Source organism: Sinohyriopsis cumingii, unplaced genomic scaffold (assembly GCF_028554795.1).
Source record: "Sinohyriopsis cumingii isolate HCF-2022 unplaced genomic scaffold, ASM2855479v2 utg000452l, whole genome shotgun sequence".
Lineage (NCBI taxonomy): Eukaryota > Metazoa > Mollusca > Bivalvia > Unionida > Unionidae > Sinohyriopsis > Sinohyriopsis cumingii.
Window position 1 is genome coordinate 3,597 of NW_028315901.1, and position 72,089 is coordinate 75,685.

Sequence of the window (72,089 nt, forward strand, 5' to 3'; positions counted from 1 at the left end):
TGATTTACCATCAAACAGTTGAGTGTCAGTCCCAGCAAGGGACTCTTGTTTGTTTTATGCTCATGATAAGTACATGTATCTGGTATTTAAACGACATGAAGAATATTCACAATAAATAAGAAACTTTTAATTGATAACTGTTTTAAAACTTTTGTTTTCTCTTTTTTCATACAGGGAGCAGCGAGAATGGTTTTAGAGACAAAATAGAAATCTAAGCCATCTGAAGGATATGTTAGGTCTCCAAGAGGCACCACTACCACTACCATGCATGTTCTGGGGAAGGGGGTAGGGGACAAAAACAGCCACTTTAAAAACAAGTGAACTGGAATCACAGAAATAAATTCTTATCCTGCTACAGCAATCAGTCATATCCATCAACATATTGGAACTTTAAAGACCTGTAACCTACTGTCGTGTAATTTCTTGATGAATAATCATTATGCCTGTGTAGAAGATTATTTCATCTACATCAGACATCATTTTCAGGGAAGTCTACATTACAGTCAGCATCAGATATCATTGTCAGGGAAGTCTATATTACAGTCTACATCAGACATCATTGTCAGGGAAGTCTACATTACAGTCAGCATTATATATCATTGTCAGGGAAGTCTATATTACAGTCTACGTCATCAGACATCATTGTCAAGGAAGTCTACATTACAGTCAGCATCAGATATCATTGTCAGGGAAGTCTATATTACAGTCTACATCAGACATCATTGTCAAGGAAGTATATATTTCAGTCAGCATCAGACATCATTGTCAAGGAAGTCTACATTAACAGTCAGCATCAGATATCATTATCAGGGAAGTCTACATTACAGTCAGCATCAGATATCATTGTCAGGGAAGTCTATATTACAGTCTACATCCAACATCATTGTCAAGGAAGTCTACATTACAGTCAGCATCAGACATCATTGTCAAGGAAGTCTACATTACAGTCAGCATCAGATATCATTGTCAGGGAAGTTTATATTACAGTCTACATCAGACATCATTGTCAGGGAAGTCATACATTACAGTCAGCATCATATATCATTGTCAGGGAAGTCTACATTACAGTCTACATCAGATATCAGTGTCAGGGAAGTCTGCATTACAGTCAACATCAGACATTATTGTCAGGGAAGTCTATGTTACAGTCTACATCAGACATCATTGTCAGGGAAGTCTACATTACAGTCAGCATGAGACATCATTGTCAGGGAAGTCTACATTACAGTCTACATCAGACATCATTGTCAGGGAAGTCTACATTACAGTCAGAATCAGATATCAGTATCAGGGAAGTCTACCGTCAGCATCAGATATCATTGTCAGGGAAGTCTACATTACAGTCTACATCAGATATCATTGTCAGGGAAGTCTAAATTACAGTCAGCATGAGACATCATTGTCAGGGAAGTCTACATTACAGTCTACATCAGACATCATTGTCAGGGAAGTCTACATTACAGTCAGAATCAGATATCAGTATCAGGGAAGTTTACCGTCAGCATCAGATATCATTGGCAGGGAAGTCTACATTACAGTCTACACTAACCATCATTTTCAGGGAAGTCTACATTACACTCAACAGCAGACATCATTGTCAAGGAAGTCTACATTACAGTCTACATCAGACATCAATGTCAGGGAAGTCTCCATAACAGTCTGTATCAGACATCATTGTCAGGTAAGTCTACATTACAGTCTACATCAGGCAACATTGTCTGAGGGAAGTCTACATTACAGCCAACATGAGACATCATTCTCATAAACTTTACATTACACGGAGGTCAGAAGAAATGCTTCAAAGAAAATCTGTAAGCTGCATTGAAAGCATTCAACATAAACCCTGATTTCTGGGAGCAAACAGCAAGTGATCGAATCACTTGGTGTTCATTTGTGTACAAAGTCTCCAAATTGTGTGAATCTAGCAGGACAGCAGCTGCTGCAGAGCTGTAGTAGCTTGCCAGAAAAGCATGTGCTATCAACACTTCTGGAGATGTTCCAATCATCCCTTGTCCCTTCTGCAATTGAACATTCCATACAAGGATTGGCCTCATCAGCCATCTGCACACACACAAAAGAGAACCATGAGCCCTCCAACCCTAGGATGACTAGAGTGGTCCTCATTGACTCAACGGACTAATGAACGACAAACATGACAGTCCATATCTGGCAATTCAAGTGCTATATTGACTGATCAAGGGAGACCACAGCAAATATTTAACAGCATCAAACAAACTTTATTGTTCAACCAAGGGACATAACTGCTTTAGAAAACTCTTAATTGTTATACTTCAAAATCAATAGTCTTGAGTAAGAGGTTAGTTCCAAAGGAAATCATTCTATTAAAATTCATAGCTCTGCTAACATAATATGTAAATACAAATATTAAATATTTTATATTATTTATTTTTATTTAAGAGGTAATATGATTACAATATTCCCATTAAAATCTATTCTCATATGTTGTTTTAAATAATTGTATTTGTTTATGTATATTTGTGAATTATGTGTGATTGTAGGGTGTGTGTGTGTGTGTTTGTGGATAATATTGGTATATGTGGATTTTTTCACAAATAAAATGGTGGATATTCTGTCAAGTGCAAATAGCATTAGTTTGTTGACAGATTAAATCTCAGATGAGTTTCATAGTGAGTGACTCAGATCCAAGCATATTGATGAGATGGCTTTGTATTTGATTACCTGTGCTTAATAAAGCACCTGGCCATAAGCCAATTTATGGTAATATGTTTGCTGTATGTCATCTATCCATTTTCCCTCCATCAACATCTGGCTTCCCAGGTGACTGAGTGGTATATGGTGCTTGTCTTTATAGATCACTCATTCCTGTCTGCATGCATCTTGGCTTGACTTTTTTGAATACGTGAAAAAGCTTGCTAGTAGCTTCCTGTGAGTTAGTGGTTCATTCCAAGGTATTCCTGGGTTCTTCTACCACACAATACCAGCTGCCATAAGTAGCATATTATGTAGTGAAAAATGGGATTAAAACCCCACAAAAACAAAACAAAAAGAATTTCAACACTTGTTTGCTGTCACTATGGTGGCCATGTCTTTTAGTACAACTCGATTCAATTTGAATATCCCATAATAGTACAAATGCGAGTGAGATCCATGTATAATAATGGGTTGATCTTGCTTTTACCTGATTGAAATTGTTACCACTTTGATTGCCATATTTCCAGTCAGATTTTTTATCAAACTTTTAATATAGGCTTCTTTAATAAAGATCTCACATGAATTCAGTAAAAGGCAGAAAAGGTAAATTCAGCATGATGTAAAATTAGGGAGATTGTTTATATATGATGTGTACATAAGCCTGGTTAGTGAAATGGTCAGCTGTTGTGTATTGAATTTGAATGATACCAGGTCTGTTAATGGTCCTCTTGTTACCACTATAGAGGTCAACTGTTTACAACTTTTGATCAAACTTGGAATATATGCTTTTATTATCAGGACCTTACACATATTCAAGTAGAATTGAGATCCACACAAAATGTAATAACATTTTATCTGATTAGCTGAGCATGTTGCCACTCTGGAAGACATTTCTGATCTGACTTTGATGAGACCTGGACTATATGGTGTATGATCAAAATTTTGACCTGTTTCATAAAGAGCAAGAGCCGAGTGGTCTAAGGTGATCGTCTTTATAGATCACTCGCACATGTCACCTCTGTCTGCATAGATTAATATCTCAGACTCAGCAACATCAGCATATGAGATGGCTTAAATCATAAAGATATGTGATATGAGTTGTATCAACAATTATTGATGATGTGATATTGGATCTGATTGGCTGAGAACATTGGTGATTATTTCCGATCCATTTATGATCAAACTTAGTAAATAGGCTTATATTATCAATATATACAATGAGCTATTTTATGAGCTGTACAGATGTGTCTCAGACCACTCAGGCATTCATTGCCCTTGATTTTAATTGTTTACAGCTGCATTTTACTGAGTTAATGGCCCCTGTTGACTTTAAGTTTTTTTCACTTCAGTTTCATGATATTGCTGTGTGCATGAATTTGTGTGGGGTGGGTAATTTGGCATCAGGAAAATAAGAAGAAATAATTATTAAATGGTAATTAAATGAGTTTTAAGTGGAAAATATGTTGTATTTTGTTTGGGTGTTTGATATCATTTATTTGTGGAAAATTCAGATTTGAAGTTTTAGCTAACTTCATAACTGAGATTCAAAGAGGATCCAACAATAGATGTATTAATCATGAAATTTTAAAATTTAAAAATATGATGTTAAGTTGTGTCTGTTGTAGGGTTTAGTGCCATTTGTCAGCAGAAGATAGGCTATACATAGCAGCCAGTATAAGTGGTGGAGGAAGAACCCTGGAAAATCCTGGGAAGAACCACTGACCATGATGTTATGTAAAATATTTCTAGGACTTAATAAATTAGTTGACTGAGTTTGCATTAATTTTGTTATTTTTACTGTTTTATTATTGTAATGCACTGTAGGAAATATTTGCATGTCAGACTTTGTGGTTGGACAGGTCTTTGGCTAATGCAGACCTAAGTAATTTAGGGTCCTACTGGTCCTGGACCAGCAAGACAAAAGTGAATGTTTTAAGGCCAAGTGCATGAGTTTTTCTGACTTTAACTTCCCGTTTCTGTATTTAGAAGTTAATATCTGCAAACATCTAAGTCAGATTAGATTTTAATTTAATTTTAATTGTTTTACAGCACATTTTGTAGTTTGACTTACCCTGTATCATTTTGGAGAAGGCATTGATGATCTTAGGACACATTTATAGTCCCAAGCAGAGTTATGGCCCCTGTTAAACTTGGCACTATGCCCTTCCATTGCATCACATTATCAGGGGCATCACAATATTAGGACTCATTTTTAGTCCAGAACAGAGTTATAGCCCCTATTTAACTTTGCATTTTTCAATTAAATTTTGGTGGGAGCTTCCACAGTTAGGACATATTTCAAATCTGGAACAGATTTATGGCCGCTTTTTAACTTGGCACTTTGCCTTCAACTGTATCATGTTGTTAGGGGTATCCATTATACTATAACACAATTCCTGTCCAGCACAGAGTTATGTTCCCTGTCTTTAATTTCTTTCTTCACTTCAACTGCATCATATTAGTTGGATATCCATGTTATTATATCCAGTTGTTATTATGACACATTCCTGGTCCAGAAAAGTGTTGTTACCAAGATCGTATTATCCACATAACACTAAACAGAGTGCAGACTTCATAGCTAATTGTGTTGGCACAGCAGGTTATGCTTTCTTATTCTTACATTTCTAATTTTGAATAAATGTCCAGGTGTATATTATTGTCGGATCAGAGTCTATACTGCTTTCATAAGATTATAACTACAACAAAGATCATAGACACTGATTTAGAGGTGTGTTAATGCAGTTATGTGTTGACACTGTTTATGTTTGAGTGCAAGATATCAATAGTTAAATATGATACAAAATATTATTTTTTCAGGCTTTTGCGGTAGTAATATTTTCTGTTCAATAGTAGCAATAGATTTTTTCAAGATGGCCACCATAGTGGCCATTATGGATGTCAGATCAGTAATATATTCAACCAGACATCATAATTAGTCCTTCAATTAAAAGACTAAGCTGATGATCACATTTTTTAAGTGAAGAAACATCTCTATTATTTCAGTGGAAAAAAGCTCATGCTGATGTGACCATCCATTCATGGGATTCTCATTGCAACATGATGATTTTCAAAGCATATATCATGGTGGCCATAACAAATTTCTGAGTTATACCATTTTCATTTAGAGCCTACTTGACCATGGGATTAATGTGTTTTTGAAGTGTTCATACAGCTCCAATTCAGGACTGTTAATTGCCTCAATGCCTTTGTCTAATAAGTGTCAAGCAAAATGGCCTAAATTTATAAAGATTGATAGGCATACTGAACAACAATCATCATATTATAGCAATTCTTCATGTAAGAGTCTTTCACTTGTTTGCACTATAATCAGCAGAGTACTGTTCCAGTGACACACCTAAATTGCTTACCAATGCTCCGATTCAGCATTTCCAATAATAAGATGATGGCTTTCTTCCATAATGACATGCATGCAGAGTCACTGAAATGTTGTATTTTCATTGTTATGAGCTGTCCTTTTCATGGCGATTATTACATTGCTCTGACCATGTCTGTCTATTCACCCATCTATCCATTAATATTTCCTTTTCCACATGATGATTTGAGTGAATTTGTTTACCAAAATAATGGATAATAATTTGAAGAAAACAATGTCAGATGCTGGGCTAGATGGAATGCCTAATAAGAAACTAACATTACATACAAAGTTTAAAAATCTTGGCTTTTGCAGTTGAGGTGTTTACAATGCATCAATGCACCAAGCTATATTGGATTATGTTTGCAAATGTTGTGGGAACAATTTCTATTTTAGATTGAACTCAGCTGTTTGATGCAGATCAACCATTTGAATTTTAGTATATGAACTCTAATATGGCATGCTGTATCGCCATATTACATGAATTTAGTAGCAAATATATCCATGATACTTTACCTTTAAACTGTGGAAAGTTGTACAAAACTAGCATAAACAGTTTCCCAATTATGTTAAGCTCACTATGATGGTGGTGCATATGCCCCTTCAGTTAAGCAGACTTCAGAATACTAATTCAGAATATAAAATGTTTATAGTAAACCATATGAAATGTCTTACATTAGTTGACAATAGGGAAATGAGGTTGGATATACAACGAGGGGAAAATAGTTGCCACATGTACAGTACCGTGAGGCTGCCTATTTAGGCACCTTTTGTTAAACAAAATATGGACATTCTTTATTTGCCAATCGATTGCTGGTGCGTGCCTAACACACCATAGTGTAGAACATGGTTACTTTGAATTATGATGGAGGGCCAGTTGTTTTCACAAAGTAGTTGCATTGATAATGGATTAACTTTTAATTAGTCATGCTGGCTTTCTTGCTTGTTCATTTAAGACCAACCTTTAGCTATTGTGCAGTTTGGCCACAGCTGACAAGAATGTGAAAATGGGGTATGTCCTGGAGGAAAGTAAGGCACATCCCAGAGAGAAAGGGCATGTCCTTTGCAAATTTCATGCATATTGGACCCCGGAAGATCAGTCAATATTTAGTGAAAGCAGAGCTTAAAAGATGCCACAAAAAACAGAGTTTAGGCCCCAATCTCCCTATTGTATTATTTAGTCTCCCTTCTTGGATTTTGAAAAGTTGACAGGTATGCCTTACACCTTGTTTTACAGAAATACAGTAATCGTGCTAATATTATAGAATGAAAGGCAATTACACATCAATGTACTGGTATAGTTGATGCTCAAAATTCCCTCTTAACACTAGCCAGTCCACCAGTTATTAACAAAGGAGATGCCGAAGCATCAAGCTTTCCATTATGTGGAAAGTTATGATGTTGTTCAGCCAAAACACCAAATGAAAATAGACTGATGTTGATCTTAGCTGATCTATAATGATAATTTTAGCTTTAATTATTACCATTCTTTGTGAACATGTTATGCTGGTTATGTGCCTTGTACAATTAAACATGTTTACCTTTTCATAACTATTACCTCAGATTGTAGGATCACTTATATCATTGAAAATGAGTAACTCGTGAGTGTTTGATTCACTGTAAATGAAACATCTATTTAGGACTAGCTGAAATGTTATCTGAATGAATGCAATTTGGTCAAAACAATGAATAAAGCAAAATCTGCATCTAATATGTTTGGGAATAAATAAGGATTTAAGTGACACTGTGCATGCTTTGCACTGTGTAAGTACTGTACATTACAGTTTAGCCTGGTCTCTTGGTCAAACTCAACAGGCCCATGAATTATGAAGTCTGTATTTAACTTTATTTAATTTCATGTTGGAGAAATCTGGAAATATGCACATGCAAAATAAAAACAAAATCAATCATGGTACTTTATAGCAGTTTTATAAGTGTCAGGGCAATGAAAATGATTTTTTCTACACGCGTATAAGTCTTAGGACACTGAACAATTTGTTTTTTTGTGTCCCTAGATTTACAGCTATTATTATAGTAGTCAACAAAAAGTCTTCCAAACTGTCAAGTATAGACACAGGTCTGTGGATAAGCCCCCTTCTTCCAGGCCTTTTTTTCCCCCCTAAATTATTCAGCTAATGCGCAAGCATATACAGTAATAAAGAAAACTATATATATCCCGAGTTATGATGGTGTGAGTCATGATCATGGTAGTCTAATGAGGAAATGATGGTTTCTGCATTGTAAGTTAACATATATGCTTCTGGTGTAATCATTGTGTTTCATCCAGCAAATTATGTATTACACTCAATGCTTGTTTGTATCGATTACACTTTCTTGGCACATTAAGAAATAAAAATAAAGCAATAAAAGGTTGCTTTGTCATTTTTATTACCATTTCTTTAATTTTACTTATAAATCTGAGAATATTCTTAAACAGATGACTGTGTTGTAAGAACAACTTAAGAATAATTTCCTTATTTGCTATTTACATCATCTGTACATAACCCATTTCAAAGAAAAAAGATGCATTTCTTCAGGTATGAACTTTGCCTCACAGATTCATTGTTTAAATAAGCTAGTTAGTTGGCAGAATAGTCTATGATTTTAAAGAAAATAGCACCAGATTTTAAGAGTAATGCTTTATGGTGTGAGTTGTGGGTGTTATATGATTGAAAATGTTAGAGTAGATGGATCTTTTCAAACTTCAAAACATGTCAGAACAGGAAGAAAGGACATTTTTAATCAACACTGCTTTGCAAACGTTAAAAAAAATATGAAAGAAATGTAATGCAGCTCTCTTCACGTGATCATGCTCATTACAGAATTCAAGTTCAGGAAGATTCAGCAAAAGATAAACACACAGTGAAAGTGAGTGCTGAACATAAATAATTTTTCAGAATACTTTGTGTTTGTATTCTGGTTCTAATCCATATGGATTTTTCCCTATGTGACAAGAATTTTGACCAGCTGCAGAACCAGGTTAGTAGCAAAAATGGTTGTTTTTCATATGTGTGGTAATTCTGGCATGTAATATATAGATTACACTTTTTACACCCAATTTACACTTTTTTGCCACATATGCTAGCAATAATTATGATTATACATGTACCTCTTAGGGGCTGGCGTGTATGAGTTGAGTTCAAGACCCATACTTTGATGGATGTTCTAGGTCACTGAGACTCATTAGTCAATAATGCATAGAGTCAGTTATGCACAACTTGCTGCCAGCATAGATTACTATTATGTATGGGGTGGGTATATATTGTGCCAATTACAGTACTCATGTTGTAAAGTGAGTGTCTTTCAAACCAGAAAACATTGCATTTTTGTTTCAAGGCTCATGAGAGTAGAACAGAAAGGACTTGAAAATTTACCTAAATGGAAATCTAGTATATTGTGAGCTCAAAAAATAGCAAAAGAAGACCTGTAGACTCATTTGCAAGCAGAAGTGATTTTGCTGGTATCAATTACAGAGGCTTGTATCATTCCTCATGTAGTTGTATAATGTACATGTATCACAATAAATAAATAGTACACATTGTATTACTTCTAGGTAAATATTATGCATCAATCTGAGCCATGGCTATTAATTAAACAAATTTGACATCAACCAATTGATTCAATCATTAGATACCTAATTTTCTCAGGAAATTCTTGCTTTTATCAGGTAACAAATATTTAATATCACAATTAATAAAATAATATATAAATGAACAGGCCATCACATCTTTTGTCTAATAGCAATCCATTTCAAATATTGGTCATTTTATGTTAAATTTAATAATTTCATAACCACCACCATTTCATTTTTCTTTGGAAAACTGTGAATGACTTCACTAACCTTTTGATAAAGACATATGTGCGATTGAACTTTGCTTTATCACCCATTGTCATCAGATTCTACAATCTATCATGAAATTGGTTTACTTATAAGTAAGAAATACCAATATTGCAAGTGACTGACTTGACCCAAAATATCAAAGGCCATGATCAAGAGGTCATGTCAAGGTCAAGCTGTTGAATGATCAAGGGCATAACAAGATATGTTGTCTCCCATTGCAGTGTATTCCATATAAACAGATGGATCATTTAACCCAGCTTCTTCAGGACATGTTAGAATACTTCAATCCACCTCCACAATTTGTAAGTATTGACTTTAATGGAACTTACTTCACTCCATCCTCTTAATTTTATGTGTTCTAACTTTAATGAAACTTCTGATATGCAATAATATTTACTCTGGCATACCTGTCAACTTTCTTGACCGTGGAATGCACTTTTCAAGACTAAAAAATAGTGCTAAACAAGGGCTACTGAATGATTGGGAGTAAGTAGATATATATACCAGTAGAAAATGATTTGTCTTTGAAATCGATTAGATTGGAATACAGTATTTTCCCTCTTTAAGACCAGACTGTCTACAGGAGGAAAGTGGCCTTCTTAGAGGGGTGGCCTTTCAGGAGTGGATTACAAAAATTGTAGCAATTGGAGATAAAGTATGAAAGGTATAACTGATTTTTAAATGCTAAATATTTTGTTGTCATTTATAAATCACAAACACGTTATATAATCAGTGTGATTAAAATTTGTGTGTGTGTGATTTGGATTTTAACATGGTTTTAAAAAAAATTCAGTCATAATTGCTACGATGTCTGCAGTGTGGCAGTTTATAGTGATGTTTAGCACTGGACATCATGCCACAGACATGTAGCATGATGTCCCACCCAGTCACATTATCCTGACACCAGGCCAACCAGTCCTAACAATTTTAAACCTCTTAATGCTGAGCGCCAAGCGAGACAGCTGTTAGTACCATTTTTGTAAGTCTTTGCTATGACTTGGCCAGGGATTGAACCCATGACCCCCCACATCCAAGGTGGATGCTCTAACCACTAAGCCACCAGAGTGGTGATTAAACTTAATGTTGTTTAACATAATTATGAATAATCATCAATCATGGGGTGAAACCACCTTGCCAGTAAAATCAGTAGGGGTGAAATAATTCAATGATATATTGATGCATTGATACTTTTGCTGTACAATTACACATATGGATACAAGTGGGAAAAATCAATGCAAAACATTACTGTATGCAAGTTATTTTAAATTTCATGCTTTGTCAGTAATTATTAGTCATTTACCTTATTATTCTTTACACTGAGAATTCATCTGAGACAACTGCTGCAGGCACAGGTATATTTCTTTTTTATTTGACAAGAAAAAGATGATGAAACTTGCCATCTACAAATAAACAACAAGTGACACATTGGTAATATTGACTTCCCTCCCCCATCAATACCATGGTAATTATTTGAAAGGTGGGACATGATGCGACATGTTTGAGTCATGATGCCCTAGTGATAGACCTAACTATAAACTGCCACACTGCAGACATGATAGTGATATGACTCAAACTGTTAAAGCTACATTAAAAATCACTAAACACGCTAAATGTTTTCAAAATGGAGTGAGCTTGACACATGCATGACTCGTTTTCATCTGGCAGTTCTTTTTGTAATCTATGAGGGTGAAGCCATAATGGTTACCTTTTGGTGTCAAAATAAGTTTGCACAATTTACTGTGTAGATGGATTGGTTTAGTTCACTGCAATTTACTGTGCAAATGGATTAGTTTAGTATATGGCTTGTAAACATTTACGAACCTGGTAATAAAGTACGTTAAGTGAACATGCATATGGCTTTTTTTGGATTTTTTTCTTAAATTCTTTGTTCAAGTATCTATTTATAATTTTCAAATTGAATGGGGCTTCACTAGGAAAAAGAATTAGTTATAGTGTGGATTTCAAAACAGTTCACATCAGTTTGATTTACTTATAATACTGGTGAAAATTGCTTTAAACTATCATAGTTACCTTTAAACAACCTTGATTAATAGCATTTTGTTTTATAAGAAACACTATTTCAAGGTATCAACCACTGCATGGTTTCTTAGTCATTGTAGATCTTATGAAAGCATTCCATGTGTATGTCCAGGCAGAATTTTTCAACATCCACATATATTGACCCCCCCCACACAATTTTTTATTTTATATAAACAATATCTGTACAGTTTTAAGGATATTGTACTGCAAGTGCCAGATATATTCAACAAAGGCATATCTTACAAACTGAATCCCACTATATAAAGAGGCAAAGGACATTCATTAAATTAAATAATCACAAGTTGAGTGAGGTACAGCATGATGTACACTATATTGGCTGTTAGCTGTTTAGTAAACATAGTGGATAAAGGTCGAACCTCTTATTCTTTCCATGAAACAATATCATTGTTCTGTTATTTAACATGTTTAAATATTTTGGCAGACATTACAACCTTAGATGTTATTATAAAGATGTTTAAATATTTTGGCAGACATTACAGCCTTAGATGTTATTATAAAGATGTTTAAATATTTTGGCAGACATTACAACCTTAGATGTTATTATAAAGATGTTTAAATATTTTGACAGACGGTACAGCCTTAGATGTTATTATAAAGATATTTAAATATTTTGGCAGACATTACAACCTTAGATGTTATTATAAAGATGTTTAAATATTTTGGCAGACGTTACAGCCTTAGATGTTATTATAAAGATGTTTGAATATTTTGGCAGACATTACAGCCTTAGGTGTTATTATAAAGATGTTTAAATATTTTGGCAGACATTACAACCTTAGATGTTATTATAAAGATGTTTAAATATTTTGGCAGACGTTACAGCCTTAGATGTTATTATAAAGATGTTTAAATATTTTGGCAGACATTACAGCCTTAGATGTTATTATAAAGATGTTTAAATATTTTGGCAGACATTACAACCTTAGATGTTATTATAAAGATGTTTAAATATTTTGACAGACGTTACAGCCTTAGATGTTATTATAAAGATATTTAAATATTTTGGCAGACATTACAACCTTAGATGTTATTATAAAGATGTTTAAATATTTTGGCAGACATTACAGCCTTAGATGTTATTATAAAGATGTTTAAATATTTTGGCAGACGTTACAGCCTTAGATGTTATTATAAAGATGTTTAAATATTTTGGCAGACATTACAGCCTTAGGTGTTATTATAAAGATGTTTAAATATTTTGGCAGACGTTACAGCCTTAGATGTTATTATAAAGATGTTTAAATATTTTGGCAGACATTACAGTCTTAGATGTTATTATAAAGATGTTTAAATATTTTGGCAGACGTTACAGCCTTAGATGTTATTATAAAGATGTTTAAATATTTTGGCAGACATTACAGCCTTAGGTGTTATTATAAAGATGTTTAAATATTTTGGCAGACATTACAACCTTAGATGTTATTATAAAGATGTTTAAATATTTTGGCAGACGTTACAGCCTTAGATGTTATTATAAAGATGTTTAAATATTTTGGCAGACGTTACAGCCTTAGATGTTATTATAAAGATGTTTAAATATTTTGGCAGACATTACAACCTTAGATGTTACATTGGCTTGAGCTGAGCAGTATTGAACTTCTCATCATTTAGCATCTGCTTTCTTCTAAGTGATGGCTCTGGTGATCTAATGGTTAGAGCATCTGCCTTGGATGCAGGAGGTCACAGATTCGAACCTCAGCTAAGTCATACCAAAGGCTTATACAAAAAGTACTAACAACTACATCGCTAGGTGCTTGGCATTAAGAGATTAGTGTTAGGACTCGTCGACCTGGTGTCTGGATAATGTGCCTGGGTGGGACATCATGCTACATTTCTGCAGCACGATGTTCCAGTGCTGTACATTAATGTAAACTGCCACACTGCAGACATCATAGTGATATGACTGAAACATTGTTAGAGCAACATTAAAAGTCCAGATCACACACATATCAGCTCAGGAACACACAACTGTAAACATTATTAGATTACCTACCTCTCTGCATGGAGTAAAGTTATTTATTTTGTAGGCATGGAAAACATTATTAGATTACCTACCTCTCTGCATGGAGTAAAGTTATTTATTTTGTAGATAGTAAACATTATTAGATTACCTACCTCTATGCATGGAGTAAAGTCATTTATTTTGTAGGCATGTTGGAATAAATGAAAATGTGTTGAATTTAAAAGTCAGCAAATATTTAAAGATTTCCACATGTTAACTCCATTATAGATAGGCAGATTTGACAGCTTTTGCACTAATATACCAGCCACATTACATGAATGGCCATCCTAGAGGGATTATACTTTTGAATACAAACAAATTGATGCCAAACAAGGGAGATAAAGTGGGAGGTTAGGTTGGGTGGGGTATATATACATTATCTGGCATCTGTCTTTTCCATTTAGCATTTCTGAGACCTCTATGTATGGATGTTATACAGTATTTAGTATATGTCTTTACCATGCACTGCATTAAATGAATATGGGTTTGTATACAGTGACTGGTAATTGTCTTTACATTTACTGATTCATATCAATATGTATATGTCTATACAGTATATGGTATCCCTCTCTTTTCCATTTGCTGCATTAATGTGTGTGTAGAGTATCCAATATTACCTGTCTTTTCCACTCGCTGCATTAAATCAGTATGTACAGAGTGTGGTATCTTTCTTTTCTATTCTCTGCATTAAATTAATATGTATGGTGTTTATACAGTATATGGTATCTGTCTTTTCCATTTCCTTCATTAAATTAATATGAATGGGTCTGTATACAGTTTCTTTTATCTGTCTTTTCCATTCACTTCATTAAATTAATATGAATGGGTCTGTATACAGTGTCTTTTATCTGTCTTTTCCATTCACTTCATTAAATTAATATGAATGGGTTCTTATACAGTGTCTCTTATCTGTCTTTTCCAATCTCTACATTAAATTAATAGTTATGTATACTTATACAGTGTTTTGCATATTGTCTTTCCATTCATGGCATTACATCTGTATGTGATTTGAGCTCCTTAACAATAGAGAGAACATAGAGAATAATATTATGAATGAAATCACAAGAAAAAATAAATGATTTGTGAAAATTGGATTTAATGCTTAATTACATCAATTAGTCATTATGTCAAACTTCTATCAAAATACTTGTGTGAACAAGCTGCACTTTAGTCTCAGTAGTTCTATGTGATTTCAGTTTTAAGAACAGTTTTGATTTATCTGGATGAATACTATATGTAAAACACATAAATGCAAATGTATACTTATAATTAAATGTAGCAAACTTTCCTGTTAAAATTGCAATCCCCCTGAAAATACATCTTATTTTATCCATGCATTTTAGTACAAAGGAGCACAAGGACTGATGTATACTAAAAATTTTACTTGAAGCACAAGTTCTAATTAAACTATATATATATATATATATATATATATATATATATATATATATATATATATATATATACACTTATTACTGGACAGTACTTAGGCTTACACTTTACAGAGTTTGAAACAAAACCTTTGAATAAGTCAAGATTCATGGTACATGCCTGAAATAATCCAGATATGGTTTTATAATTATATCCAGATTATGAAAGAAGATGAGATTACCTTGGATCACTTGTATGCTGGTAACGCCAGTGGAATTTGGTACAGGGTCACTGTTCAGCAGTTTGTTGGCAACAGACTGGTAAGTCATTCTTTCTTTACTTAATCCTTTTCCAGGTTTTATTTTTCAAGTTATTGTTTTAATACTGTCTAAGACAATATATTGAGCAGTACCTCTACAACTGTACATTTATGCCATTATAACTAAGACAAAATTTAACAAGGCATGCCATGTCTTCAGAAGTACAACAGCAGGTTTGGCAATTAATTAACTTTTCTGTCTTCATCTCTCCTTATCCTCTAGTTTGGACATAATTGTGAATTAACAAGCTAATCAGGCAAGAACTGTGCAGGTAATACATAAATATTTGTGTTTATCATCAACCAAGATGTACAAGGTTAAAATGTGTTGGAAATAAATACAGATTTAAGCACATTTGTCAACCTTGATAACTAGTAAAATGATAAACAGTATTGAGAAGATGGCAGAGTTATTGTTCTTGCTATGAAAGAAGTGTTTGATCAGATTTTTGGCTTGCATCTATTTCACTGATGTTTCACTCCCCAATGCAAAATACACACCCAGTGGCCTTTCATGTAAGTGTATATGCCAAGGAAGGAAACTCAGATTTAAAATAAAATGATTATCCCAGATTGTTATCACATCTAAATATTCCACTGATGGTAATACTTGAAACAATGGTAGAAAATACTTTTGAATCTGAATATGGTCCCTAAATAGCAATATCTTTGGAAATCTGTTCCTCCATCTGATCTTGATATTAAATCACATCAGTATTCTCAGTACTTTGATTCAATATTGCTTTGTGTATATATGCTGTTTTTTATTTATTTGTTTATTAATTTGTTTGTTTATTAATTATTTTTGTTGTACCAGCAGTTCTCTGTGTACTTGGTTGATATGGGAGAATGCTCTGTAATGTCTCTGGAAGAGTTACAGCCCCTTCCACGGGTATTCTGGAAAATGCCAATGCAAGCATTCACTGCCAGATTAGGAGGTAACATGGGCACAACTATAGAGAATGGGAGAGAAGGAGAGGGAGATATTGACAAAAGCAAAAGTGTGGAATGGCGCAAAAAGATTTTGTTACATTTTGATTCCAAACCAGACATCATGATACATTTACAAAGAGTAATATATTGAACAGCCATATATTTGCAGAATGCCACAAGAAAGTAATATGAAAAATGAATGAAAAATTAACAGTGATAATGAAATTTATTTGTCATCATTTTCATTATGTTGGATGGTGTTGTGTCTGCATTTGTAAGGGTTAACATTATATGAATATTCAAGAGTCGGTGTTTTACCCATGGTGACAGAATTATTCAGTATATTAATAATCAGTAAGCACTGGAGCTTTTTCATTAACTTTAATTGGCTGTCATTAACTGGTCATTTGTCAAGGAACCACCCCATGGCAACCATACAAATGTAAATAAAGAATTAAACAAATGAATTCCAGTTAATTAGAACATAAAATAGCAGCAGATATAGAATAATACAAATAACAATTACATCTTTACAGAATGGATATTAAAAAAATTGAAGAACTCAAAATTTAAGTACATGATGCTAAATTGAGGCAGACATTGACTTCTAGTTTAAATTATTCTCATTTTTTAATATTTTATTTGCATAAAAGTAAAATAATATTTAAAAAATGCTAATAATATAAAGGTTGTATCTTACCATTATATAACATGTTTATATTTTGGCAAAGAGGTCAAAAGAGCCGGTACCATTGTATAACATTTTTATGATTTAGCAAAGGCCAGTCAGAAAAGCCAGTACCATTATATAACATGTTTTTGATTTAGCAATGGGGTCAAAACTACCCTTGCTGTTTTATAATATGTTTATGATTTAGAAAAAGGGTCATCACAGCCAGTACCATTGTATAACTTGTTTATGATTTAGTATAGAGGTCTAAAAAGCCAATACCATTGTATAACATGTTTATGATTTAGCAAATGGGTCAACACTGCCAGTACCAATAACTTGTTTATGATTTAGCATAGAGGTCTAAAGAGCCAATACCATTGTATAACATGTTTATGATTTAGAAAATGTGTCAAAACTACCATTACTGTTTTATAACATAGTTATGATTATGTCAAGGAGTAAAAAAATACCACTACTGTTGTGTAACACAGTCATAAAGCAGTCAGAACTACTGGTGCCATTGTATAGCACAGTTATTATTTACCAAAGGAGTCAAAACTACTGGTACCATTGTATAACTCTGTTATAATTTACCAAAGAGATCAAAACTACTGTTACCATTGTACTTTTGTTCAGTTCCATGTAAACTGATAATGCATTGTCATTCAGGAAAGTTAATTAATAAAATCTTAAGCTGAGTTAGCTTGAAAGAATGTGAATCTTATGAATTTATACTTTGCACTAACATATTTTATGGAAAATTTCTTATAACTGTCAAGTATTTAAAGTAAGAAATTCCAGCTTTGTCATCAAAGTGAGTATGATCCATGAAATTGGCTCTGATGTAAAGTGGGAGGGGACATCAGGGTGTTCTCAGTATGTTATCATCAGCCGAAATGCTTCCTTATCATAGAGTAATTTAATGCTTTGGCAGAGCTAAACATTTTCATTGCACAAATTGATTCACATATCTTGTTTTGTATACAAAATTATCTTCCTCAAATAGTCAAGTGCTTCTTATAATTCCAATTTTAATAATCTCCCTTCATCCATCTATCTATCCATGTATCCATTACCATTGTAATAATCTCCCTTCATCTGTCTATATATCCATGTATCCATTACCATTGTAATAATCTCCCTTCATCCATCTATCTATCCATGTATCCATTACCATTGTAATAATCTCCCTTCATCCATTTATCTATCCATGTATCCATTACCATTGTAATAATCTCCCTTCATCCATCTATCTATCCATGTTTCAATTACCATTGTAATAATCTCCCTTCATCCATCTATCTATCCATGTATCCATTACCATTGTAATAATCTCCCTGCATCCATCTATCTATCCATGTATCCATTACCATTGTAATAATCTCCCTTCATCCATCTATCTATCCATCTATCCATTACCATGTTTCCTCCAGTTGTAATAATCTCCCATCATTCATCCATCTATCTATCCATGTATCCATTACCATTGTAATAATCTCCCTTCATCCATTTATCTAACCATGTATCCATTACCATTGTAATAATCTCCCTTCATCCATCTATCTATCCATGTTTCCATTACCATTGTAATAATCTCCCTTCATCTATCTATCTATCCATGTATCCATTACCATTGTAATAATCTCCTTTCATCCATCTATCTATCCATGTATCCATTACCATTGTAATAATCTCCCTGCATCCTTCTATCTATCCATGTATCCATTACCATTGTAATAATTTCCCATCATTCATCCATCTATCTATCCATGTATCCGTTACCATTGTAATAATCTCCCTTCATCCATCTATCTATCCATGTATCCATTACCATTGTAATAATCTCCCTTAATCCTTCTATCTATCCATGTATCCATTACCATTGTAATAATCTCCCTGCATCCATCTATCCATGTATCCATTACCATTGTAATAATCTCCTTTCATCCATCTATCTATCCATGTATACATTACCATTGTAATAATCTCCTTTCATCTATCTATCTATCCATGTATCCATTACCATTGTAATAATCTCCCTTCATCCATCTATCTATCCATGTATACATTACCATTGTAATAATCTCCTTTCATCTATCTATATATCCATGTATCCATTACCATTGTAATAATCTCCCTTCATCCATCTATCTATCCATGTATTCATTACCATTGTAATAATCTCCCTTCATCCATCTATCTATCCATGTATCCATTACCATTGTAATAATCTCCCTTCATCCATTTATCTATCCATGTATCCATTACCATTGTAATAATCTCCCTTCATCCATCTATCTATCCATGTTTCCATTACCATTGTAATAATCTCCCTTCATCCATCTATCTATCCATGTATCCATTACCATTGTAATAATCTCCCTGCATCCATCTATCTATCCATGTATCCATTACCATTGTAATAATCTCCCTTCATACATCTATCTATCCATCTATCCATTACCATGTTTCCTCCAGTTGTAATAATCTCCCATCATTCATCCATCTATCTATCCATGTATCCATTACCATTGTAATAATCTCCCTTCATCCATTTATCTATCCATGTATCCATTACCATTGTAATAATCTCCCTTCATCCATCTATCTATCCATGTTTCCATTACCATTGTAATAATCTCCCTTCATCTATCTATCTATCCATGTATCCATTACCATTGTAATAATCTCCCTTCATCCATCTATCTATCCATGTATCCATTACCATTGTAATAATCTCCCTGCATCCTTCTATCTATCCATGTATCCATTACCATTGTAATAATTTCCCATCATTCATCCATCTATCTATCCATGTATCCATTACCATTGTAATAATCTCCCTTCATCCATCTATCTATCCATGTATCCATTACCATTGTAATAATCTCCCTTAATCCTTCTATCTATCCATGTATCCATTACCATTGTAATAATCTCCCTGCATCCATCTATCCATGTATCCATTACCATTGTAATAATCTCCTTTCATCCATCTATCTATCCATGTATACATTGCCATTGTAATAATCTCCTTTCATCTATCTATCTATCCATGTATCCATTACCATTGTAATAATCTCCCTTCATCCATCTATCCATGTATTCATTACCATTGTAATAATCTCCCTTCATCCATCTATCTATCCATGTATCCATTACCATTGTAATAATCTCCCTTCATCCATCTATCTATCCATCTATCCATTACCATGTTTCCTCCAGTTGTAATAATCTTCCATCATTCATCCATCTATCTATCCATGTATCCATTACCATTGTAATAATCTCCCTTCATCCATCTATCTATCCATGTATCCATTGCCATGTTTCCTCCTAAACCATTGGAAGGTACACTAGCTTATATTTGATGAATTTTACAGCATGAGCCTGAGTCACTGTTTGGGGAGGGGGTAGATAGGTATAGGCATGTTAGATAACAGTTGTTATGTCCCTTGACTTATTAATTCCCCTAATTTACCCATGATGAAAGGCTCTTCTGGTGATCAAATCTATGTAGTAAAGTTGTCAAATAAAGCTGTGAATGAACCTTTACGGGACACACTGTGAAATCATAGCTGTATATGTGGAAGTGATGACTTGTAGTTTTGTAATAAACAGCAAAAATAAACGTTGATAAAAACATTATTTTTATATGAACTAATTACTTTTTTCTTATTTCAAATACAATTAATGTCATGACTTTATTCAGATTTACTTGAAAGGGCTGATAAATGGCAGAATTTAGCAATACTTACACAGAGTGATCAGTTTATGGTTCATTGTACTTTACAAAATCCAGAAATGCAATCATAAAAATCTAATTACATGTAATCTAATGCATCATACATAGAAGGACCAGTAATCCTTAAAAGTGTATGTGTGTTTGTGAGAGTGAGAGAGCGAGAGAGAGGGGGAGAGAGAGAGAGAGAGAGAGAGGGGGAGAGAGAGAGAGAGAGAGAGGGTTGGATGGGTGGGAGAAACAGTTGTATAAGTGAGCATATGTGACAGTAGAGTGTACACGCCTTTCTTTAGAAAAAAATGGAAGTAAGCCACAAAATTTGTTATTCAGTTAAGAAAAGGATACAATGAGATTGAAATAGCTAAGCTGAACCAAACTATAACTGTCGCCATGAGATGTTGACGTTATAGATGTGACTAAGTTAAATTTAGTACTTATAATGAAATTAGAGTATATGTTGTAACTTAATCTCATCACAAACATTATCCAAACAATTCTTAATATTAATAAATAATATAAAGAGGATTTAATTTCAATGTTTACCACAAATATGTGATTCAGAATAAAGCATCTGTTCAATTAAATATATATCTCTTCTCTCTCTCTCTCTCTCTCTATATATATATATATATGCATACATAAATGTATACATATATATGTAGATATATACATATATGCATATATATATGTGTTGCCTATATTCATATATATATGCACACATATATACATATATATTTATATATATATATACATGTATATATGTACACATATATAGGTACATAAATATACATGTATATGATATTTTTAAAAAGCACCTTCTTATTACATATCAGACAGAACTGATAATTTGCTTTTTGTCTAATGTGTCATCTCTAGAAAAATCTAATTCATATTCATCTTCATCTAAGCAAAATATATCTCACAAAAAAAACCTGATTATTTACATATCTCAGATTACCAAGCAAGCAACAAATATACATAAATATGTGTATGGAGGATTTATAATAATAATAATAATAATAATAATAATGCTTTAAATAGGAGAATTTATGTGTGATGGGTTGAATTTTAATGATAATAATATAAATTCAGTCTTTTATGTCAATTTAAGCACTCAAGTTGATGCAATCATAAGGGGTTATTGCTTGCTGGAAATTCATGCATACGGTTTCTGTTTTCAATTCACTTAAGAGCTCTTCAAGGGAGCATGTTTTCAGGGCAGTAACAACCCTTATCAAACAGGCCTATATGCAGTGAAACTCGGGGAAATCTAATGGTTATTCCTTTACATTGCTGAAGATTTTCCAACATCTCTTAAATTTACTGAAATCTCTTATTTGATCTGTTTCATTTGAGAAGTATTATTTAACAGTTGTATTACTATTTCAGGAATAAAGCCCATGGGACAGTCTTGGTCAGAAGGAGCAAAGTTGAAATGTTTTGAGTTGGCATTTGACAAGGACCTAGTGGGTCTTGTTGTTTCAAACAACAATGATGATGGAGCTGTTTCACTTCGTCTGGTGGATACTTCACAGGAAGATTTGGATATTTGCATTGATGAAGTTCTCTTGGCCAAGAAATTTGCTGTTATGGCATGATCATGTTTCTGTTACAGTTACCTCCCTTTCATTCTCTTTATGAGGTTACCTTTGGCATTTCATATGTTAAATCCAGTTCAAGTATTTATGCTCAAAGATTCCCACATTATAGGTAGTGCACATTGAGGGCATAGTTGAGTGTAGATCAAACATTAAACTGGTGTGAATTAACAAGGAGTACTAAATAAATAAATGTTTATGCATGTATATTTAATGATCATGTTCAGTAAATGAATTTTCGCCAACTTTCAGTGTTGAATTGATATCGTGTGTCGGCCGAGAAACATGTACAGAGGGATTCATGTATCAAATTAAATTAGAACGTTTAATAGTCCATGTTAAATTAATGAGATTTGTCAAGAGAGGTGAAATTCATCCTAAAAGCCCATGGAACACTTTTGGTTATACATAAACAATAAATACATGACTCACTAACAACAGTATGATGTAAAGTTATACTTTGATAGTTGTTTAAAAAATTGTAAAGACCACATAGCAGCTTTAATGTGTACCTTTATCAGACTCATAATGTATCATTTATTCATATCCAAAGATAAACACACTGCTCAGTATTAGCTGCTATTAAATTATGCTTCATCTATATTTAGATGTACCTGAGTTGGCTTTCTTATTGTATTTTTAGCCATTTCATCATGTTAATATTCATCATTAAGTTACAGTGGAAAATAAAATAACTTTTTCATCAGTAATTTTTGTTAAGTATCATGTATTCTGCAATCTTAAAGTAAGCAAGTTTTCATTGAGAAAAATCACTAAGTCTTACCTGTCATCCCTAGGTAGAATTTTGATGATTAGTGTGGCTTGTTCACTGTTTGATATCATCAACAACTCATATTCTGATGCGGGGATGGTAATGGTCTTGTTGGTGAATCAAAGAGACAATGAAAAAAGCATGCCAGGGTCTTATCATGCAATCAGTCAAAGAGATAATGAAAAATGCATGTCAAGGTCTTTTCATTCAATCATGAGTTAGTGATAGAAAGAAAATAAGAAATCTTGAGAACGAGTTCTATTCTCATTACAAGCTTTTTATAGTTCACTGGAAAGGATTGCCATTGACCTGTTTAAAATATGACAAGCCAATATACTGATCAACCTTATATTAATGCCATCTTTTGTGCTTTGTGTCCCTAAATTCTAGTTTCTCTACCTGTCAGTCAAAAATATGCTATAGATTGGTTGATGTTTGTCTATACACAGGTACCTAGAACAAATCTGATACAAAAATGGGTCATGAAAATATTGTTTGGAGAGAAGACAAGATTTAAACTGTGTCTTATGCATGATACCTTCCTATAATAGATACTATGAAACACGACTTGCATACTAAATTAAAAAATTTCATTTTCACACCCAGTCTTTGATTTATTAGGTATAGTCTTATTTACATTGTCACTTTTCAGTAATCTAGGCATAACTCTATTATTAGAGACATTTTAACTTTAATGTAGAAATCATGAAATAACTCTTTTTATACATCAATAAATTTGGAATTTAAAAAAAACAAACAACATCTATTAACTGGCATTTCAGGGTCATTTGCATTCATTGGTTATTTGGTTATATCAGTTAAATGAGCAATCTTAGTCCCACTTGAATCTCTTGTTTGTTTTGGATTTTTTTCTGTTTGTTTTGTTTTAAGTTTCAGGGGAAGTTGTGATAAATTTCATCAGTCTTGCCTAACTGAAGTTAAACTTCCCCAAATTTGGCTGTAGACTTCTATGTGACGCAACATTGTGTCATGGGATGACCATTCCTTGGCCTTTTTCTTCCAGTTGAGTACTCTAGAAATGCTGGTATATGATATGTACTATTAAACATAGTCAGTAATTTAAATTGATTTGGGGATTTACCCCACTTGGGGACCCCTTGAGATGCTAAAAATGTTGTATAGTTGTATGCACTAATTAAACTAAAAACTGACAATTTTAAAATAACTTTGAGATTACCAAACTTGATCCTCTTGAAGTACTATATATGTCATGTATTAAAAAATTTAATTGACAATTTTAGAATGATTTTCGACCAGTCTTAATGCCTTTATAGCAGGATGACATAGTGTGTGTTATAGATCCAGATTCATGCCCATTTATTCATGTAAAGTTTGGAAATATTGTGATATATTGTGCACACAAACATAAACACACACATGCGGTACATTGTTCCTTTGGTATGTAGTGTCTTGTAAGCTGTTCACTTTTTGTAAAAGGTGGGTTTGGTTATTCACCTAGTTTCTTTGTTTAACACACACACACACACACACACACACACACACACACACGTAGAAGGTGGTCTTTGTATGACACCCATGAGCAGTGTTCTGATGAGGGAATACTTTATCAAGTATCAGACATATAGTGACATCCCTTACACATATTTTGATGTCAAGAGTGACAACCCTTACACATAATTGGATGTCAAGAGTGACAACCCTTACATATAATTGGATGTCAATAGTGACAACCCTTACACATAACTGGATGCCATTTGGTAGGGGAATTACCAATTACAATGGGACACATCAATAGTGACCATCCATGGGAAAAGGCCAAATTGACCTTGGATACAAAAGGTGACCTATGTATGCAGGCCCACCTTACAAACTTGGATTTTGAATAAATATGATGCACACAATATCATTACTGTTTTGATTATTATTACCATTACTTTTATTATTATTATTATTACCAACATTTTTTAAAGCTAGATTAAAAATCTAAATGACACACACACATTGTTATTATTATTAATATTATTATTATTATTATTATTATTATAAATTACATTTTTTAAAGCTGCATTAAAAATCTAAATGACACACACAATTGTTATTATTATTATTATTACGACCAACATTTTTTAAAAAGCTGCATTAGAAATCTAAAATACACACACAGATATTATTATTATTATTACCAACATTTTTTAAAGCTAGATTAAAAATCTAAATGACACACACACATTGTTATTATTATTAATATTATTATTATTATTATTATTATTATAAATTACATTTTTTAAAGCTGCATTAAAAATCTAAATGACACACACAATTGTTATTATTATTATTATTACGACCAACATTTTTTAAAAAGCTGCATTAGAAATCTAAAATACACACACAGATATTATTATTATTATTACCAACATTTTTTAAAGCTGCATTAAAAATATAAATGACACACACACATTGTTATTATTATTATTGAAATTATTATAACAGACATTTTTTAAAGCTGCATTAAAAATCTAAATGACACACACACATTGTTATTATTATTATTGTTATTATTATTATTGATGTTATTATAACACATTTTTTAAAGCTGCATTAAAAATCTAAAATACACACACAGACAGATATTATTATTATTATTATTATTTTGACCAACATTTTTTTTTAAAGCTAGATTAAAAATCTAAATGACACACACATTGTTATTATTAGTAATATTATTATTATTATTATAACATACATTTTTATAAAGCTGCATTACAAATCTAAATGACACACACACTGTTATTATTATTAATATTATTATTTTTATTATTATTATTATTATTATTATTATTAAATACATTTTTTAAAGCTGCATTAAAAATCTAAATGACACACACACATTGTTATTATTATTAATATTATTATTATTATTATTATAACATACATTTTTTAAAGCTGCATTAAAAATCTAAATGACACACACACATTGTTATTATTATTAATATTATTATTATTATTATAACATACATTTTTTAAAGCTGTGTTAAAAATCTAAATGACACATACACATTGTTATTATTATTAACATTATTATTATTATTATTATTATTATTATTAGTATATTATAATTTTTATTATTAGTAGTAGTAGTTGTTGTTGTTGTAGGGTTTAACACCATTTTTCAGCAGATGATAGGCTATACATGGCAGCCAGTATTAATGGTGGAGGAAGAAACCGGGAAAACCCCAGAAAGAACCACCGACCCATGAGAAGCTACTGGCAAGCTTTCTCACATACCCACATTAGCCGAATCTGAGACTCCAACCCACGCAAACTGAGGTGAGATGGCAGTGATCCGTAACAGAGAGTGCTTTAGACCACTCAGGGCCCCAGTAGTAGTAGTAGTAGTAGTAATAGTAGTAGTAGTAGTATTTCAGCTGATAAGTAAGCTATTCAATATATCACAAATACATGTATATATTGTTATACTCCAAACCTATGTTCCACACAATATTATTGGATCCTGTCCATTTTAGTCCATCCTATATACTAAATCATGACTGACTCAAAAAAGCACTAATATATGTTTTGTGTACCAGGACAGAACAGAAGTTTTACTACTAAGTTACAGCTCACATATCACTGTGAAACAGAGGACAAAGATTCTGGTTGATCAACTTGTATAAATAACTTATAAACAACTGTTCATATATTAAACAATATCTGGATGAAGCTGTCGCTAAGCTAGCCAATAACAAAATACAGTCTGGTTATGTGAAAGGCCTGTAATGAAAAGAGCATAACTCAAATAATTTGGGGTGGCACAAAGTGGACCTGGGTTTCCATCCCCCAGATAACTTCCTTGCGAAAAAGAGAGACTGATTTGTATCAGAAAAGTAACTGTCGACAATTATGGCTGTTTTATTACTTGAAAAAAGATAAACAATATTGTATCCTGTGATGAAATAAAGTGAAATAATATCCCAGACATGGTACCCCCACCCCCACCTTTGAATTTTGAAACATTAAGTGGTCACAAACTTATGTTGTGATCATTATTAACTCATGAACAAAAACTTCACCTGCCTTTACAGGCAAGGTTTTGAATTATTATATAACCTTAGACTCAAATGAAGACAATATAATTTGTATCATTTCACAACATGAAAATTTTCAGTGTAACTCATATCTTTTCAAAAAGATGAGCTTTTTTCTAATCAAGGATAGGTTTTATTTACTGGTAATTAACTTAAATCTTCTTATGTCTTCGTGCAACAGGATAATTACATGACAATCACTCATTTCTATCTCTATGTATTATCAAGATGCCTATCTTAAAATGCCTTGTCAGCAAAACATGTTATACCTGCACATTCCATTGACTTGCCTTGTCAGCAAAACATATTATACCTGCACATTCCATTGACAGGTTATTAAAGTAAATTTTGTTGAATATTCCCACTTACTGTATTAAGTTGTATGCATGATATTTGGGTCTACTGCACCCACCCACCGTATGAAGCCTATTGACAATACAAATACTGCTTAAACCTTTACATTCATGAAAGATAAGAAACATTTTGATATAAGTTATTATGTCTTGTGACCTAGTTATAATGAACAGTTGTGACAAAAGTGAAACCTTTCTACTGAAAATGTTCACAGTGAATGATAAATACAGATATTTCATGGTCAATTTTGGGGCTAAATCAGGCCTCATTCCCAATCCTAAGATGTTAATTTTCCCAATTTTAACCTAAAAATTCCCAATTCAGACAAAGAAACAGAAAATACTTAAATGACATTCCTTGCAGAATTATTATAAAATTATTTTAAATATAATGAAGTCATAAAAATCACCATATAAATAAAAATGGATCATTAGACTGTAACAGTTATTATTTTCTTGTATTTAAAAAGTTCCAGACTCATTCTGATTGGATGCAATTTTCCTAATTGTATAAGCCAGAGGTGCAGATCATGAGTAAGGGGGTGGGCATTACACTCCCAATAAACAATGTGTGTGTGATTTCGATTTTAACGTAGCTTTAACAATTTTTCAGTCATATTGCTACAATGTCTGCAGTGTGACAGTTTATAGTGATGTCTCGCACCGGGGCATCATGCTGCAGACATGTAACATTATGTCCCACCCAGTCACATTATCCTAACACCAGGCTGACCAGTCCTAACACTAACCGCTTAATGCTGAGCGCCAAGCAAGGCAGCTGTTAATACCATTTTTGAAAGTATGTGGTATGGCTCGGCTGGGGATCAAACCCATGACCTTCCACTTCCGAGGCAGATGCTCTGACCACTAGGCCACAGGAGTGGTTCCCCATTAGCAATATGCATTGATCAATCCCATGGCTGACTCCATGTCAAAAGACCCTGCTAGATCCATGGTTCACTTTTTGAAAAAATAAAAACTTTTCTCCATTTTTGTCAGTTAAATAATTTATGTGCACATGAATTAAACGTATTACAACAGCATATTCTGTATTAAATTTAAAATACAAAATTCTGTATTTTAATAAATTAACAACTATATTATACAAAATTAAAAATTCTACATTAAAATAAAATTAAAAATTCTATATTAGATAAATTGGCAAATTCTATTTAGAAAGAAAATGGAATTTCTATATAACACTAAATTCTATATTAAACTAAGATTAAAAATTGGATAAAAGACTATTTTAAAAATGTTATATTAAACTAAATTAAAAATGATTTATTTGACTAAACTTAATTTAACTTAATTTATACATTAGACTAAAATTAATAATTGTATATTAGAACTAAATATTCTATATAAAAAAATGAAAACTTCTATATTAGAGTCAAATTATAAGTCTTTTATTGGACTTACCATAAATGTCAAAATTTTATAATCACCAAAAATTGCAACATCTATATTAAATTAAAGATCCTATAAATGTTATATTAGACTAAAATAAAAAAAAACTATATCTTAGATCAAAATATCTATTCTAGACTAGAATAAATTTATATATTAGACTAAGTTATACAATCCATATTAGTCACCAAAATATTTTGTACTAGACCAAAAACATTAGTTATGTATTAGATTAAATTTATAGAATTTACTAGACTAAAATTAGAAACTATATTTTATACTAATTTTAAAATCATATATAAAACAAAATTAAAAATTATTTGTTAGACTAAATTAAAAATTATATATTTGACTAAATAATTAATCAATTCTGTATTAGACCAAATTGAAAATTATATATTACACTACAATTAAAACCATATATTAAATCAAAATTAAGCAACTTATATTTTACTAGCATGAAAAAATTTCTTAAAATTCTTTAATCAAGGAAAATTAAAACTGCTATATTATACTAAAATTTAAAAACCTATATTGGACTAAAGTGTAAAAATTACATAACTGACTAAAATTAAAAACTTCATAAAAGATTGAAATTAAACACTATCTTAAACTAAAATTTAAAAAATCTACATTGGACTGAAAATTTAAAAAAATATATAATATACAATTTATATATTAGACTAAAAGTAAAACATTTCCAAGGTCAACTAAAATTAAAATTTCTATATTAGACTAAATTCAAAATTTTTATATTAGAATTAAATTAAAACTTCCTTATTAGAATAATATTGAAAAAAGTATATAATAGATTAAAAATAATTCTATACTAGATTAAAAAATAAAAACATATTGAAAATCTGTTGAAAGATCTATATTAGAATAAAATTGAAAATTCAATAGTTGTCTAAATTAAAAATTATATATTATACTAAATTACAAATTCAATATGAGGCTAATAATAACAATTCTATTTTAAACCAATATTAAATATTACATGTTAGACTAAATTAAAAACTATGCATTAGACTAAAATTACAAATCCATATTAGACTAAGATTAAAAATGCTTTATTAGAATTTATTATTAAAAGCTTCTGTATTAGGCTAAATTAAAAGCTCTCCATTAGACTAAAGTTGAAAATTCTATACAAGACTAATGTTAAAAATTTTATTTTATAATAAACTTAAATATTGCATATTAAAATAGTTTTGAAAATTCTATATTTGACTAAATTAAAAGTGATGTATATGCTTTCACAGATCACTCCACATTCATTTGATTGCTTGACTATAGTTTTATGTGAGAGTGATTGCCAGTACAGTCCCATGGCTTGACTATAGTGTTTATTTGAGAAACATTCCCAGTAAAGTCCCTTGGCTTGATTATAGTGTATATGTGAGAGTGATTGACAGTAGAGTCCTTGGCTTGACTATAGTGTATATGTGAGACAGATTGCTAGGAGTCCCACAGCTTTACTATAGTGTTTACTTCAGAAAGAGTACGAGTAGTGTCACATGGCATGACTCTAGTGGTTATGTGAGAAAGACAGCTATGAGTCCCATCGTGTTTCTCACAGAGGTCCTCCTGTGTATTTCCTCTTACAAATATACTGGCCACCATGTATAGTCAGTCCTGTGCTGATAAATGTCATTAAATCCCACAAAAGCAAACAAAACTTTATTTTCACCAGGATTTGTGATAGCGGGGTAAACATTTAAATTAAAAAAAAAAAATCATAATAGTGGAATATACAAATATAAGTAATTTGGGCAGGGATGGAATTTAAAGTCTGTTTATTACTGATGTGTCCTTTATTAGTGTTAATTAAAATCCTAAAATTGATTTTCATATTTCAGAAGACAAAGAACTCCCATTGGAAGTAGTCAGGTTTGGAAAATTGGCCTGCCTCTCAGTGATGTAATTTGCCATTGTGACCAACACATTAATGTGTAAACAGTGAGAGACAGGAATAAATAGTAATGTGAAAACTGTGAGAGATATACTAAATGGTAATGTAGAAACAGTATGAGACAGGAATAAATGGTAATGTGGAAACAATGATAGACAGGAATAAATGATTATGTGGAAACTGTGTGAGATGGGAATAAATGGTAATGTGGAAACAGTGAGAGACAGGAATAAATGGTAATGTGGAAACAATGAGAGACAGGAATAAATGATTATGTGGAAACAGTGTGAGATGGGAATAAATGGTAATGTGGAAACAGTGAGAGACAGGAATAAATGGTAATGTGGAAACAGTGAGAGATGGAAATAAATGGTAAAGTATTTTATTATACCTGTCAAGCTGCTTCTCAAACATAAGCAATTAAATTATTGCAGTCATGTATTATGAATCTGTGTGTTGTTATGAAATAAAGTAATGGCCTGACAGTGCCTTTCATTTTCATGGAATATGTGTGGATATTGCTTTCATTGTGTCCACGTCACCTAGTGCAATCGTTGATACCATTAAATTTTTTTCATGTTCTTTTATATGTCATTGATTCCATTATTTCAATGTTTCAAATCAATGTCATGCCCTGTTATTTTAGTTCCAAAGTGCTTTTGGTCAAATGGAGGGTTTAACTTTGTACATTACATCAGAACATAAAAAGTAACAGACTCATATTGTAGCAAGTGTAAAACAGTCACAACAGGGCAATGTGTATATTGGCAAGGTATCTAATGGCAAGGTATCTAATGGCAAGATGTCTAACCTGTTCTTCACATTGCAGTAATCTCATTTAAATTGTGATCCTAATTAGCTGAAATATACAGTGACCAGCACACCAGGGTAACTAGAGAAATAACCAAGAAAAGGAGCAACTAACAAGCTATCTCATATATCCACATTGGCCAAGCCAGACTCAAATCCATGAGGACATAGGTGAGTTGTCAATGATTGGTAAAGGCAAGCATTGGCCAAGCCAAACTCAAACCCATGATGACAGAGGTGAGTTGTCAGCAACTGGTAAAGGCAAGCATTGGCCAAGCCAGACTCAAATCCATGAGGACAGAGGTGAGTTGTCAGTGACTGGCGAAGGCAAGCATTGGCCAAGCCAGACTCAAACCCATGATGACAGAGGTGAGTTGTCAGCAACTGGTAAAGGCAAGCATTGGCCAATCCAGACTCAAACCCATGAGGACAGAGGTGAGTTGTCAGCAACTGGTAAAGGCAAGCATTGGCCAAGCCAGACTCAAATCCAAGAGGACAGAGGTGAGTTGTCAGCAACTGGTAAAGGCAAGCATTGGCCAATCCAGACTCAGATCCATGAGGACAGAGGTGAGTTTTCAGTCATTGTTAAAGGCAAACACTATAGACCTCTCTGCCATCCAAGGCCTCATTGAATGAATGAATGAAGTAACTATATGTCACATATTTGTAGCTTTGTAATTGTTAAATAATTGAATAAATTGACCAGGTTTATTGACCTACCTGTATCTAAGGACAGTACAGCAGTAAACACAAGGGATACGACCTTGTTAATCAATCCATAGGTCTGACAAACAAACTTGTCCTATGTCTCCCCCATGTCTAGAAAGCATATCAAATTAGGTCAAATTCATTATTTATGTGAGTTATTGTACAGAAAGATGTATGGTTAGTGCAGAGACAAATCCACTTTAATGCTAAGACTTTTCTACAAAAGTGTGAAATATTTAGTTTACATTCCAAAACAAAACACAAGTTTTGCTTTAATTAACATTTAAGCAGTATTAGTGTCTTCTTCTCGTCCCTCATTCCAGTGTACAAATAAGATGCAGAAACTAAACTATTATACATTATAAAACTATGAGTTTGACCCTTGATACAATGGTTCCAAAATCAAGATCAATTCTCTCCTGTTTATTAAAGGCTTCCCTATCATTTTGATATCCATTGCCCCAGCTTTGAGAAATGCCATAGTAATTTAAACTGTTGTCTTGTACTGCAATCATGCGAACCCCAAAACGCATACATGTACCTTCATTTTCCCTGAGAAAGTCTACATATAGGCACGTGTTCATGTTGTCTGTATTTATTGTCACAACTCTATGATCTTGGACTAAGTAAGAGAACAAAACCAACAAGTTTAGTAAAATTCATCAATTTATTTTCTAACAATACAAAGTGAAAATGAATTCAGAAAATCTTAAGTGTGTTAATTTACCTGCAGTTTTCAACAGGCTGTTGTACCAAGGGTCTGGATATATTACAATGGCGTAATAAAGAAGGTCTTTGAATGAATTTACAATAATTCCAAAGTAGTGTTTTAGTCCAAAAAGTGAGCAAGTGTTTTGCAATTCTAATGAATAATTGCACGTTCCTCTGAAATCATATCTGAACACAACAGTAAAATATTACAGACTGAACTTAAGAAAGGAATCAATAATTGTTTATAAACCCTCCTTCCAATAAAACTGTCACCTGACTTATGACACAACACTTTGTTCTGGAAAACTAATGATTTTTAATGCAAAATGTTTACTAATTCATGACAAGATCAGGCCTTCAACTAATAAATTTAAGTAAACATCTTTAAAAAATGTAATTAAAAAAAAATGAAAAAGTCTTAGGTAGAGGGTAAACCCAACCCTCAGCCATGACAATAGTCAGGTAGGCCTTACTACCTGTGCTATGTTGAAGTTGGCTTGTCTAGTTCTCTTAGTCAATATGCTTCAAGATTAATGAGGAGTAATACCTTGATCTTGAACCTTGACAACAAGGGAGACAACCACATTACAATACATGTATGATGATGAAAAATACATGGATCTTGGACCTTGACTACACTATACTACATGCATGATGAGGAATATATACATTGATCTGGGACCTGGACTACAAGGTAGACAACCACTCTATACTACATGACCACAAGGGAGACAACCACTCTATACTACATGTATGATGAGGAATAATACATTGATCTCATACCTTGACTACAAGGTAGACAACCACACTATACCACATGTATAATACTATGACCTTGGACCTTGACAACAAAGTAGACAACCACACTATACTACATGTATGATACTATGACCTTGGACCTTGATTACAAGGGAGACAAACACACTATGCCATGTGTATAATACATGGATCTTGTACCTTGACTATATGGTAGACAACCTCACTATACTACATGTATGATACTATCACCTTGGTCCTTCACTACAAGGTAGACAACCATACTATACTACATGTATGATACTATGACCTTGGACCTTGATTACAAGGGAGACAAACACACTATGCCATGTGTATAATACATGGATCTTGTACCTTGATTATATGGTAGACAACCTCACTATACTACATGTATGATACTATCACCTTGGACCTTCACTACAAGGTAGACAACCATACTATACTACATGTATGATACTATCACCTTGGACCTTGATTACAAAGGAGACAAACCCACTATGCCATGTGTATGATACATTGATTTCATAACTACAAGGTAGACAACCACACTATACTACATGTATGATGCTATGACCTTGGACCTTGATTACAAGGGAGACAAACCCACTATGCCATGTGTATAATACATGGATCTTGTACCTTGACTATATGGTAGACAACCTCACTATACTACATGTATGATACTATGACCTTGGACCTTGATTATAAGGTAGACAACCTTACTATACTACATGTATGATACTATGACCTTGGACCTTGACTACAACGTAGACAATCATACTATACTACATGTATGATACTATGACCTTGGACCTTGATTACAAGGTAGACAACCACACTATACTACATGTATGATACTATGACCTTGGACCTTGACTACAACGTAGACAACCATACTATACTACATGTATGATACTATGACCTTGGACCTTGACTACAACGTAGACAATCATACTATACTACATGTATGATACTATGACCTTGGACCTTGATTACAAGGGAGACAAACCCACTAAGCCACATGTATAATACATGGATCTTGTGCCTTGACTATATGGCAGACAACCACACTATACTATATGTATGATGAAAATAATACATTGATCTAGAGTCCGACAGTGAAACAAAGCACAGAGAACAAATTTTGTGTTTGATTCTGGATCAAATGGATAGCCATTGTAGGGTACAGAACAGCAGGGAGGTGTGCTCTGATCATGGTACTCTAAGTATGATCCAAGCAGCTGTGTTTTGAACTTTTTGAAGTTTCTGGACTTGAGATGAACCAGACAGAATTGAATTAAAATAGTCAAGTCTTGAAAGTACTAATGAATACACAAGTGTTTTAGTGGCATCAACTGAAAGATATTTGTGAACTGAGCTGATGCGTCTCAGCTCAAGATATGCAGCCTTGCATATGTTCATGACATGTTGGTGCAATGTGAGAATACTGTCCAGAGTAACACCTAGGTCTCATAATGATTGTGTGAATTTAATGGTGGTGTTGCTGATATTTATTGTTTGAAGTAAAGGAAGTCTTTGTATTGTGATCAGAATGGCCTCAGTTTTATCATCATACATCTGCAGCTTGTTACAGCTTGATAATGATGACACTATCTCAATGTTGGATCCAAAACTGGATCCAAAATATGACATCAGTGTGATCACACACAATTACTGATAGTGAGAGATGCAAGGCCATGCCATGAACTCACTTTGTTGTATGATCACACACAGTTAGTAATAGTGAGAGATGCAAGGCCATGCCATGAACTCACTCTGTAATGTATGATCACACACAATTGATAATAGTGAGAGATGCAAGGCCATGCCATGAACTCACTTTGTTGTATGATCACACACAATTACTAATAGTGAGAGATGCAAGGCCATGCCATGAACTCACTTTGTTGCATGATCACACACAATTACTTATAGTGAGAGATGCAAGGCCATGCCATGAACTCACTCTGTAACGTATGATCGCACACAATTGATAATAGTGAGAGATGCAAGGCCATGCCAGGAACTCACTTTGTTGTGTGATCACACACAATTACTAATAGTGAGAGATGCAAGGCCATGCCATGAACTGACTTTGTTGTATGATCACACACAAATACTAATAGTGAGAGATGCAAGGCCATGCCATGAACTCACTTTGTTGTATGATCACCCACAATTGATAATAGTGAGAGATGCTGAGGCTATGCCGTGAACTCACTTTGTTGTATGATCACACACAATTACTGATAGTGAGAGATGCAAGGCCATGCCATTAACTCACTTTGTTGTATGATCACACACAATTATTGATAGTGAGACATGCAAGGTCATGCCATTAACTCACTTTGTTGTATGACCACACACAGTTACTGATAGTGAGAGATGCAAGGCCATGCCATTAACTCACTTTGTTGTATGATCACACACAGTTACTGATAGTGAGAGATGCAAGGCCATGCCATGAACTCACTTTGTTGTATGATCACACACAGTTACTGATAGTGAGAGATGCAAGGCCATGCCATTAACTCACTTTGTTGTATGATCACACACAATTATTGATAGTGAGACATGCAAGGCCATGCCATGAACTCACTTTGTTGTATGATCACACACAATTACTGATAATGAGAGATGCAAGGCCATGCCATGAACTCACTTTGTTGTATGATCACACACAGTTACTGATAGTGAGAGATGCAAGGCCATGCCATTAACTCACTTTGTTGTATGATCACACACAATTATTGATAGTGAGACATGCAAGGCCATGCCATTAACTCACTTTGTTGTATGATCACACACAATTACTAATAGTGAGAGATGCAAGGCCATGCCATGAACTCACTTTGTTGTATGATCACACACAATTACTAATAATCAGAGATGCAAGGCCGTGCCATGAACTCACTTTGTTGTATGATCACACACTATTACTAATAGTCAGAGATGCAAGGCCATGCCATGAACTCACTTTGTTGTATGATCACACACAATTAATAATATTGGGCGATGCAAGGCCATGCCATGAACTCACTTTGTTGTATGATCACACACAATTGATAATAGTGAGAGATGCAAGGGTGTGCCGTGAACTCACTTTGTTGTATGATTACACACAATTACTAATAGTGAGAGATGCAAGGCCGTGCCATGAACTCACTTTGTTGTATGATCACACACAATTACAAATAGTGAGAGATGCAAGGCCGTGCCATGAACTCACTTTGTTGTATGATCACACACAATAATATTGGGCGATGCAAGGCCATGCCATGAACTCACTTTGTTGTATGATCACACACAATTGATAATAGTGAGAGATGCAAGGCTGTGCCGTGAACTCACTTTGTTGTATGATCACACACAATTGATAATATTGAGAGATACAAGGCCATGCCATGAACTCACTTTGTTGTATGATCACACACAGTTACTAATAGTGAGAGATGCAAGTCCATGCCATGAACTCACTTTGTAACGTATGATCACACACAATTGATAATAGTGAGAGATGTAAGGCGATGCCATGAACTCACTTTGTTGTATGATCACATACAATTACTAATAGTGAGAGATGCAAGGCCGTGCCATGAACTCACTTTGTTTTATGATCACACACAATTACTAATAGTGACAGATGCAAGGCTGTGCCATGAACTCACTTTGTTGTATGATCACATACAATTGATAATATTGAGAGATGCAAGGCCATGCCATGAACTCAATTTGTTGTATGATCAAGGCCATGCCATGAACTCACTTTGTTGTATGATCACACACAAATAACTGATAGTGAGAGATGCAAGGCCATGCCATGAACTCACTTTGTTGTATGATCAAGGCCATGCCATGAACTCACTTTGTTGTATGATCACCCACAATTGATAATAGTGAGAGATGCTGAGGCTATGCCGTGAACTCACTTTGTTGTATGATCACACACAATTACTAATAATGAGAGATGCAAGGCTATGCCATGAACTCACTTTGTTTTATGATCACACACAATTGATAATAGTGAGAGATGCTGAGGCTATGCCGTGAACTCACTTTGTTGTATGATCACACACAATTACTAATAGTGAGAGATGCAAGGCCATGCCATGAACTCACTCTGTTGTATGATCACACACAATTACTAATAGTGAGAGATGCAAGGCCATGCCATGAACTCACTTTGTTGTATGATCACCCATAATTGATAATAGTGAGAGATGCTGAGGCTATGCCGTGAACTCACTTTGTTGTATGATCACACACAATTACTAATAGTGAGAGATGCAAGGCTATGCCATGAACTCACTTTGTTGTATGATCACACACAATTACTAATAGTGAGAGATGCAAGGCTATGCCATGAACTCACTTTGTTGTATGATCACACACAATTACTAATAGTGAGAGATGCAAGGCCGTGCCATGAACTCACTTTGTTGTATGATCACACACAATTACTAATAGTGAGAGATGCAAGGCCATGCCATGAACTCACTTTGTTGTATGATCACACACAGTTACTGATAGTGAAAGATGCAAGGCCATGCCATTAACTCACTTTGTTGTATGATTACACACAATTACTAATAGTGAGAGATGCAAGGCCATGCCATGAACTCACTTTGTTGTGTGATCACACACAGTTACTGATAGTGAGAGCTGCAAGGCCATGCCATTAACTCACTTTGTTGTATGATCACACACAATTGATAATAGTGAGAGATGCAAGGCCATGCCATGAACTCACTTTGTTTTATGATCACACACAATTACTAATAGTGAGAGATGCAAGGCCATGCCATGAACTCACTTTGTTGTATGATCACACACAATTACTAATAGTGAGAGATGCAAGGCCATGCCATGAACTCACTTTGTTGTATGATCACACACAATTACTAATAGTGAGAGATGCAAGGCCATGCCATGAACTCACTTTGTTGTATGATCACACACAATTACTAATAGTGAGAGATGCAAGGCTGCGCCATGAACTCACTTTGTTGTATGATCACACACAATTACTAATAGTGAGAGATGCAAGGCCATGCCATGAACTCACTTTGTTGTATGATCACACACAATTACTAATAGTGAGAGATGCAAGGCCATGCCATGAACTCACTTTGTTGTATGATCAAGGCCATGCCATGAACTCACTTTGTTGTATGATCACACACAATTACTAATAGTGAGAGATGCAAGGCTGTGCCATGAACTCACTTTGTTGTATGATCACACACAAATACTAATAGTGAGAGATGCAAGGCCATGCCATGAACTCACTTTGTTGTATGAATCACACACAATTACTAATAGTGAGAGATGCAAGGCCATGCCATGAACTCACTTTGTTGTATGATCACACATAATTACTAATAGTGAGAGATGCAAGGCCGTGCCATGAACTCACTTTGTTGTATGATCACACACAATTACTAATAGTGAGAGATGCAAGGCCGTGCCATGAACTCACTTCGTTGTATGATCAAGGCCGTGCCATGAACTCACTTTGTTGTATGATCAAGGCCGTGCCATGAACTCACTTTGTTGTGTGATCACCCACAATTGATAATAGTGAGAGATGCTGAGGCTATGCCGTGAACTCACTTTGTTGTATGATCAAGGCCGTGCCATGAACTCACTTTGCTGTATGATCAAGGCCATGCCATGAACTCACTTTGTTGTATTGCCATAAGAGCCTACATGTTTATATTTAGTTTTTATGGAAATTAAATTACTGCTTTGGGAGCCTCAAGAATCAATCTTTGATCAAATTTGACTCTGTTATTTTTGAAATATTGAAAATGTGTAACCATTTATCGATAAAATACACAGACCATACCATAAACTGCCATTTTTTTGTTTGTTAGGTAAGCTAAAATAAAGTCTAGTCATCTCATGTTCTGCAGTAAACTGAAATACTCATGTATATCTATTATAATATAGTAAATTAAAACCTCAAGTAAGTCCAGCAATGAAAAAAGCTGCAAAATCTTTAATATATTTCACCTGGAAAACTTGAATTAATACCAGCTGTCATGCAGGAGACCAGAGACTTTGTAACCTGCAACTATGTCAGCCATACTGAAACAAATATGAACATAAAATTTAGAGCAGATCCAATTTCCTCTGAAATAACAACAGCCTTACTATACCAGTTACAAATAAAAGTGACCTTGTTATGCCAGTTGCAAATAAAAATATCCTTGCTATGCCAGTTACAAATAAAAATTGCCTTGCTATGCCGCCAGTTACAAATACAAATAGCCTTGCTATGCCAGTTACAAATAATAATAGCCTTGATATGCCAGTTGACGGAAAGTTATCATAGTGATATATGCTATAATGAAAAACTTACAAGTTTCCAAAATTATGAACTGGCACAAAATGGAAGGAATTTTGCTTACAGTTACATGCATTTCTACTACGCATGTAAAATTTATATCAAGTCTCAAAACATCTCAAAGAAAACAAAAGAATAGCTGACTACAAAGTGAATTGCAGTACTGAGAGGGAGTCAAGTTGATCAATGCCAGCTTTTATAAATTAGACTTCTTATTCAATTTCTGCCATCACATTCTACTCTTCCAACATGAATCACATACACATGCACAATTTTACAGTAAAATACCATGAAATTGGGTTCTGAAAAATATAACAATTGTTGGGTTCAAGTTTGTGACAAAGGGAGTGTATGAGAGAAATGGCTCAACCTAGATCAAACATTGGGTGCATATTTTTAACAGCATGAAACTATCATCACCAGTGTAAGAATGGCAACATGGTTAAATATTATAGTGTACTGGTCTAGTGCCCCAGTGTAGATACCTTAGTGTACTGGTCTAGCAACCTGCTGTAGATTGTTCCTTAGTGTAGTCACAGTCTAGTTACCCAGTGTAGATTGTATCTGAGTGTACTAGTCAAGTGCCCCAATGTAGATTGTACATCAGTGTACTGGTCTAGTGACCTGCTGTAAATTGTACCTCAATGTACTGGTCTAGTGCCCTGCTATAAATTGTACCTCAGTGTATAGGTCTAGTGCCCTGCTATAAATTTTACCTCAGTGTACTGGTATAGTGACCTGCTATAAATTGTACCTCAGTGTACTGGTCTAGGGCCCCATTGTAAATTGTACATCAGTGTACTGGTCTAGTGTCCTGCCATAAATTGTACCTCAGTGTACAGGTCTATTGACCTGCTGTAAATTGTACCTCAGTGTACTGATATAGTGACCTGCTATACATTGTACCTCAGTGTACTGGTCTAGTGACCCCATGTAGATACCTTAGTGTACTGGTCTAACAACCTGCTGTAGATTGTTCCTTAGTGTAATGGTCTAGTTACCCAATGTACATTGTATCTGTGTACTGGTCAAGTGCCCCAATGTAGATTGAACATCAGTGTACTGGTCTAGTGACCTGCTCTAAATCGTACCTCAGTGTACTGGTCTAGTGACCTGCAGTAAATTATACATCTGTGTACTGGTCTAGTGACACAGTGTAGATTATTCCTTAGTGTAGTGTTCTAGTGCCCCACTGTAGATTTTACCTCAGTGTACTGGTCTAGTAACCTTCTGTAGATTGTACTTTAGTGTACAGATCTAATGACCCACTATAAATTGTACCTCAGTATACTGGTCTAATGACCCACTGTAGATTGTACTTAAGTGTACTGGTCTAGTGACCCACTGTAGATTGTACCTCAGTATACTGGTCTAGTTCACCACTGTAGATTATATCTGAGTGTACTGGTCTAGTTATACACTGTAGATTGTACCTTATTGTACTGGTCTAGTGATACACTACAGAAATGACCTCATTGTACTAGTCTACTGATACACCGTATATTGTATTTCAGTGTACTGGTCTAGTTATACACTGTATATTGTACTTCAGTGTACTGGTCTAGTGCCCCACTGTATATTATATATGAGTGTGCTGGTCTAGTTATACACTGTAGATTGTACTTTAGTGTACTAGTCTAGTGATACAGTGCAGATTGTACCTCAGCATACAAGTCTAATGATACACTGTATATTGTATTTCAGTGTACTGGTCTAGTGACACATTGTAGATTGTACTTCAGTGTACCAGTCACTTGTAATACACTGTAGAGTATACCTCAGAGTACATGTCTAGTGCCCCACTGTAGATTATTCCACAGTTTACTAGTCTAGTGATACACTGTAGATTGTTATGCAGTCTACTGGTCTAGTGACATGTTGTAGATTGTACCTCAGTGTAATGGTCTAATGACCCAATGTAGATTGTACATCAGTGTACTAGTCTAGTATACACTGTAGCTTGTACCTCACAGTAGGCTGTTCCTCAGTGTACTAGTCTAGTGAAACACTGTCGATTGTACCTCAGTGTACTGGTCCAATGCCCCACTGCAGATTATACCTCAACTTTTGAAGTATAACTACACGAAGCAGAATGTTGACACAAATTTACTTTCTGTAAATATGTGAAAATTAATTGGTCAACTTTTTGCATACTCTAGTAAAAGGAGTGAAATAAACCAATATAAGGAGTGAAATAAACTAGTACATGAAATGAAATAAACTAGTGTAAGGAGTGAAATAAACTCCAATAATGAGTGAAAAAAGCTTAAACTTGAGTTTAGAATTGAATAATTTGAGGAAATAATGTGTCCAATGTACATTAGCTAACTAATATTGCAGTACTGGTTTTTTTCTCTTTTGATTTTTATTACTTTGTTTATATTTATTTTTACTTTTTCTAAAGACCCTTTTGTGGGTCAACAAAGGGAAAAATGTAGAAATATATGCTGTTGATAAATATAGTTGAGGGGATTACACACAATACCTGGTTGATAACATGTTAACCAGCATGTCAGTGCAGCAGTCACTATGGCTTGCCTGCTCTTGTATGCATGATAAAAAATGTACAATGTTCAAATCTTTGTATTTTATGATGAAAACTAAAAGTAAAAATACATGTACAGCATCAATGTATCTAACAAAAACATTTCCAGAGAATTAAATAAAATGAACATCGGATTTGGTTGGATATGGAGCAAAACCAAAAAATATGTAATTATGACAATTACTAAGTCTAAACTTTACATATGACTCTGGTTGTGAAACACAACCTGGAACTAAATGGACTTCCAGATGAATATGCATATATATTAGAAACGAATCACTACGTCCAAGTTTCCTACTAATGATGATATAATATGTACATTTGATTATGTAATTTGTATACTATTTGATAACGTATCGTGTATACTGTTTGATGCTACAAGATGTGTAATGTTTGATGATGTCTAATGTATACTGTTTAATGATGCATCATGTATACTGTTTAATGATGTATTATGTATACTGGTTTGATGATGTATCACATGTACTGTTTAATGATGTATCACATGTACTGTTTATGTTTAATGATGTATCACATGTACTGTTTGATGATGCAATATGTATGCTGTTTGATGATGTATAATTTATACTGTTTGATGATTTAAGACGTATACTGCTTGATGATGTAAGATGTATACTGTTTGATGATGACCTAATTCTGATTTGTAAATGTAGTAATCACTAAGTATTGCATTATCCTGTATTTCATGAGCATATCATAAGAGATGAACTTGGACACAAGATAATGAATAAGACTGCTGCATGAAATGCAGTCAACAGTTGTAATCAGGCAGCTTTACTTGCTATTTCATCTAGGGATTTCAAGAATATTCAAGGAGCATTCTAAATCAGTTATATTCCAACAGACATTAGTTTTTCTTTGATTGTGTGTCTGTGTGTGCATTTTGTGTTTTTTATATTGTTAATGTAGCTTAAAAAATTTCAGCTATGGTGTCTGCAGTGTGAGTTTACTGTGATGCCTAGCACTGGGGCAATGTGTCACAGACATGTGACATTATATCAAACCCAGACATATTATCCTGACACAGGTGTGACCAGTCCTAACATTAACCTCTTAATACTGAGTGCCAAGCGAGGCAGCTGCTAATACCATTTTTATGTATTTGGTATGACAAAACTGGCTTCAAACGTGTGTCACCTTCGCCAACAAAGGTGGATGCTCTAACCACATTTATTGCAAAATAAGATTTGCACATCATCACAAAGGACTACTTCTCTAATTAATACCTACAATATACAAGCATTGTGTAATATATATGCAAATATAGTTGATGGAAATGTTTATTGCCAAAACAGAGGACAACTCTTGTGAAAATGTTGTGAATACAATAATTAGTCACATCTTCTGATGATCATCATTGTACCTACATAGTCAATACAATAATTAGTCATGTCTTCTGATGATCACCATTGTACATACATAGTGAATACAATCATTAGTCATGTCTTCTGATGATCGCCATTGTACATGCAAAGTTTTACTGTTAAATTATATATATGACTGTATATTTTGTTTTCTGCAAAGCTGATGCTATTAGACCAGCTCTCAGACTGAGATGTTAAACTATGGATAGATTGTTAAATTACAGAGTGTATGTTATAAATCTGACAGTTCATTACACCACTAACTTGATCATTGATTTTGTCATTTCTCTTTCTGACCACTCCAGTGGCATAAGTGGTTAGATTAGTCAGGGTCCAACTTGGATAAGGGAGGTCATCAGTCTGAACCCCATCTGAGTGATACCAAAGACTAATAAAAAGGGAACTAGCAGCAGTCCATGGCATGATGCCCCCAGTGCTAGATATCACTATAAATTACCACACTGCAGACATCATAGCAATATGACTGAAAGATTGTTAATTAAGCTATGTTAAACATCCAAATCAGGCACACTCCATATACATGTGCATTAATATATACCATATTCACGCTGGTGTGTGTGTGTGTGTGTGTGTGTGTACAGCTGTGTATTATTTCCAAGCATTCTTTGTAAAAGAGGATTTTATTCAGCAAATGGATTCCATGCTATCTCTGATTATAGGAAATCTGGATGTCTTAGTCCATATGCAGTCCTATCAGTCCTTCTTGGGAAAAACACTTAGGCTTGACAATCTGAAAACCTGGCTGTCTTTAATGTCAATCCAAAAAGATTTCTTTGAAAGAGAGTTCTGCTTACCTGATGTCTACAATAAATACCATGCCAGGTAAATAATTGTCAATCATTCTTGTGTAAACCAATCTACAGTTCATGTAAAACTTCCTAAACTAGACACTGTTGGGACCATACATTTTAACTGTTTTATCTAAGTGGTGAATTTAAAGTTGTTTGAGCAGTACTATAATGGTTCATTGAACAATAGAATTCATGGCTGCTGTATTAGAAGTTACAGGTTTCCATAGGGACTTGCTGAAGGATTAGTTGCACTGTATTTACTTAGCTCTTCAAATAACATAGGACAGAAATACAACTTGAATACAAGCATCCTGTATGTATAATCACAATAATAACATACATCCATCTGAAACCTCTGAATAGGTTGGGATGGTCAAGGCAGCCAGCTGAATAAATCTGTGAATAGGTTGGGTGGAATGGTTATCAGCAACAATATCCTCAGTAAATATGCGACAGGGTGTTTTTTTTTTAAAGAATTAGATTGGGTATCTATTATTAATAATCTATTATTAATCTTGGCTTGCCATCAGATAAATACTGTAATGCAGTCAATCTTGACTTTATATGACCTCCAGATAAGTGGCTCAAGTGTTTCTTTTTCTTATACTGAAATGGTTGTTTAACTCTCTTGAGTCTAGCTAAGTGTTTGGTTTGTTTTCATATTATCTGGTAGACATTATGAGTGTGTGTAAACCAATTATTGTACCAGTTAATGATTATGTACAAAATAATACATGTAGAGGAATGGGCACAAAGCTTTGATTTGGAATCTCTCTGATTTTTACGTACCTGCCAAAATTAAGGCAGGGCATATATTGTCAATACATCCATCTGTCACCTATCTGATATCGTCACAATAGTTTCAGATTTCTTGAATCTACTGTTTATAAGCTTATTATTCTTTGTGGATGGCTTTCACTTGAGGCAAGGAAAAGAATTTTTTAAATTGAGGATGAAAAGGTCAAAGGTCAAGGTCCTTAACTGTACTAGAAACTTGGTTCCTGCATAATAAGTTGAGTTGTTGCCATGGTATCTCACTTGTATGGATATCAGTCTCATAATCCAAGAGTAGCAAGCTTGATACCTGGCCATTCCATCCCAGCTTGGCAGCCTCAGAGTGACTGTCAGACAGGCATTAGGCATGTATAATCTTAGAGCATCACTGAAAGCAGCAACAGAAAGGATCCCTGATTGCTTACCAAACTTTATGGCTCACTTTTGTTTGGTGTAAGGAACAAACCCATTGATTTTGGAGTCAAAAGGTAAAGGTCAATGTCACTTCTCTGAATGAAGAAAAATGGTTTCTGCATATTAACATTATTTCAATTGATCATTATGAATGTTTTGCACTAGGGATAAAGAAAAACGCTTTTAGGTTATGGGCCTATTTATGTTACGTTCACTGACCGCAACAAAAATAGTTTCTGTAGAATGACAGTAATTTTATATCTCAAGCTTAGGAAAGGGCTTGCACATAGGATGAGAATAAAGTGTTTTGATTTGGGGGACTGCTGCTCATAGATCAAAGTCACTCTGAAGAAGAAAGATTATTTCTGCATGGAGTGTGTGTGTGTGATTTGGATTTTTAATGTAGCTTTAACAATTCTTCAGTCATATTACTATGATGTCTGCAGTGTGGCAGTTTATAGTGATGTCTAGTACTGGGGCATCATGCCACAGCTATGTAGAATGATGTCTCACCCAGTCACATTATCCTGACACCAGACTGACCACTCCTAACACTAACCTCTTAATGCTAAGTGCCTAGCAAGGCAGCTGTTAGTACCATTTTTATAAGTCTTTGGTATAATTTGGCTAGGGTTTGAACCCACGACCTCCCACATCCAAGATGGATAGTCTAACCACTAGGCTACCAGAGCGGTCATATTTCTGGAGGGAAATTTCAGTGATCACTATAAAGCATTATTACACATGGGGCAGGTGCATAGTATTGATTTTATACTAGTTTGTACCTTTCAAATGTTATTTTCAAATTTTTATTTTCAAATGTAGTTTTTCATTGTAGATAGAGCTAATCTAGAAATTTATAATGCATTTAAATCATTATCAATGTACTTTATGTCATATTTTGATTTGATTAATAAATTTTAAATCAGTTATGAAATTTATGTTAGGTCTTGTATGTAAATGAATGATCCAACTTGTCCAATTTTGACTTTCACATACAGTTAATACATTTTGATACAGATTATTTAGGACATTTCCTTTATATAGTTTTTAAATTAACATTGATTGTTAACTACATGGAAACCAGAGTTTCTAAAATTTAAAAGGAAGATTGTGTTAATTAAAAGAGGGAAAATTAGGCTTTGCTTATGTCAAAGTTAAATGTGTTACAGCTAGGTAGACCATTGCATTGCATAGATGATTACATTACATTTTGTTGGTTAATTACACTTATGAAAGATACATATTTTATTCATAAATTATTTTGTTGAATACAGCAAAAAATCAGATTTTCATATATCTGACAGATTATTTAATATTATCAGTTTTGGTTATGCTATGAAAGAAAAGTAATTTATCCACAAAAAACACAGTGAAATAAAAAAATAACTGTGCTCAGCTTTAAATGTAATTTATCTATTTTACCCTTTGGTCATAGCCGGTATGTGCAAGTCAACCATTATCATAGCTTCGAATGGAGAATGCATTAATTCTGCTGCTAGCTAAGCATGAATAATTACTGTTTTATATTTATGAGTAAGAGGAAATTTCACTTTGAGGGACTCTTGATTATTTGATATTAATTAATATCTGCACTGAGAAGACAAGAAGAAGAATATGAGCACTTATTAGTTGTTAGCCCGTAGAGCATCATACCCGTCTAGGGACTCTTGTTCATTTAATATTGAGGAATAAGTGTCTGCTAATAAAAGACAAAATGAAGAATCAGAAAAATCACAATATATATAGTACTGATTAACCGTCAACCAGTTGAATGTCATTCCCAGCAAGGGACTCTTGTTTGTTTGATATTGATCATAAGTACGTGTATCTGTTATTTAAATGACATGAAGAAAATTCACAATAAATAAGACAACTTTTAATTGATAACTGTTAAAAACGTTTGTTTTCTCTTTTTTTCATACAGGATGCAGTGAAATGGGTTTTCTAAGAGACAAAAAGAATATCTAGGCCATCTGAAGGATATGTTTGCTCTTCAGAGGCACCCACTGTCATGCATGTTCTGAAGAAGAGGAAGGGGTTAAGAGCAGCCACTTTAAAAACAAGTGAACTGGAATCACAGAATTAAATTTCTCAGGGAATATGAAGAAAAAAAATCAGAAATTATGAAACATTTTTATATCTTCTTAACTGATTATGACCATCTATTGTATATGCAAAATTGGGCACAAGCATATTTTTGAATTGACCAAATTTATATTGGATATTGAATTATTTAGTTCATGAGGAGATAAATATAAAACATGTAAAAAGATACATCTCAGAGAACTTTTTTCTTATCCAGCTACAGCAATCAGTCATATCCATTGGGATAATGGAACTTTTAGGCCTGTAACCTACTGTCTTGTAATGTTTGAATGAAAAAGCATTATGCCTGTTTAGAAGATTCTTTTTATCTACATTACAGTCTACATGAGACATCATTGTCAGGGAAGTCTACATTACATCAGACATCATTCTCACAAACTTTATATTACAGTCCATATCTGGCACTATATTGACTGATCAACCTGGGAGACAACAGCAAACATTTAACAGCATCAAGCAAACTTTATTGTTCAACCAAGGGATATAACTGCTTTAGAAAACCCGTAATTGTTCAACTTTAAGAGCAATAGTCTTGAGACAGAGGTTTAGTTCCAAAGGAAATCATTCTATTAAAACTCGTAGCTCTGCTAACAAAGTATGTAAATAAATATGTTAAATATTTTATATTATTTATTTTTATTTAAGAGATAATATGATTATAATATTCCCATTAAAATCTATTTTCATATGTTGTTTTAAATAATTTTATTTATGTATGTATTTCTGGACATAGAACACAATTAATTTTACTATATGTTCTCTACATTTGTTTGTCAGTGCTGACCATTCCACTGTGTGACAATCAATACAAATCATATGTTAATCTAAAAATACCTTCAAAGATGACTTCACCATGAAGTTCTTGTGAAAGGTTGACCTACATTTTTTTGAGATGCTGGACTGTAAACAGAATAGAATGTAAACAGAACACAGATTTCACTTCCGGATCATCACCAAGGCCTTATTACTCACTGTGCACTGTGGTCAAAATACACACGGACAACAATACCCTGAGCTCATATTCTCAAGAATAAACAATTACCTTTAAATCCCTACCCAAAATACGTAAATCTGACTCTTCAATCACAACCAAAATGTGAGAGGAAAAAATGTTCTAAAAATAGACTAGAACTACATTCGTGGGTACCAAACTGGAAATACTAATTTTGACCCAATTCCATTTGTGCATTCTAAGTTATTGTAAGGTGTTTGTGTTTGTGTGCGATATGTATAATTTTGGTATATGTGGATTTTTTAACAAACGAAATCATGGATATTCTCTTGAGTGTAACTAGCATTGTATTTTTGACAAATAAAATTGTGTAGTTTCTTTTAAGATTTTCTTCTAGATATCTGACATAGCATATGCCTCCTCCACACCTTCCTTCTATTACCATCTCTTTGTGTGTCTGTGTGTGTGTTTTAAACAGTATGTGTAATGTCAGACTATCAAGGTCAAGTCCAAAACATGATTATGCATAAAATATAATCATGGACAGCTACAAACATATACATGTTTTGGACCTCTGCTTGGGGAATGGAGAGGGATCAAAAGTGAAATATAAAAATAGGAATTACTGTTCCCAAACTGAATACTTGCATGTGGCAATAGGCACATCATCTAATTAAGATTGTTGACTTTCACTGTTGGGTCATCATTCATAAGAGGGAGGGGATATTAACAGTGATGGGGAAATGTCTTTAATCCCATGGGTATTTGCTACAAGATTCCATAACATTTTCTTATTGTACCATTTTTGCTATAGTCATTTATCCCTAATTATCCATGAGCATGCATTTGGGTATTTTACCTGTAATTAATGAGATTAATGGGGCCACTATAAAATTTGATGTTTTATTTCTTGGTGTGTTGATGTGATTTGGATTTTTAATGTAGCTTTAACAATTTTTCAGTCATATCACTACGATGTCTGCAATGTGGCAGTTTATAGTGATGTCTAGCACTGGGGCATCAGGCCGCAGACATGTAGCATGATGTCCCGCCCAGTCACATTATCCTGACACCGGGCTGACCAGTCCTAACACTAACCTCTTAATGCTGAGTGCCAAGCGAGGCAGCTGTTAGTACCGTTTTTGTAAGTCTTTGGTATGACTCGGCTGGGGATCGAACCCACAACCTCCCACATCTGAGGTGGACGCTCTAACCACTAGGCCACCAGAACGTTCATTTCTTGGAGAAATATAAATAGATTACAATTACAGAGACATTTGTAATATCTTTTGACCAAACTTTGTTCATAACATCCTAGGGGAAGGACACATGATAATGTAAATAATGTGTTTTGGGTTAAGGCCCTTGGGTCATATTCCAGTTGGGGTGGAGAGGTCAAGCATGTGGGTTAAAGCCCTTGGGTCATATTACAGTTGGGGTGGAGAGGTCAAGCATATAATACCAATATGGAGATTTCTTTTTGTGTGTCATGAAAATACATTATTGCTGCTTCTGTTGTGTTCAAAAGCAGAACTCATTACAATAATTTAATAAATTGGGTATTTTGTAAGCATAGGTAAACATTACACTTGAGTTAATGGACTGTGTCTTAATGATGTAGATGGTAATCATCCCTCTTTGAATGGCTTAAGGGCCATTCCTATTGAAATACATCATTAGGCTTAATGACCAAGGTTAGTTCAGGGTGCATTTAATGATATGGCTTTGTTTGAGCAAGTGTTCTTACAGTTACCAAGTACAAATGTGCAAAGTACAGATGGAACTTGAACTGATAGCACAAGTTAATGTACATGTATAATGATCCAACAGACCACCATACAACATGGATAAGAACTGTGCTTATGGGAAGAGCAATACCATGGCAACTGTCACTGAAATGCTGCAATGCTAAAAATTAATTTGTTTTGCATCATCTATTACATGAATCACTACCAGTATTAGTCAAATTTGTGCATAAATTATTTGAATCTGTTAATTAGCTAGGGCTCAGGTGGTTGGTGGTATCCCCTGTCCCTAAAATATCCTCTGTGCTTACAAAGCCTTGGTTTGGTAATGTTTTAGCTTGCTGGTTAAGACAGGATATATGTTACCTATGCTTACAAAGCCTTGGTTTGGTAATGTTTTAGCTTGCTGGTTAAGACAGGACATATGTTACCTATGCTTACAAAGCCTTGGTTTGGTAATGTTTTAGCTTGCTGGTTAAGACAGGATATATGTTACATATGCTTACAAAGCCTTGATTTGGTAATGCTTTAGCTTGCTGGTTAAGAGAGGACCTAACAAAGCCTTGGTTTGTTTATGCTTTAGCTTGCTGGTTAACAGAGGATCTAGGTTACCTATATTTGTGTAAATAAATGTATGCTGTGCATCAGAATATTTAGCTATACACAAGATGAATGTGAAGTGTTGGCTATGTTACCTCTGCAGTTCTTTCTTCAGTGCCTGGAATAATAGTATAGTTTGTGAGTGAATTCTGAATGGATGTACATACTATCATAAAATTGTCTAAAATGCTGTTGGTTTCATTCCTTAGCTATACACATCATGAATTTGAGATGTTCACATGTTACTTCTGCAGTCCTTTGTTCAATACCCAAAGAGTATTTATAGCTTCTTACATAGTTTACTGGTTAATTCAGTCTGCATGTACAGGACTTCACAACACTCCAGTACAATTCTAATTAATTCAGTCTGTATGTCCAGGACTTAACAGCACTCCAGTAAAATTCTAATTAATTCAATCTGTATGTCCAGGACTTTAACAGCACTCCAGTACAATTCTAATTAATTCAGTCTGTATGTCCAGGACTTAACAGCACTCCAGTAAAATTCTAATTAATTCAGTCTATAGACCACTCCGATGGCCTAGTGGTTAGAGCATCTGCCTCGGATGCGGGAGGTCGTGGGTTCGATCCCCGGCCAGGTCATACTAAAGACTTACAAAAACGGTACAAACAGCTGCCTCGCCTGGCGCTCAGCATTAAGAGGTTAGTGTTAGGACTGGTCGGCCAGGTGTCAGGATAATGTGACTGGGTGGGACATCATGCTACATGTCTGTGGCATGATGCCCCAGTGCTAGACATCACTATAAACTGCCACACTGCAGACATTGTAGCGATATGACTGAAATTTTTGTTAAGCTACGTTAAAAATCCAAATCACACACACACACACAATTCAGTCTATACATGCAGGACTTAACAGCACTCCAGCACAATTCTAATTAATTCAGTCTGTATGTATAGGACTTAACAGTACTCCAGTACCATTCTAATTAATTCAGTCTGTGTGTACAAGACTTAAAATCACTCCACTACCATTCTAATTAATTTAGTCTGTACGTGGAGGACTTAACAGCACTCAAGGACAATTCTAATTAATTCAGTCTGTAATAGTGTATAGGACTTAACAGCACTCCAGTACCATTCTAATTAATTCAGTCTGTAATAGTGTATAGGACTTAACAGCACTCCAGTACCATTCTAATTAATTCAGTCTGTATGTGGAGGACTTAACAGCACTCCAGTACCATTCTAATTAATTCAGTCTGTAATAGTGTATAGGACTTAACAGCACTCAAGTACAATTCTAATTAATTCAGTCTGTAATAGTGTATAGGACTTAACAGCACTCCAGTACCATTCTAATTAATTCAGTCTGTATGTACAGGACTTAACAGCACTCCAGTACCATTCTAATTAATTCAGTCTGTATGTGGAGGACCTAACAGTACTCCAGTACCGTTCTAATTAATTCAGTCTGTAATAGTGTATAGGACTTAACAGCACTCCAGTACCATTCTAATTAATTCAGTCTGTAATAGTGTATAGGACTTAACAGCACTCCAGTACCATTCTAATTAATTCAGTCTGTATGTACAGGACTTAACAGCACTCCAGTACCATTCTAATTAATTCAGTCTGTACATATAGGACTTAAGATCACTCCAGTACCATTCTAATTAATTCAGTCTGTAATAGTGTATAGGACTTAACAGCACTCCAGTACCATTCTAATTGATTCAGTCTGTAATAGTGTATAGGACTTAACAGCACTCCAGTACCATTCTAATTAATTCAGTCTGTATGTACAGGACTTAACAGCACTCCAGTACCATTCTAATTAATTCAGTCTGTACATATAGGACTTAAGATCACTCCAGTACCATTCTAATTAATTCAGTCTGTAATAGTGTATAGGACTTAACAGCACTCCAGTACCATTCTAATTAATTCAGTCTGTAATAATGTATAGGACTTAACAGCACTCCAGTACCATTCTAATTAATTCAGTCTGTACATATAGGACCTAACAGCACTCCAGGACCATTCTAATTAATTCAGTCTGTATGTGCACTCAGTTTTACAGCACTTCAGTACAATTCTTGTTATATAGTGCTGATTCATTTTAATTTTCCAAATGTATAAACTTTGTAAAAGATGCATAACTTGAAGAAGAAATGATAACCATGACAACAAGATTAAAATATTGAATATAAAAATTATTAACTGGGTTCTGAAATGCTGACAGTTTTTGTAAATGGAAGAAACACAAATACTTAGGCTGTTAATGAGATAAAAAATTGATCAATCATTAATTACGGTTATAATAGACAATGTTAAGGTCTGATAAATTTATAAAAATTTGATCCATGGCCATGAATTTTGATATATATTAACAGATTATGGTCATGTACATATCAGCAGATTACTTTGCTCCTGGAATTTGTATCTTAACCTGCAAGATGGAATAATTATTGACTGGATTGCAGAGCAATTCCTGCATATGGACAACATAAACTCTACAATAAGATCGTTTCTTGAGACAGCATCGCTCCTAGACTAACATGTATTGGTTTGTAGATGTGTTAATACAAGTTTCTAAAAGATTAAATGAATTGTATTTGTTATGCATAATCCAGGCATACCTACATTGGTGTTTGTCTTGTACATGTATAATCAATAGTTTCTTATATTTCATCAGGCATTTCTTATTTAAAATATCTTGTATGATGACTTAAAATATGACATAAAGTCACATTCCAGTTATCAGTCTGTCATTTGTATATGTCAGTTATCTGTCCATTTTTGCATTTGCCAGTTATCAGTCTGTCTTTTGCATATGACAGTTATCAGTCTGTCTTTTGAACATGTCAATTAACAATCCCTCTTTTAAATATGTCAAATAAATTAAGTCTGGTGTTTACACATATAAAATTCAGTCTCTTTGTCATAATGTCAGTTGTTAGTCTTAGGCTTTACGATAGAGTATTCACTGTATTAAATGATTTCTGAGATTAAAGTTTCATGAAAATAGTTTTATCTGGTACAGCTACAGTCAGAAGACAAATTGTTCAAAGTTGTAACTGGGTCTTTTTATGATCCACCATCACAGGAAGGAGAATATAGTGATGTCCTTGTCTCATAGAGTGTTAAGAGTGAGATACTCCCATAATGTACTGATATTGCATATGTGTGATTGAGTTTCCTAGCACTTTGGAAAATACATTTCTAGTACAGTTTGGAATACATGCTTTTTTTGTCATGAAGATCTCAGCTGGGTTTCATAATGAGTGAGATCCAAGCATGCTGACGAGACAATATTGCATTTTATTACCTGTGCATACTAATGCATCTGGCCGTTAGTCAGTTTATTTGTCTGCTGTTTGTTACCCATCCATTGACTGTCCCATTTGGTGCACTAGGTGGACAAGACATCCATCCATTGACTGTCCCATTGGTGCACTAGGTGGACAAGACATCTATGTTGCTCAACCTTACTGATCACTCACTTATATTGGCATGAGTCGTGTCTAAGCTAATGTGGATATGTAAGAAAGCTTGCTAGTAGCTTTCTGTGGGTTAGTGGTTACGGTTCTTTCCAAGGCGTTCCCCGGTTCTTCTGCCATCAAATATACCAGCTGCCATGTGTAGGCTATGATGTGCTGAAAAATGGCATTAAACTCCCCAAAAACATCAACACTTGCTTATTACCACTATGGTGGCCATGTCTTTTAATCAGATTTAATTAAATTGGAATATAGATTAATTTGTATTATTAGTGTCTCAGAAGATTACAAATATGAGTGAGATCTATGTAGGAACCCCTGACTGAGTTTATTACCAGTCTGGCTTTAAATTTTCTTATCAGATTGTTTACCAGTCATGGAATATATACCTACATCATCACTTTGGTATTGAGCAAGATCCATGAGTGAGATGCATGTATATGAATTATATGATCTTGCATCCAATCAGTTGAACTTAATACATGTACATTCTGGAAGCGATAGTTTATTCAATTCGATTTAGATCAAAGTTGGAATATAGGCTGAAATCATCATGATTTCAGATAAGTTGGATAATGAGCAAGATCTGTGACAATAAAGTTATAATGCATTTAAATGACCAGCTTGTTATCAATTTGAGGCCATACTTCTTATTTTAGTTTGATTAAGCTTGGAATATATGATCCTGATGTTGAACATTGGTAATCATGCTAGTGAAATGGGTCAACTGTTAACTTGTGTAAGCAGTTAAATGATATCAGGCCCACTTGTGCATTTTATTATCACTATAGAAGCCACATTTTTTATGAGTTCCATCAGTGTTGGAATTAATCTTACATTTGATACGAAGCATGATCCACACACAATGTGGTAATATTTTATCATGATGCAACAGTGGATTAGTGGTAAGCACGCCAGACTCATGACACAAATGATACAGGTTCAAATCCTACTATTAGATGAGGCTGGGTTAACAAGATTCTATATGCTCTACTCTAGTGCCTTCACACTAAATAATCTGTACTGTGGACAACCAAAAATAATCTGTACTGTGGATCGCCAAAAATAACCTGTACCATTGACCACCAAAAAAACATCTGTACCATGGACCACCAACAATAATCTGAACTATGGACTGCCAAAAATAATCTGTATTGTTGACCACCAAAAATAATACGCACCATGAACTGTACAAAATAATCTGTACCATGGACTGCAAAAATAATCTGTATTGTTGACCACCAAAAATAATATGCACAAATTGGACCACCAAAAATAATCTGTACCATGGACCACAAAAAAACATCTGTACCATGGAACACCAAAAAACATATGTACCATGGACCACCAAAAATAATCTGTACTATAGAGATCTTGCTCATTATTTCACTGGTGCATTAGCCATCTTGAAAATCCTATCACTCAAATACTCTTGAGTGAAAAAGAAGACATGGTCTTATTTTATATTTCTAAAAAGTCTTAATGGCCAGTAGAGTATCAGAGATTTTTGTTAAGCATTTCAACATGTAGCTATTCTTCCTATCATTGTGTTAAACATTTCAACATGTAGCTATTCTTCCTATCATTGTGTTCAACATTTCAACATGTAGCTATTCTTCCTATCATTGTGTTCAACATTTCAACATGTAGCTATTCTTCCTATCATTGTGTTCAACATTTCAACATGTAGCTATTCTTCCTATCATTGTGCTAAACATTTCAACATGTAGCTATTCTTCCTATCATTGTGTTCAACATTTCAACATGTAGCTATTCTTCCTATCATTGTGTTCAACATTTCAACATGTAGCCATTCTTCCTATCATTGTGTTCAACATTTCAACATGTAGCTATTCTTCCTATCATTGTGTTCAACATTTCAACATGTAGCTATTCTCCCTATCATTGTGTTCAACATTTCAACATGTAGCTATTCTTCCTATCATTGTGTTAAACATTTCAACATGTAGCTATTCTTCCTATCATTGTGTTTAACATTTCAACATGTAGCTATTCTTCCTATCATTGTGTTAAACATTTCAACATGTAGCTATTCTTCCTATCACTGTGTTAAACATTTCAACATGTAGTTATCCTTCCTATCATTGTGTTAAACATTTCAAAATGTAGCTATTCTTCCTATCATTGTGTTCAACATTTCAACATGTAGCTATTCTTCCTATCATTGTGCTAAACATTTCAACATCTAGCTATTCTTCCTATCATTGTGTTCAACATTTCAACATGTAGCTATTCTTCCTATCATTGTGTTCAACATTTCAACATGTAGCTATTCTTCCTATCATTGTGTTAAACATTTCAACATGTAGCTATTCATCCTATCATTGTGTTAAACATTTCAACATGTAGCTATTCTTCCTATCATTGTGTTAAACATTTCAACATGTAGCTATTCATCCTATCATTGTGTTAAACATTTCAACATGTAGCTATTCTTCCTATCATTGTGTTAAACATTTCAACATGTAGCTATTCTTCCTATCATAATAAAGATGACATTTGTATTGCTTCCTTTTCAGACAAATCCAAGAACGTGTCAGTACAGAAGTGTCCAGCAATATTGTTTTCTACTATCAAAATCATTAGTGAGAGATAGAAAAAGTAAGAGTGTTGTTACACATTTATGTTGGAAAGATACTTTTGTGAATGCATGTAAATGTTTGCATTCTCATATACTATTCTAATTAAGAAAATGATATCATGCCAGTAAAGAAAGAAACACTATATGATGGATGTATGGTTGCTGATTATATTGCCACTAAAATGAGCTGGGGTATATAGGAGTCGCTTTTTCCGCATTAGTGAACTAATCATTTTTTTAAGTTGCATGGAGTCCATGTGCATGTCTGTCCATCCGTCCACAATCTAGATTAAGATAAAAAAAATGTCTGATACAGCTCAAAGTCTTAAATTGATATTACATTTTTGTAACTTCGTCAACACAGTGAAATGTATATAAAATTAAGCTGTCTGCTAAGAACTGGTTGTAGCTCCTATGTAAATATGAATATTTACATCAGCCCTACACCATGGTTGTGTCTTGGGGTCATGGGTGGTTGCACTGCAAAACTTGATCAGTGTGACCTAATTCCAAGGAGAGTTTGTGAGCAGCTTTGATATAGCTTATGTGTGCGTATGAGTGTGATTTTGATTTTTATGTGTAGCTATAACAATTTGAGTCATATCGCTTTGATGTCTGCAGTGTGACAGTTTATAGTTATGTCTAGCATCTGGGGCAACATACATTTTTAAGATTAATGGTGGCTTTACAGGTAATACAGCTGTGCATTAATAAATGCCTGAGACTCTCCTGTATGGATGTTAACAGTCTTCATCATCACAAATGAACTGTGCCAACATTACTTATTATCATGTTGTATTCAATCTATTTTATGTCTAAAGTCTAAAGTCATGAAGAAAAGCATTGGCCATTTAGTAGGATTTTGACAAGATTATGGTAACAAATAATAATAAAGAGAATACTCTGAATGTATAATTAAGCATGTAGAATGTTTTGTTACAGGTGGTGCTCCAATTTCGATGGAGAGCGTACTCTCCAGAATAATGTTTGTCGATATTTTGTTTGCAGTATGTGAAATAAATTAAATCCCCCACCCCTTGCTGCTATGCTTCACAAAGTAACACTATGCAAACCAGGAGTTATGACATTTATTTTTGCTGGACTCTACTTGGTTTGCTGACAGCTTATTGCTTCCCCAATCGCCTTAAATAATTATTCAAACTCCAACACCATACCATTCGGCAGTATTGTATCATATGTAGGTGGTACATATTATGTAAATAGCCAATACCTAGAAAAACCCCATCAAATAAACTTGACAACACTTTAATTATATAAGGAAAATAACAAACATTTTTCCTTAATTGTCTGCATACATACATGAATGAAGTGACTGGCAGAAACAGTGCATATCCATGCATCCACTTTTTCTATTTTATTTTAATAAAATGTGTGGTGAAGCTTCATGCCAGCAAGCACTCAATCAGCATAGTTTCATAGCGAACACATTTGTAAGAGTTATTTCCCTTTATGGTTAGGTGTCAGTAGTATAGCAGGAAGGACAGCTAAACTGAGGAGACAGATACTTGAATTAAAGAATAAAACTGCAAACTGAGGATGTAAAGAAATAGTAATTATGAGCAACACAAAAAACATACCCCATTATTGTTATTGTAGGGCAATTTAAGTGATTTTCAATAATGAATGGACACAGATATATATATTTATAAAACATAATTCACTATGCATGCAAGGAATAGTAAAGTTACTGCTATTATTGCCTCTCTATGAATACATTCTTTAACATCAATACCTTAAGTTAAAGAGCTTGAAATCTTGGGCTCAGACATGTAAGAAGATGTTTTTTTTTAGATATCCTTCATTTTACATTACAAATTGCACACACCAAAACTGCCTATCCTGCACATGAGATTATCATGTGAGATCTAACTCAGTTAGTCTCATGTGCAATTTAACATGCAAATTAAGTAGAACTCAAGTGAGCAAATATATTCTAATAAGAAAATCACGTGCAGGAATTGTAACAAGAGCAAAATCTGCTCACATGAGCAAAAACAACAAAAAAACACTATAGTATTTAGTTTTTATTGAATACATACATCTTAAAATTACAAGAATTAAACAGAGTAAGATCAATATTCAAATCTAGTAATCATAAGCATATTATTTGAGTTCAATCAGTGATCTTTTAATAAGGTAAGACAACTAGAGTATGTATGTATGTATGTACCTGTTATATTAATACATCACATTTATTTTACAAACTTTAAGGTCATAATGAAAGATACTGCTGGACATTTGCTAAAAATGAAAACCATTCTTCACTGTTCCAGAAAATTCAAAGCAAACAAAATGTGTAATTGACATTCCTGCATCTGAATTTCATCATATGCCAGTCTGCAACACTATTTTCACTTAGAGATTGTTCTCTTTGAATCAATGCACTTCCTGTTGACCATTGAATTTAAGTTAGCAGGTTCAGTTTTGAACTGTTGAAAAATGAAATCCGAAATAGAAATGAAAAAGTTGGTAGAAGTTTTTTTCTGATTACAGCATTTGAGACATTCTGTAAGGTGGATTTTTGAAGATTCATTTGACAAGGTAATGGCAAAATACATAAATGTAGTTTGGATTAGATGACCCTTTTAACACAGTGTCTAATTCACACTCTGAAAATAGGAGCCAACTGTTTTCCTAAGGACACACTTACGCAGCTGACCCAGTCTGAAAATTCATCCTTTGGACTACGAGTCGAATTGCTCTACCAACAGAGCTACCATAGTTCAGTAGCAAACATATAAACTGCACTATTGATGAGATACCTGGAAGTGACATCGCATATTCCAAATTTGACTACTTTTGGATAAAGATGCCAATGGGTACCTGGGTATTCTCCCATTGATAATAACGTGGGTAATAAAAATTGGGTACCCGTTAGAAAAAAGTGTTCCAAGCTCAGATTGAGACAGACTAATGATTACAATTTTAGGTTTGTGTTCTGTACGCATTTATTCATCCCAGGGGCTTTTATGGTTGCTTATAATTTACTTGTCATATGTGTTCTATATAATAATACAATCCTTTCTCAAGTGACCTATTTAAGAATCAACAATGATATTTCAAGCTTGACTGTCCTTACTTCATACCTGTCCATGGTTCGTGTGCCAATTGTCTTGTGACTTAAAACACTCTTGTTTTCAGATCCTGGTGACATTATCTGGGTCAAATAAAATTAAGCACAACATGAATGTCTGGTTTAACTTGGCTACTGTAACATGCACTTCTTATACCATCATGTTAGGACAAAAAATGAATGAAATGGACAACTATACAGACTGAAATATTTAAATATGAAGGATAAAAAAGTTTGCTACTTAAAAATAGTTTAAAAAATCAAATAAAAATTCATGTATGTCAATGTGGTAACTTCTGTATGAATTATACATCAGACAGTTCCAAGAAAACAGACGGGTTCTTGAATGTGAAACCATTTGCCCTAGATTCATTCTATTATGAAAGTATACACATAGCAGTCCAACTTAAATTTAAATAAATGGCACCAGATATCATTAAAAAAAACTAAGAAAACAACAACAACAAAAAACAACAAACTGGGATGTATCAATGCAACTGATGGAAGTTATGTGACTGAAAAATGTTAGATAAGAGAGATTTTGTTAAACTTAAAAACATGTTGCACCGGACCGTCGTTATGGGACGAACCATGGCAAGTCGAGGATAATACAGCAATCATCATTTATGGACTTTACGACAATTCACAAAAGTTACTGTTGACATGTACACTTGTCGAAGTGACTGCTTTGCACAAATAATTTATCAATTTATTTGGTGTCTATTCTCATCCTAACTAATAATCCACATGAATTTCACTGATTTATGACAACAATTTTAACTGCATATACATGTTTCATACAATTTTCTGTAATAATGGCATGTAATATATGCTCTTTTTGTGCTCAGATTATACTTTTTGCCACTTCTATTAGTAATAATTATGCTTACAGCTCTTTTTGGGGTTGGAACATGTGAACCTACAACAAAGCAATTCAGCTTCACATTTAATACAATTTCCTTTTGATTGTATAATCTGGTAACCGATCGTTAGAAATGATGGGTACACATTAGAATTTTCCCCAAAAAATGACAACTCTACTTCTGGAACAGTCCTCAGGCAGATTTCTCCAAAACTTTTAGGATACATTTTTCCAGAATATGTATATTTGCAATATATTAAGAAATTCAAAATCTGGTTTCCAATTTTTATATTTTAAAATAAAAAAATGTATTGGGGGTCAAATTTTAGAGTCTGAAATACATATGTATCATGTGTATTACATCAAAAAATTTGAAGTGTCTTATACATACCCTTTACTGGAGTCGGAATTTCCTCTAGCATGGCAATGGGGTTTTGTCTGACTTCTTCCTGTTGCTGTCTTTCAAATGATTGCTAACATTGTTGTGTTGATTAAATTCATGACCTTCAAGATTAGTTTAATCTGTAAAAAGATCAAAATTAGTATAATTGATCTTAATGCACTGAACTAGGATAAAGATTTGGTTGGCAAAATAGTCCTAGGGTATATATTTGTAGCAAGAGGTTTAGTTTGTGAAATCTTTATCTGAAACCACCTTATTTGAGAACTTGGTTAATCTGGCTGTAAGAGAGAAACCACCTTATTTGTGGATAATTTGGATGTAAAAGAGAAATCACCTTATATGTGACTACTTTGCTAATTTAGATGTAAGAGAGAAAATTTGTAACCAATCATCATCTTCTATTTGACCACTTCTTGAAGTAGGAATTTTCACATTTTGTATAAGTTTCCTGTAAATACTTTTGCAACTAGTTTTGTCTGTCACATTTTTAAGTGGTTTACAGCTGCTGCAAGGATCTGTGAGTTTTTTGGTTTGTCAAATTTTTGTCTGATATTCAGTTACTGCTCTTATTAAATATTGTTCAAACTGATTTATACTAAATGATTGTCTGCTAGCATCCACTATGTAATTTATTGTTCTATTTCCATGTCAAATGATTGTCTGCTAGCATCCGCTATGTAATTTACTGTTCTATTTCCATGTCAAACGATTGTCTGATAGCATCCGCTATGTAATTTACTGTTCTATTTCCATGTTAAACGATTGTCTGCTAGCATCCACTATGTAATTTATTGTTCTATTTCCATGTCAAACGATTGTCTGCTAGCATCCACTATGTAATTTACTGTTCTATTTCCATGTCAAATGATTGTCTGCTAGCATCCGCTATGTAATTTACTGTTCTATTTCCATGTTAAACGATTGTCTGCTAGCATCCACTATGTAATTTATTGTTCTATTTCCATGTCAAATGATTGTCTGCTAGCATCCGCTATGTAATTTACTGTTCTATTTCCATGTTAAACGATTGTCTGCTAGCATCCGCTATGTAATTTATTGTTCTATTTCCATGTCAAATGATTGTCTGATAGCATCCGCTATGTAATTTACTGTTCTATTTCCATGTCAAACGATTGTCTGATAGCATCCGCTATGTAATTTACTGTTCTATTTCCATGTCAAACGATTGTCTGATAGCATCCGCTATGTAATTTACTGTTCTATTTCCATGTTAAACGATTGTCTGCTAGCATCCACTATGTAATTTACTGTTCTATTTCCATGTCAAACGATTGTCTGCTAGCATCCGCTATGTAATTTATTGTTCTATTTCCATGTCAAACGATTGTCTGCTAGCATCCGCTATGTAATTTACTGTTCTATTTCCATGTCAAACGATTGTCTGCTAGCATCCGCTATGTAATTTACTGTTCTATTTCCATGTTAAACGATTGTCTGTTAGCACCCGCTATGTAATTTACTGTTCTATTTCCATGTCAAACGATTGTCTGTTAGCACCCGCTATGTAATTTACTGTTCTATTTCCATGTCAAACGATTGTCTGATAGCATCCGCTATGTAATTTACTGTTCTATTTCCATGTCAAACGATTGTCTGATAGCATCCGCTATGTAATTTACTGTTCTATTTCCATGTCAAACGATTGTCTGCTAGCATCCGCTATGTAATTTACTGTTCTATTTCCATGTCAAATGATTGTCTGCTAGCATCCACTATGTAATTTATTGTTCTATTTCCATGTCAAATGATTGTCTGCTAGCATCCACTATGTAATGTATTGTTCTATTTCCATGTGAAACGATTGTCTGCTAGCATCCACTATGTAATGTATTGTTCTATTTCCATGTTAAACAATAGTCTGCTAGCATCCACTATGTAATTTACTGTTCTATTTCCATGTTAAACGATTGTCTGCTAGCATCCACTATGTAATTTACTGTTCTATTTCCATGTTAAACGATTGTCTGCTAGCATCCACTATGTAATTTACTGTTCTATTTCCATGTCAAACGATTGTCTGCTAGCATCCACCATGTAATTTATTGTTCTATTTCCATGTCAAATGATTGTCTGCTAGCATCCACTATGTAATGTATTGTTCTATTTCCATGTTAAACGATTGTCTGCTAGCATCCACTATGTAATTTACTGTTCTATTTCCATGTCAAATGATTGTCTGCTAGCATCCACTATGTAATTTATTGTTCTATTTCCATGTTACACGATTGTCTGCTAGCATCCGCTATGTAATTTTCTGTTCTATTTCCATGTCAAATGATTGTCTACTAGCATCCACTATGTAATTTTCTGTTCTATTTCCATGTCAAATGATTGTCTGCTAGCATCCACTATGTAATTTATTGTTCTATTTCCATGTCAAACGATTGTCTGATAGCATCCGCTATGTAATTTACTGTTCTATTTCCATGTTAAACGATTGTCTGCTAGCATCCACTATGTAATTTATTGTTCTATTTCCATGTCAAATGATTGTCTGCTAGCATCCACTATGTAATGTATTGTTCTATTTCCATGTTAAACGATTGTCTGCTAGCATCCGCTATCTAATTTATTGTTCTATTTCCTTGTCAAACGATTGTCTGCTAGCATCCGCTATCTAATTTATTGTTCTATTTCCATGTCAAACGATTGTCTGCTAGCATCCACCATGTAATTTATTGTTCTATTTCCATGTTAAACGATTGTCTGCTAGCATCCACTATGTAATTTACTGTTCTATTTCCATGTCAAACGATTGTCTGCTAGCACCCACTATGTAATTTACTGTTCTATTTCCATGTCAAACGATTGTCTGATAGCATCCGCTATGTAATTTTCTGTTCTATTTCCATGTCAAATGATTGTCTGCTAGCATCCACTATGTAATTTTCTGTTCTATTTCCATGTCAAATGATTGTCTGCTAGCACCCACTATGTAATTTACTGTTCTATTTCCATGTCAAACGATTGTCTGCTAGCATCCGCTATGTAATTTACTGTTCTATTTCCATGTCAAACGATTGTCTGCTAGCATCCGCTATGTAATTTACTGTTCTATTTCCATGTTAAACGATTGTCTGCTAGCATCCACTATGTAATTTATTGTTCTATTTCCATGTCAAATGATTGTCTGCTAGCATCCGCTATGTAATTTACTGTTCTATTTCCATGTTAAACGATTGTCTGCTAGCATCCACTATGTAATTTATTGTTCTATTTCCATGTCAAATGATTGTCTGCTAGCATCCACTATGTAATGTATTGTTCTATTTCCATGTTAAACGATTGTCTGCTAGCATCCACTATGTAATTTACTGTTCTATTTCCATGTCAAATGATTGTCTGCTAGCATCCACTATGTAATTTATTGTTCTATTTCCATGTCAAACGATTGTCTGCTAGCATCCACTATGTAATTTACTGTTCTATTTCCATGTCAAATGATTGTCTGCTAGCATCCACTATGTAATTTATTGTTCTATTTCCATGTCAAATGATTGTCTGCTAGCATCCACTATGTAATTTACTGTTCTATTTCCATGTTAAACGATTGTCTGCTAGCACCCACTATGTAATTTACTGTTCTATTTCCATGTTAAACGATTGTCTGATAGCATCCGCTATGTAATTTACTGTTCTATTTCCATGTCAAACGATTGTCTGCTAGCATTCGCTATGTAATTTACTGTTCTATTTCCATGTCAAACGATTGTCTGATAGCATCCGCTATGTAATTTACTGTTCTATTTCCATGTTAAACGATTGTCTGCTAGCATCCGCTATGTAATTTATTGTTCTATTTCCATGTCAAATGATTGTCTGCTAGCATCCGCTATGTAATTTACTGTTCTATTTCCATGTTAAACGATTGTCTGCTAGCATCCACTATGTAATTTATTGTTCTATTTCCATGTCAAATGATTGTCTGCTAGCATCCACTATGTAATGTATTGTTCTATTTCCATGTTAAACGATTGTCTGCTAGCATCCACTATGTAATTTACTGTTCTATTTCCATGTCAAATGATTGTCTGCTAGCATCCACTATGTAATTTATTGTTCTATTTCCATGTCAAACGATTGTCTGCTAGCATCCACTATGTAATTTACTGTTCTATTTCCATGTCAAATGATTGTCTGCTAGCATCCACTATGTAATTTATTGTTCTATTTCCATGTCAAATGATTGTCTGCTAGCATCCACTATGTAATTTACTGTTCTATTTCCATGTCAAACGATTGTCTGCTAGCATCCACTATGTAATTTACTGTTCTATTTCCATGTCAAACGATTGTCTGCTAGCATCCACTATGTAATTTACTGTTCTATTTCCATGTCAAATGATTGTCTGCTAGCATCCACTATGTAATTTATTGTTCTATTTCCATGTCAAACGATTGTCTGCTAGCATCCACTATGTAATTTACTGTTCTATTTCCATGTCAAATGATTGTCTGCTAGCATCCACTATGTAATTTATTGTTCTATTTCCATGTCAAACGATTGTCTGCTAGCATCCACTATGTAATTTACTGTTCTATTTCCATGTCAAATGATTGTCTGCTAGCATCCACTATGTAATTTACTGTTCTATTTCCATGTTAAACGATTGTCTGCTAGCATCCACTATGTAATTTACTGTTCTATTTCCATGTTAAAACCAGTTCTTATAAGAGCATATTTATCAACTATTCTTTATATTGGAACTGTGTTATTTGGGACTATATAAAACAATTATAGGTGTATCAACTGAAAATATATTTTCAAAATTGATCCAGGTGCAGAAAAGTCTCCCCAAAAAGCACTAAGTAACCTAATTTGTTTATTTAGGTAGTCTACTCCAAGCAAGTGGAAATTAGAGGCATTTTAGCAAGATGTCTCTAAGATGGGGTTTTTCCAATTTGTTCATATAGATGTAAATGGTGTGAGGGCACTTTCTGACCACTGGTGTAATGTTTTATTTCATCAAATTTGTTTACTGTATAAATTTATTTCTACAATTTTTTAAAGCTTAGATGACTTTACACCTAGTAATATTAACTCACTGTCTCTCCAGCTGATTTGATAACTGGACAAAATAGATCCTCATTTCCAACTTTACTTTCAAGCCAGCAAGCATTATTTTTTTGTGTTTTTTTTTTCTTCTATACTGATACTAAAACAAGAACATTTAGAATAGTAACATAAGATCAAGGGGAGATAACAAGCATCATCTGTATTCTCAATTATTAATGTGTATTCCTTTCCTATCTGGATTTCCTCTTACCATGTGTTCCTGTATCTCTGTACACAGGATAAATATGCATGGAGTTAAGGGGTCTCCTTTCCTATGTCATCCTCTTTTTATGTTAAACCAAGAAGAGATGTAAGCTATTTACTGTAACACATGATGCTATATTATTATATAAAATTGATATATACAATCTCCAAAACTGAAGAAAGATAAGATGCTCTTAATCTAGGACCAAGAAGTTGAATACATCACCTTCTGAAAGTTAAGTATTAGTAAAACAAAAATAGAATTTTGTTGTTTACACTGTAAAACATTAAATAACAGAAGGTTTTCATGATTATGTTGTGAGGTAATAGGCTTTATACTATATCAGTTATAATACTGAGCCTATTTTGATATCAAACATTCAGCAATGTCATTGGTCTCCAGTTCTTAGGATATATATTTTGGTTGTAGTCATATGGTATACAATTATTCCCTCTTTCTGTGTTGATGAAAGTGCCCAAAATGTGTAAATATAGTTTACGGATCTGACAAGAAAACGACAAATTCTTCCCCAAAAAGCTTACAAAACTCTCTTGTATAACCATGTGAACCTGAAATTTTATAATCTCAAACATGATAGTTTATGCAAATGACAACTGACCATGTTAGTTTTGAGATGGCTTTTGAAATTAGAACTATTTAAAGGACAATTAGTCAGATTGTCATTTTCTGTCAGTTTATGACATTCATATTGAGTATTAACATGGAAAGATTAATGAGAACCCTGATAAGTTATCAAACAGACCTTGCCATGATAACATATATAAATACTGTGAAAGGGTTGAAGAATATTAAACAGTAAAAAAGGACAAAAAACACAACAAAATCTGCAATTATTAAAGTTATCCGGATCTATCCTATAGTGTAGAAGGAAATAAAATGGTTGACAATATCTATAGTCTCATGAATTTCCAATTTAGTACGGATGTGATAGCATGAAGAATCACATATATAAAACATGTAAAAACTAATTATCCTATGTTATTGATATGAATGTGCAAGGTACCGTATTTACCATATATAAAACATGTAAAAACTAATTATACTATGTTATTGATATGAATGTGCAAGGTACCGTATTTACCATATATAAAACATGTAAAAACTAATTATTCTATGTTATTGATATGAATGTGCAAGGTACCGTATTTACCACACATATGATAAAATGATTATTTATTTCCTGTCCTGGAACTTATGGTGAAACTTTTTCTCACCTAGGTCATGTGTCCCAAGACTTAACAAATAAAATAAATTTGTGTTGAATTTGTACCCACCCCCTGCACATTGCAATTTTTACCCATCCCCTGCACATTGCAATAAAATAAACAAAATGCTTACCGATAATAAAATGAGAGAAACTAAACTTGTATTGTTATCATTTATTCATGTTTCTGATCATGAGCATTAAAGAATAAAAGATATCCATGAACTCCACATAGGTAGCGTAGGCATCCATACTATAGTCTGTATCACTTACATCTGATAACACAGACGTGAACATTGATAAACTTATCATGTTTGGTTATACTCAAAGTTTGAATATTTTATCTGACTGAAAACTGGATCCGATTTGTGCTGGTTGCCTGTTTTCATCTTCGTCATTGTGTTCACTATGTGTTGGCTGTTAAATTCGTATGACTTTCTTCATCTCCTTGTTTTGGAAACGAGAACAATTAGACTTTTTCTCAGCTGTCTTGCTCCACTGAATAAAATATATTATATCCAGGTCAACTATATGACAATGTTTCGCAAATGAAAATCGTTATTTGAAAATACATCAATGCACGTTTGTATTATTTATAACCAGAGATGCCAAGCAAATAGAATCCCAGGTAGCGAATAAGCACATGGGCAGCAAGCAGTAAACTCATCGTCTGAATTTACTGACAGGACATCAAAGACAAAGTTTATTTTTATTATAAAGCAAGCCGACCTTGGATACATTTAAACCTTTTTTTTAAGGATATAAATACAAAGGTTATTTTATTACAAAGCGAGCCAACCTTGGTAGCTAACTTTGGATTCTTTCAAGTGTGCCAATTTTCTTTCTTTTTTTTTTAATGTACAAAGTTGGCCGAGATATGGAAGCTAACATTGGCTCCTTTTCACCGATATTCATGGGAATTTTGAAAATAAATTGAAACAATGGAACAATTTTTAAAGTGACATAATATAGTGCTTAGTGTATGGACATCGATGACCCAGAATCACTAATAAGATTTGGAGCAAATAAAACCATCATTCATAAGATCTGGAGCAAATAAAACCACTTGATGAAGTTGTGAAGGCCAGAAGAAAAAAATATCATTTTGCCAACAATATGATCATTAACATGAATGAAATTCGATCTCATCCCTGGATGAACTGATGACAAGATGGACATTAAAAGTGTGAGAATTAGCATGACTGGTGCTGATTTGTAAAAATATGACTTTAGTCCTTGTAGTTTCTGCATGAGGTGTGTTGCCACTAACAATAAATTTTCAAGCATGAAAAAGCTAAAAAATAGGCATGCACCAAAAGAATGGACTATGCATACAGGAAAAGGGTTGCGTTGAGAAGATGATGCTGCTGCAGCGGATTGAAAAGTTTTATCTCAAGTACAAAGATTTATATTTTTTAAAATAAAATTTGGGTTGGAGTGCATCTTCCGACATGTAACTTTTTAGTCATTCAAAAGGTGTCCCACAACTTACGATTAAAAAAAAATGTGTCATTAACATACAGTGCACCATAAAATTACTTTAAAAAATGTATTTATGGTATCCCAATAAATACAGTGTCCCAGCATATACGGCAAACATGGTACTTTAAAATAAAACATGAACAAACTAATTAGACCTTAGGTACTGACTGAACTGGCAACATAGCAAAGATAAAACTTGTACAACAAGAAATTACTCTGTATAGCATGATGCTCTGTATGCTCTTATATCTCCAGGTTAACTCAGATACGATGACTCAGACATGATGATGACTCAGACATGATGATGACTCAGACATGAGAGCAACTCCAATAAGATGATGACTCAGACAAGATGTTGACTCATATGTGATGGTGACAACTTTTGTCTCTTTCTTTCACTTGAGCCCAGTCTCAGTAGAACACCTGTACAAAAGAACAAAAGGTAAGAGAATGATTGTAAGAATCTGGTCCAAAAAGTACCCCAAAACAGACAGCAAAAAAATAAAATATAGCATGGATGAATTGAGTTAACATAAATTCTGTAATATGTCTGAAGAGATGAGTACTGACTCATAGCAGACAAATAAGAGATTTAAACATAATAAATGTGATCATATTTATCAAATGTTAATTATGAAAAAAAGACTAAAATTGATGTGCGGAGTCTTAAATAAATAATGCTGGTAATTCTGAAATTAGATAATGGTACAGAAGTTGTCCTAGAGAATTTAGATCTAGAAACTGTGGACCTCAATATTTCAGCAAAGTTACAATTACATGATCCAGTTTTAGAAACTGTGCTTCACTCAGAGGGCTGCTGCTGCTAAATATGGCATACAGACTAAATACTTTTGGTACAGGTGAGAATCTGTCTCAAGAACCAAGTTTTATATAGAAAATGGGAAAGTGATGATGCTAAAGGAATCATATTTAAGATTGTGTTACCCGGAAGCTTGAAAAACTTTGTATCAACTAAAATGAATAACAGTGAGCAGTACAGACCTAAGTATAACCAAAACCCTATATACAATAAGGCCATGATGCTTCTGGTAAGCCTTACATCAGTACAGACCTAAGTATAACCAAAACCCTATATACAATAAGGCCATGATGCTTCTGGTAAGCCTTACATCAGTACAGACCTAAGTATAACCAAAACCCTATATACAATAAGGCCATGACGCTTCTGGTAAGCCTTACATCAGTACAGACCTAAGTATAACCAAAACCCTATATACAATAAGGCCATGATGCTTCTGGTAAGCCTTACAGCAGTACAGACCTAAGTATAATCAAAACCCTATATACAATAAGGCCATGATGCTTCTGGTAAGCCTTACATCAGTACAGACCTAAGTATAACCAAAACCCTATATACAATAAGGCCATGATGCTTCTGGTAAGCCTTACATCAGTACAGACCTAAGTATAACCAAAACCCTATATACAATAAGGCCATGATGCTTCTGGTAAGCCTTACATGTAAATAACTGGCACAAGAACTGTACAATTTGTGGCTGAAGTAAAATTATCTAAATGAAGGTACAGATATGTGTTTTTTACCAAAAACCAAGCAGTGCATAAAGTATCTAATGGTAGAATCAGATTATTTTACAAAATGGACTTAAGCCATTCCTATATCAAGTATATATATCAAACACAGACTGCAGACTTAAGCCATTCCTATATCAAGTATATATATCAAACACAGACTGCAGACTTAAGCCATTCCTATATCAAGTATATATATCAAACACAGACTGCAGACTTAAGCCATTCCTATATCAAGTATATATATCAAACACAGACTGCAGACTTAAGCCATTCCTATATCAAGAATATATATCAAACACAGACTGCAGACTTAAGCCATTCCTATATCAA

General features: G+C 33.8%; 1 protein-coding gene and 1 long non-coding RNA gene across 2 annotated transcripts in view; one reads left to right on the top strand and one right to left on the bottom strand.

Moving 5' to 3' along the window:
- The first annotated feature begins 8,898 nt into the window (after window positions 1-8,898).
- On the top strand, window positions 8,899-23,636 carry LOC149773997 (tudor domain-containing protein 7-like). The gene is made up of 5 exons (XM_089945907.1): window positions 8,899-9,025; window positions 10,109-10,189; window positions 15,540-15,641; window positions 16,458-16,578; window positions 22,378-23,636. The coding sequence occupies exons 1-5, from the start codon at window positions 8,978-8,980 to the stop codon at window positions 22,584-22,586; spliced, it is 561 nt and encodes a 186-aa protein (XP_089802033.1). The 5' UTR covers window positions 8,899-8,977; the 3' UTR covers window positions 22,587-23,636.
- Window positions 23,637-59,887: 36,251 nt separating this feature from the next.
- LOC149773998 (uncharacterized) overlaps window positions 59,888-72,089 on the bottom strand; it is a 17,547-nt gene continuing 5,345 nt past the window's right edge. Inside the window, exons 2-4 of the long non-coding RNA XR_016417091.1 lie at window positions 70,421-70,628; window positions 62,205-62,335; window positions 59,888-61,035 (exon numbers count right to left, since the gene is read on the bottom strand). This is a non-coding gene — a long non-coding RNA (uncharacterized LOC149773998). The remainder of the gene's footprint in view (window positions 61,036-62,204; window positions 62,336-70,420; window positions 70,629-72,089) is intronic.

Bases quoted from the DNA above. Each gene is read 5' to 3' on its own strand.
- LOC149773997 (XM_089945907.1), top strand. From the start codon at position 8,978: ATGGATTTTTCCCTATGTGACAAGAATTTTGACCAGCTGCAGAACCAG. The intron at 10,190-15,539 runs GTAAGTATTGAC...AATTATATCCAG, and splicing joins TCAATCCACCTCCACAATTT to ATTATGAAAGAAGATGAGAT. The intron at 16,579-22,377 runs GTAACATGGGCA...TTACTATTTCAG, and splicing joins ATTCACTGCCAGATTAGGAG to GAATAAAGCCCATGGGACAG.